Source organism: Telmatherina bonti, assembly GCF_933228915.1.
Source record: "Telmatherina bonti genome assembly, chromosome: 23".
Taxonomy (NCBI): Eukaryota; Metazoa; Chordata; class Actinopteri; order Atheriniformes; family Telmatherinidae; genus Telmatherina; species Telmatherina bonti.
In genome coordinates, this window is record NC_136632.1 from 17,533,745 (window position 1) to 17,599,514 (window position 65,770).

Consider the following 65,770-nt stretch of genomic DNA (forward strand, 5'->3'; position numbering starts at 1 on the left):
CTTGGTGGCCGGTTCTGTCCAAACTGTCACGGCAACTGAAAAGACGCGACCCCCGAAGGCTTTCTCTCACTTTACTCCATCAGATACGCTCACTTCCTCTATTCTATTTAAAATGAGTCACCCATTAACTATGCATTGTTTTCAACAGTGACCCTTTTAACCCATCAGTTGACCTGACAGCCACCAGGTTTAATCTAACAGCTTTGTTTGAGATGCAAATGAGATGAGTTGGGTACACACAGTCCTGTCACTGGAGACGTTTCTTCTTCTGCTCTTATCAACAAATGAACAGTGTCATTATTGTCATCATTTGTTGCCTTTTACTAACAGGTTTTAATGAGTTTTTCGCCCCTGAGGCTGTTACTGACCAAGCTAGAGGAGTTGAGGAGCACCTGTTTTGTTGCCTTTGAGTTAAAAAAAAATATTCTTTTTTTTTTTTTCCTTTCATCTGTCTTTTAGTCAGCATCTTCTCAGCTTAAGAAACACAATCTTGTGACTGACTAAGGGGTCTGTTTAGGATGCAAATCTCTGCTTGCCCAGTGTCATCTGATATGGGATCAAGCTGTGTGAACCTCCACTGGATAAGGCGGGCATAGTGAACAGACGAATGAATGGAAAATAACTTAATAGATCTGCCTGATCCCCAGGTTTGAAATAGTTTTAGGGCTATATGTCAGTATCTAAAAACAGAACTAAAGCATTTGGCTTACTACAGCTTTTTTCATCTTGTTATCTGTTGATTCTTGTAGAGATTCATTAGCACAATCTAAACAAAGTTGATGTAGCCCACTGACCACCCCCACTGCACTCCTTCCAACTGTTTTAACAGCTGGGATCACTGCTCAGTCACTCTGGACCCACCTCGGATTCTTTGGTGGGAGGGGAAGGTGAGTTGGGTATATTTAAATGTGGGGGGTCCTGGGGTATGAGCATTTGGCAGGATGGAGATCTGTGATTACTGCCTTGCACAGCAGAAGGAATCAGGCTGACAGACATGACCAACAATTAAAGTGCCATCTTTGAAATTTAAAAGTGGAAGCAGACAGAGCAAAAACACCTCAGACGAGTAATCACCGACAAATGTGTTTCACCAGGAATCTGAATGAGTTTCTGAGGATACAAAAATCATCACTCAGGGAGAGCACTCTTAACTAACACCAAGTCAATGAACTCAAGTGGGCCGTTTCAGGCTCTGACTTTTTCCAAGTGTCAACAGCTACTTCATTGTGCCAGATTAGCTGCCTCTTTAAAATTTCTTATTTCAGCCATTTTCCATGTCTGTCAAATTCTGTCAGAAAGTAGCTGTATTTGACAAGAAAATAATTTAAAGAATGAAAGAACTCAAACCTTCATCAGAGAGGTTACTTCATTGTATTTTAGATGCACATTAGCAAACTTCACTTTTGATTTATGTTAAGTTGGATAAATGCACCCAAAAGAGCCAAAAAAATACACTGGAAAAATTTGTTTATTTTTGGCAAACTTGTAAAATAGCATAAAAACAGAAAATCTTCACGAAAGATGCACAACAATTTGTTAACAAAGCACACACTATGTAACATCAGATTTTTATCCTGTCTATTTGTTTTGTAGGAGTTCTTTCACTCAAAAGATCAAAGTATTTTCATCTGGTTTCAGTCAGTTTAAGTGAATATGAATGAGTCAGGACACATCAGATATTACAAGCTGCCAGCTGTCTGACAGACAGGTAAAATATATCAATATAATCTCTTGTCTGTAAGCTGATGCAGTCAGTTTGAACGCTCCGTGTGAGACATCACAAAAATAAATTACTTTAAAACCAGGATGTGAGCCCATGTTCAGTGTCAACCAGAAGTGGCTTCAATAAAAATATATAACTTAATACTTTTTTTCTAATTTAAGAACTTAAATGTGTGTTTTTTTCACAGAAACAATCAGCACTGGCTTTAAATCTGTTTTGAAGATTCTTAAACATTTAAAACATTATAATCATTTACTGACACCAGTTTGTACTTTTCACTGCTATTGTACAGTCAGACTTGCAAACACCTTGAGATGCACGATGTTCAAATCTTGTAGTGATGGTTTATGTGCCTGCTCAGTATATTTATTCATTAAAAACACTCTTAAATACTAATTAAATTGAGCAGCAGTGCACAGTGAAGTAAATGTCAGTGAACCAAAGTGCAAAAGGTTGATTTGGTAGTTAAATTGGATATCGAGCTGACTTGACTGCATCTTGGTAAGTGTATAAACATGCAGCCGCATCAACTGAGAAAGCAAGGCAGTCTAATAAGAGCTAAGAATTCAGGACAAATGGGCAGCACATTAGCAACAATTGCAGCTCAGGGTGAAAGATAATTACAATCAATACTGACCTCAAGCTAAAGACCTATGTACTATGTCCTTGAACCTATGATAAATGCTTCTGCAATGTGTTTTTTCATGTTTTAATAACTGGTATTGATGTTGGTAATGATTCCCATGTTAGGAGAGAAATTTCCCTTCACACTGGTGTCAAGAGCGAGATAATAAGGTTTATGATTAGGAACCTACTCAAAAGCGAAGTTGTTGCTTGATACTCAAGTCTTCAGTCTTTCTGATGGGGTGAAAGGACATATGTTGGCAAATCATACCGCCATCAGTCTTGACCACCACACTCCATGCCAAAGTCAGTTGTCCCATTAATTATAAGAGGCAGGCATCATAACTGAGCTGTACACACTGCCTCATTTATTCCCGCTGACCTGTTCACACAGCAGACATTTTGGTTTGAGCTGTAAGACTTGTAATTGGCAGTGGCCACACAACGCAGACCTTTACATGGACCACTTTGGAGGCTCTCAGCCACCCGTCTACATCAACCTCACACAGGCTCTGCCTGGACAACACATGCAGTGTTCTGATGCTTAAACGCTCCTGTGTTGGGAAGAAAGAGCATGAATATGGTTCGGCTTCTGGAATGAGGTTCAGTGCACAACTTTTCAGAGCTCAGTTAAATGACTCATAATTGTAGTGTTAGTCTTCTACAGAGAACTGATTAGGATGTTGTAGTTTTGTTGCTGAAACACCAGACTTGACACACTTTATGTTTTTAGTTTGATATGACCAATATCCATACTTCCTTCTTATTTCAGAAGAAGTCATGCTGATATATACTCTATTCTGCAAGATAACTTTTATAAAAAAAAAAAAAAAAAAAATTTTTTTTAATTAAAAACCATTCAGTGTCACAAAACAGTTGAAAACTTTCATCACCACCTATTCCGCCAATAGAAATATTAACAAAACAAAAACTCACATTTCAATCGACTCTACCTGGTTAAAAATTTTCCTATTTATTCTCCCTCATGTAAGTAGATGGGTATGTCCGTTTCAAACATTTGCATATGTTGCAGTTCTCATAAGGCTCTTTCCCACTGTAGGAACCATTTGAAGTTCCTCTAACCTTTCAGTTCTTTCGCGCATTCGGACGGATCGGAACTGAGGGACCATGACCCCCAGTTCCGATCCCCTCCCTGAGCCATCACCTTATCGTGGTGGAGGGGGTTTGTGCGTCCCGAAGATCCTAGCAGCTATGTTGTCGGGGGCTTTATGCCCCTGGTAGGGTCACCCATGGCAAACAGGTGTCTAGGGGAGAGACCAGACCAAGTACGGCTCATCAACCGCTATGATGACGACAAACCTGGGCATAAATGTTCCCTTCCCGGACGCGGGTTACCGGGACCCCCCTCTGGAGCCAGGCCTGGAGATGGGGTACGAGAGCGAGCGTCTGGTGGCCGGGCCTTCGCCCATGGGGCCTGGTCGGGCTCAGCCCGAAAGGGTTACATGGGCCCCACCTCCCGTGGGCTCACCATCTGCGGGAGGAGCCGTAGAGGTCGGGTGCAATGTGAGCTGGGTGGCAGCAAGAGGCGGGGACCCTGGCGGTCCGATCCCCGGCTGCAGAAGCTGGCTCTAGGGACGTGGAACGTCACCTCTCTGGTGGGGAAGGAGCCTGAGCTTGTGCGCGAGGTTGAGCGGTTCCGGCTAGATATAGTTGGACTCACCTCGACGCATTGCTTCGGCTCTGGAACCAGTACCCTCGAGAGGGGCTGGACTTTCTTCCACTCTGGAGTTGCTCATGGTGAGAGGCGCCGAGCAGGTGTGGGCATTTTCATCGGCCCCCAGCTTGGTGCCTGCACGTTGGGGTTCACCCCAGTGGATGAAAGGGTAGTTTCCCTCCGCCTCCGGGTGGGGAGACAGGTCCTGACTGTTGTCTGTGCTTATGCGCCGAACAGCAGTTCAGAGTACCCACCCTTTTTGGAGTCCTTGGAGGGTGTGCTGGAGGGTGCTCCTTCTGGGGACTCCATTGTTCTGCTGGGGGACTTCAATGCTCACGTGGGCAATGACAGTGAGACCTGGAGGGGAGTGATTGGGAGGCATGGTCCCCCCCCTCTGAACCCAAATGGTGTTTTGTTATTGGACTTCTGTGCTCGTCATGGATTGTCCATAACGAACACCATGTTCCAACATAAGAGTGTCCATATGTACACCTGGCATCAGGATTCCCTGGGACGCAGTTCGATGATCGATTTTGTAGTCGTATCGTCGGACCTGCGGCCACATGCCTTGGACACTCGGGTGAAAAGGGGGGCGGAGCTGTCAACAGATCACCACCTGGTGATGAGTTGGCTCAGATGGTGGGGGAGGAAGCCGGTCAGATCTGGCAGACCCAAACGTGTTGTGAGGGTCTGCTGGGAACGTCTGGCTGAGTCCCCTGTCAGAGCGAGCTTCAACTCCCACCTTCAACAGAGCTTCAACCATGTCCCAAGTGAGGCGGGGGACATTGAGTCCGAATGGGCTGTGTTCCGTGCCTCTATTGCTGAGGCGGCCAGCCAGAGCTGTGGCCATAAGGTCGTTGGTGCCTGTCGTCCGCCGGATAGTCGAATCTCCGATTGAGGAGGAGCAGTGCGGTTTTCGTCCTGGCCGCGGAACAGTGGACCAGCTCTATACCCTCTTTGGGGTCCTGGAGGGGGCATGGGAGTTTGCCCAACCAGTCTACTTGTGCTTTGTGGACCCGGAGAAGGCATTCGACCGTGTCCCCTGGGGGCTCCTGTGGGGGGTACTCCGGGAGTATGGGGTACCGGACCCCCTTGTGCGAGCTGTCCAGTCCCTGTACAACAGGTGTCAGAGCTTGGTCCGCATTGCCGGTAGTAAGTTGGATTCGTTTCCGGTGAGGGTTGGACTCCACCAAGGCTGCCCTTTATCACCGATTCTGTTCATAACTTAAATGGACAGAATTTCTAGGCGCAGCCGAGGTGTTGAGGGGATCCATCTCCGTGGCCTCAGGATTGGGTCCCTGCTTTTTGCAGATGACGTGATCCTGTTGGCTTCATCTGGTCGTGATCTCCAGCTCTCACTTGATTCACTGCCGAGTGTGAAGCGGCCGGGATGGGAATCAGCGCCTCCAAATCTGAGACCATGGTCCTCAGCTGGAATAGGGTGGTTTGCCCTCTCCGGGTCGGGAGTCAGGTCCTGCCTCAAGTGGAGGAGTTTAAATATCTCAGGGTCTTGTTCACGAGTGAGGGAAGGATGGAGCGCGAGATCAACAGATGGATCGGTGTGGCGTCTGCAGTAATGCGGACTCTGCGCCGGTCTATCGTGGTGAAGAAGGAGCTGAGCCAGAAGGCGAAGCTCTCGATTTACCAGTCGATTACGTTCCTACCCTCACCTATGGTCATGAGCTGTGGGTTGTGACCGAAAGAACGAGATCTCGTATACAGGCGGCTGAAATGAGTTTCTTCCGCAGGGTGGCTTGGCTCTCCCTTAGAGATAGGGTGAGGAGCTTGGTCATCCAAGAGGGGCTCAGAGTAGAGCCGCTGCTCCTCCTCATCAAGAGGAACCAGTTGAGGTGGCTCTGCCATCTGGTCAGGATGCCTCCTGGATGCCTCCCTGGTGAGGTGTTCCAGGCACGTCCCTCTGGGAGGAGACCCCGGGGAAGACACAGGACAAGCTGGAGGGATTATATCTCTCGGCTGCCTTGGGAACTCCTCGGGATCCCCCCCCCCCCGCAGAGTTGGCAAATGTGGCTGGGGAGAGGGAAGTCTGGGCTTCCCTGCTTAGGCTGCTGCCCCCGCGACCCGATCCCAGATAAGCGGCACGAAGACGAGACAAGACGAGACCCTCAGTTCCTATAACCATTTCAGCGCCTACTCAACTTCCGGGTCTTTCCTTAGTTCTTTAGGAACACATCTGACGAAGCAGGCTGACGTAGGTGATAGCTACGCCCTCGCGCTGAGCGTCGCTACTTAATTTCCGCATCTTCAGACCCCGCCATTTTTAAAAACCACTGTTTACGGAAGCATGGAGAACGCAGCTGATAAATGGACGGACGACGAAGTCAGAGCTCTGCTGGCCATTTTTTCAGCTGAGGAAATCCAGAGGGGTTTCGAAGGCTCACAAAGAAATATAAACATTTTTGCGAAGATAAGTACCAAACTTCAGAAAGCAGGGATTTTTCACACCGCGAAGCAGTGTGGGGAAAAGATGAAGAAACTAACGCAGGACTATTAAAAAAAAATCAAGGATCACAATAACCAGAGCGGGGCGAACCGTAAAACAAGCAAATGGTTTGACCAATTGGACCTCATCTTCGGCCACCAACCAGCTTATTCCGGTAACGCCAGGACAAAGGACTCTGACGCTAGAATGTTGCAAGCGCTCGGTCGGGAAAACCTGGCGCCTTCAGAAGAGTTGCATGCGTCTTTTGCATTGCTACAGTTGCTAAGTCAGTTCACCCACTAGAGGGCAGTGTTGAGTTCAGAGTTTTCAGAGTGATAAAACAACGTAATCTAGTCATTTACAACTATCCAAAAACAGCAGAAGTAGCAAAACTAAAAAGCTTTTTTTTTTTCCTGTTTTGTTTAGCAGTTTGCAACTTTGGTGTCTGATTTCTGCATTGTCTTTTTCCTGTTCCTTTACTTCTTCCTTGGTTTGTTCCTTAGTTGGTTGCATGCAGGCTGTAAAACTCTACACTGCCCCCACAATTACCAGTGGTATGGCTTAGTTTCCTGCGTTAAGCAATGGATACCTAAACTCCTTGAAAACTAGCCAAATTACACAAGTAACTAATGCAGGAGCTGGACCAAACTGTCCATCCATCTGCACATTCGTCTTCTACGTCAAACATAAATGGGCCTTTATGCTAGTGAACTCTGAATGGCAGATCATACTTGCAACATTCCGCATCTCCGTGCAAATCCAGGCGTGTAACTGCAAACACTTTTATTTTATTTCTACTAATTTAACTCCATGTTTAGAAAGTCTGTGATAAGTAGATGGATCATGAGGTCCAGGTACTTTTGAGCTAATTTGCCATTAAAAACATTAGCACAGACAAAATTGGGAATTCAGAAAAAGTTAAAGAAATTGAAAGAAAGATGGTGAATTATTCAGAGGAAATTAAATTTCTGGAAATGCTTATGGAAAACCTTTTTATTATTTGCATGACTTTTCTTCAGTCTTCTTCCCAAACACACATGCAGAATTAAATCATCTCCCCACCACATAGTGTGGCTATGTTACTGCACGTTTTCACATCTTTGCAAGATTTCAGCTAAACATACATATTCTGGGAAAACAGCATTTTGTTCTGGAAGGAAAAAAAGTTAGTTTTGGCCCAGTTATTTCATACTTCAGGAGAAGCTTTGTCTGTAGCAGGGCTGTGCATGCAGCAGAGTCAGCCACATGTGTTCTGTAGGTTTTCATATTTTCTGTCAAGCTGTTTATTAAAACTATCCATCAAACAATCTTGAATCTTTTGCATCAGCATAAAAGAGGAAATAACATCTCCAGTTTGACAACTGTCACACAATTGTTCTCTGATGCCCCACAAGGCACTGATGTGCCAATAACAAGCCACACGAGCTAACTAACCAGCACCTCGAGAACATGAGCAAAGTTCTTCGTTAACACAGAGGATGTAACAAACTTAATATGTTTTGCACGTCTTTTAAGTCTGGTTTTGTCAGAATGAGATAATAACATATTTTTCTGCATGTAAACTTGCTGTCAGTCTGTCTCCAATCTTTGCTACAGGTCTTAGAAGATTGAGCAAAACAATCTGTCAAATTATTGCTGAAGATAAACAGTAAAGCTTCATTAGAAAAGACAGGGTACTATTCTGTATGTGAAGCAACAAGTCATCACCTACTTCTTGTTTGGATCTTCCGATCCCTCTGCTCATTTATGCACAAATCAATTTGTTAAACAATATCTTTAACTTAACTGTGATTGAAGCTAATAAACAAAGACACAGCCGTCCTGCCCCATTAAAAACTGTCTCATATTTTAAAAGTTTAAAAAAAAAAAAAAAAAAGTCTGGAGCTGCACTAATCCTCAAATAGGTTTGAGCAGAATACCTGGAAAACATGTGGACACAGCCATAATTTTCCTCTGCTTATTTCTGTATGTTGTTCCTGGCAAAGAGAGACACCTGGAGCTAGGCATTTTTCAGCACTGTTACTATTCTGAGTATAATGTCTGGCGGAAAGCCACGCGCAGCATTAGCAGCTCAGCGAGCCCTCTGCCAAGATCTGTGCATGCTTCACACAAGCTCTGAAGAGATTCTGGCACAGTTAATACACTGATTGACGAACATTGCAGGTCCACATACCTCCAAACTGACTGGAGATGGGGTGGGGGTTGCAGGGAAGGGTACAGGAGGTATTTCACAGCCAGAAAAACATCTATCATGCAGGCGCCGCTGTGACCAAACACATCAGCGGTGGCTAGAAAATATGATTTCACCAGGAGAAGAATGTGAGGGCTGAGGCACATTTCAAGGCTGGTGTATACAGTATAGCTGTGCAAGGCATGACAGGATCAGTGCAGATGACTCTAGGGGCCCACAGAGAACTGAAGTCAAGGCCCTTTAAGTGCTCACTGAAACCCTCAGCGATGCACTTTGATTAAATATTCGAAAGTTGTTGAAAACTTTCAAGTTAAAAAGTAATGAACAGAGGAAGAAAGTGAAAATTACAGCCTCACTCCAAAAACGAAGGAATATTATTTTGATTTCTTGGCATGTAGATTAAACGACGTGTCAAGCTTGGGGAGGTTTTGTGGCTGTCTGCTGTTGGTTTCCCTGTGGAGGCCTGAGTAGAAGAGGCCATGAGGAAGCAATCAGTCCATCGATGAGTAGGCCTGTTGGGACGGTCTGATCCATCCCCCAACCCTTCCCACCTCTGCTCTCTAAAGTCTTCCAGGACTCTGCAAAGATTCAATCAATCACCAAAAGCAGGCAGAATACCCCAGACATGCCATTCCTGCCCCACATTCCTGCTCAGTTTGTGTTTGTGTTAGTTTTTCTCCCCACTGAGAAGTCAACAGCTCACATGGAGAAAAAAAAAGAGAAGAAAAACAGCAAATTCCTTGAAGAAAGTAAGTTATTGTCAAGTGAGTTGATCAGCTGAAACTACTGACATATCTGAGTTAATTAGCTGCTTTAAGAGAATTTAGTTTTTTCTTGTTGTTTTTGTTTTTTTTATTAAACAGTTTGTGGTAGATGAGACCATTAAGTCCTTCACCACTGAACAAAAAAACCCTTTTAACACCCCCCTGATGGCTTTTGTCCTCAGTGGGAAGCATTACAATCATTCATCTGGTTACATGACTCAGCTATTTAGGCTTTTTTAGCAGTGATGATGGAAACAGGATGCCAAGCAGATTTGTTGTTGTATACTTATATTGCCATCATTATTATTACATATTCAGAATATATACAGGAATCCAGAGAGTGTGGCAACTAAACTAAAAGTGATGACCAAACAGTTCTCAGTAAGACAGAAACATCATAGATATTTTAGCTTGAAAGCTAGAAAATTTCCACCAGTTTGATAAAAAAATTTTAGGAAGTCTGACGTCAAGAACTTTTGAAGTTTGATGACAAAATAGACTAAAACGAACTGTTCACATGTGTACTGAGCAAATGAGCATGGATATGCAAGTACAATGTCAATGGAACGCACTTGTGTTGTACCGCAGTTTATACTATCAGATATCACGTGGTTACACAGGAAAATATTCATTTTATAGTCACAATCTCATTATAAAATTAAATATTGAAGTGCCTAAAGACTCCCACTCCCAGCCAGTTTGTTGACCCTGTTCCTGTTTGCTCTGCTTGTGTTTGTGGATTCTGTTCTCCCCTCAGTTTGTTTTCTTGTCAAGTATGCTGTTGGAGAAATTTCTCCCCTTTACATAACTGCTTCATGAATCCGTAAGTCCTGCAGTAGGGTGTGCTGTGTGTGATGTGCTTGCATGGGAACACACGGAGGAACTGAACCTTGAATATAAGTTGTGGGACCGTCTTACATGGCGTTGGTGGTTATGAAAATGACTGAAGCAAAACTCGATGAACAAAGAAGAAGCCCGATAAATCTGTTTTGCAAGCATATACAGCAGGTTGCAGTTCATTCCTGCTGCACTGGATCACTGTTATCGTCCTGTTGTTTCATATAAAACTTTCTTTTGTTTTGGGGTGAAGAAAGAACGCTTTGCAACAACAATGGATAAAATGACTTATCTTCATGCTGTAGATGTTTGCAGAGTTGCTGCTGGGAGCAATAACCCTGCAACCATGCTTCCCTTATGAAGCTGTCATATGTCATATGATAAAAATTAATTTTAAAAATGACATTAAAATATTACTACAGATTGCTACTGATCAGCGATACAAATCATATCTTAAACAGAATCATTTGTTTAATGATTAGTTGTGTCCTATATGGTACTTAATCAATTTACATAGTACTTTAAATGAACTGTTTTAAGATTAGGTTTCAGAAAGTAGCTCAGTCTAATTTATTGACACATCATTGCAAACGGCCAACAATAGAAGCAATTGGAGCTTTTATAAAAGGTGTTGTTTTTTTTTTACAACAAATAAAGTATTCTGTGTTCTGTAAAACATTAAAGCATCTGATTCTATTCTGATACTTAATATGAAGACATCTGCAACATTTTAGTGCTTTACAAATAAATGATCCTAACATCTTTAGCATTAAGTGGGGATTTCCTCTTGAGCTATGGCACCATTTCCCCTTTTTTTTTAATTAAATACAAATGGGCTCCTGTCTGATGAAAGGACAAGCCTCACACCTCTGTTACAGAGGCAATAAACCACACACACCTGAAAGAAAACAATTAGGCTGCTTTTAAAGAATCACCTGCACTGTAAAATTACAAAACCAAATCACAGGAGAACCAGGGTAAAGATATCTGTCACTGGGCGATGGTAGCTGATGAGGAGACAAGGACCAAAGTGTGGGACTGCAGGAGGCAGGCAGACACCTCATCTGAAGACACAAGGTACTGCCTTTCAAAAATACACTTCAGGAACAAAAATTGAACAACTTAACCTGATTTATTGAGTCATTATGTAGAGCCTGGGGAAAACTAACAAGGACAGGACTGATGAGGATCTAGTGAGGGGAAGAAAGGGTGGGAGTCAAGGTGTCTGCACAGAGCATCTAAGACAGCTTTTATGTTGTACTATATCCAGTTTTACTGGTTTAGTTTAGCTTTGTATTTGTTGCAGATGGTGCAAAATTATTGAAACTAATTTTTTTGACGGACTTAAAGTGAACAAAATCAAGCTGTATGTTTAACTGGAAACACTGCTAACATTTTCCAGCGTACAGTTGGCTCAAATCGCCTGCAGTGCACCTATTGGTGAGACATAAACATTCCTTACGAGCCAAAATGATCTTTGCAGCAGCAAAGCAACAACTTCTTTGTTCTTTAAAGTCATTTGAAAGCCAGCAAAACAATGTCAAACAACTTTTTTGAATTCGCCAAAAAACCTTTCCGTCAACTCACTGGGATTTGACTTTTTCTCAAAATATATAAGACTCATCCTGAAAAAGTACAATGAATAACTTCTATGGAGAGATTTCAGTCATTGGTCCTGGCCAATCAATGAGCACAGTTTTCTTCTTCCTCCTACTTTTATTGTTGTAAGTCATGACGTTGTCCAAGTACTTTGGTCTGCTAAAGTCCAGTCTGAAAGTACACCAAACCAAAAGACGGAGTGATGTTTCCCAAAGGATGTCTCCCAGACTGCCCTGGACTAAATGTCCCCCAAGTTACACTACAGATCACATGGATAAGCTGTTTTTAATGTCGTAAAAGAGAGCAAAGGGGCTTTAATTTATTAAGGTTTCCATTGAAAAACTGCTAAATCTTCTGTCCATTGTCTGTAATTCCACTTTCTCATAACACCAAACAGATTCACACCCAGTCAGGTAATATAAAGATGTTTATTTGGCATTTCTCTGACTTCTCATATGTACATTTTAAATGGTGGCTTTTATGTGGAAAAACAATAATTATCTATCATTCTTGCTGTCAGACAACCCATATAAAACACATACTGTCACTAAATAAATATCTTATTGTTTTCCGACCAACAACCCTTAACATATCCTCAGTTTAATAACAAACATAATTTGAGGATTTTCTTTTATTTATACCATCTTTTCTGTTTGTTTCTATTGTATGTTTTGAATTTTCAGCTTCCTAATTGTGTAGTCTAATGACATTTATTTTTTCCTCAGAGTCAAGATGAACCTGACTTTTATCCCTGTGTCTACAGATTAATGGGTTTGTGTCCTTTACTGGGAAAAGGAAGTGTCAGCTAACAGTGAGAGTGTAACCTTGGTCAACTGTTGAACACTTTGCCTGAGGGGATCTGACACATCTGCCAGGGCATGAATATCCCATGAAGGGCCTTTTTATGTGGAAATTTAAAAAGAGCACACATTTTTTAACTTGCAAATGAGAAAATATCAGCTAGGTTTCAGGAGTAGAATATCAATTAAATTCTCTGTTTGCCACTTTAACTTTAAGGTGAATGAGGTTGTTTTCTCCTCTACATTTACGTGGGAAATTGGCCTTCAGTCTAATTAACACTATCTATGGAAAATGTGCTCAGTGATTTCTGCTGTGGGGAAAATATCTCATGCAACACCAATTCTGATATGAGATGCGACAAAAAAAGTCAGCCTCAGGCCATGTTAAAATGACAAAATGTCTCAAAATTAGTTTTTAATTTAATGGCCTCTAATTGTCCGAGACACCAATCATTTGTGTGCTTTTCTACAACAAGCCATTGTGGGAATGTCTGGAGTATCTGAAGTGTTGGCGAACACCCATCTTGTCCTTTTTGGTGTGTAAGCGTCTGCACTCCGGATCTCATCAAACTTCTTTCAATCGGCATGTCACTGGCTGATCCGGCTAGCTGACCAGTCTGTTTTATTTCATTACTGTGGTTACTGTGTCTTCATAGACGTTTGTCTGTGTACTTTTATTTTCTTCCAGAACTAACAAGCTAAATATTGACAACTCCAATCCAATTGCAAGTAAGCACTTCTTTGTGTGTGAATTTTATTTACGTCGCTGTCTGGTTTCCTTGCTGAGTCCCTCAAATTACAGTCCCCCTGAGAGTCACATTCTCTACTAAAAGGATGGGCAGCATGTCTTTACTGGCAGTTTGATGTGAACTTTTCTATGAGTTTGAGTGCTATTTGTTTGCCCAGACAATTAGTGTGTGTAGAGACCAAGCTGGGGTACCCCTCATAGCTCCTTGAGTCTTGACATCAGTGTGACATGTCTAGCTAAGCTTTCATTTTAGTTTGTATTATTTGGAAAGTACATTTACAAAACGAGGAGGCTAAGTTGATAAACCACTGATGCGCCTCTGAATCTTACTAGTCAGAAACTTACTGTATGTTGAAAAGTACAATTGCTTGTACAAAGGTGGTGCGATCTATATGGAAGAGATCATACATTATTCTAACCAATGATGCCATTGAGTCTCAGCTGATTCCATCTTTACACCAACTTGCTGTGTACAACAAACACTGCTGCATCGCTAAGCTGCCTTTTTGGTACCAGTATGCAAAGGGACACAGTGTAAAAGATGTGAATTTTGTGTTGATAAGGTGCTTCAGCTGTTATTGAAAAGAGCCAGTGATGAACAAAAACACATTCAGGTCCTGTTTACACAGCATTTCCAAACAGGGTTGCCTACCTACAGACTTTGTCACTTTATTTTCTGTTTTCAGACACCTCTAGCAACTCTTTTTAAAAAAATAAAACTTCTAGGATCAAATCTAGATTCTGTTTCTGGAGTTATTGGAGAATTCTGGAGACTGACAAAAATGCAGGTATCATTTAGTTCTTCTCAGTGAGCAGATGGTGCTACTGCGTGCCCCTACCCCATCCAAAACCACTCAAAAGAGGCTGGGTCCTTGTGCAGCTGCAGTCGCAGCCCCCAGTTGCAGTCAAAGCACAAGTTTATCTCTGCTCCATATACAGATTATAAATTAATCATGCCATGCTGACACTGACAATACCCAACAATGATTGTAAACACGAACACTATCTTGAGTGACATTGCTCAAAAACTTTGGGAACCACTGATCTAGCATTTATAATCTATGCACCTTTTGCTAATTGCATAAATGTTGCACAACAAACAGGTTTTGCTTAAAGAGGTGAAAATGTCTAAAAAGATTCAGTAGCACAAACAGAACACCGACGTCTGCCATTGTTGCTTTATTATGCTTTTTCTGGATGTCAACAGGGCCTGAGTTCACATATGCAAAATGTAACAGATGTCTTTGTTCCCAAAAGATTCCAGTTTGTTTTTACTTGGACAAGATTTGCCTTGAATTATTAAAAAAAAAAAAAAAAAGTACCTCTGAACCTTCTTTATTAAACCTTTGTAGTTTTGTCCAACAAAAACTCTGTTATGGAAAGCCAGAACATCTGCCTTTTACAGTCTCTGTGTTGTTGTTTAAATGAGGCCTTAGAAAATAAGAAAAGGGAGGAAGAAACCTGAGAGATGCACGTGGACCATAAGTCGATCCTTGTACTGTTCACTGAAGCATCATCAGATATTGTCTCCGTTGAAGAGTGACTGACAGGAAGCCATTTTTACCGAAAAACTGAAGTACGCCAAATGACACAAGAATTGCACTGAAAATCAGTGGTGACAGTTTTAATAAAGTAAATCCTTTTGATGCCTCAAAATTTCTCAATCAGTGTGGGAACATTTTGAAAGACAACTGAACAAAAACCTACAACATCCATAAAATAGCTGAAGAACTATTCATGACCTCTTTAAAAAAAATTTAAAGAAAATTTCTTTAAAAGGGTTCAGACTGTGCTGAAGAATTTAAGTTTCATACCACAAATTGATAAAAGAAAAAATCAAAATATTTCAAGCTTGTTATAATTACTTCTATTTCCTTGATAAAGTTTCATGCTACACCTACTGTCTTGCCTTTTTCCTGATAACTAAAGGAATCACGGGTGTCTACAGACTTTCACACCGTATTGTACATACAGTCATTGGCCAGGTCAAAAACCAAAACTGACCAAACTCTTAAACATTGTCTTAAGCCAGTTAGGACTTGAAAATTTGATTTCTTTCAAAATATAACAAAAAAAAAAAAAAAACTTTTTAAACATGTTTATTCAAAAAATATCTTAAATGTGTTGGCTTATTGTATAACAAAACACTAAAAACTGATGAAAAAAACTTTGAGAATATATGCAAAGATAAATCTGGTCAATTCAATTCATTTCAAGCAGGAAATGCATTTTAAGTGTTTTGTTTCTCTGGGCAAATCATTTCATAATCTTAAAATCCTAAATAAGACATTTTTGTTTTTTTTTTTAACTAACAGTTGAAAGAGAAATATTTGTAATTAATAAGTATATTATATATTATCGATTACTTTTATTTGTTTATGACATTCGTTTATTATGTTCAATTGATTGAGTTCAGCCGTACATGCTTGAACTACATTTCCCATACACCCCTGCGGCCCCGCCCCTCGCATACCTCTGCTATGTGCTCACGCTGCTCTGCGGGGATCCTCCACAGCACAAGTTGCCCCAACAGCAGCTGCACGGCCCAAAAGTTTCCATACAGGAATGGGAAAGTTTGAGAGATACGCTTTTCTTTTTAATAACTTATCTACGATCCACAGAGCTATAAAAGACTGGATATAAGGATTTTCCTGCCGGATAAAACTACACTTAGGATATTAACGGGGGGATTCCGCACTGTGTTTGTGGCTGTGCTGCATCTGAAGAAATAACTCTACAGAGGTGTTCCGTGTGTCAGAAACAATGTATTCCTCAACGCAACCTCGCAGTTTTGCAAGGTTTGCCGTGGTTTTTCTGCTATTTTTGAGACTGGAGCGTGGATGTGGGGCCAACACCAGGACGTGCCCCCCTCCCTGTGCGTGTTTCGGGGAGCTTGTGGACTGCGGTCGGTTGAAAAGAGGCCGAATTCCTGAAACGATCCCGGAATGGACAGTTCAGCTGTGAGTCTGTTTTAAGAGTTTTCATGTGTCGCATTGCTGCTGTAATCGCATAGTTTATTTGCTTGTTGATTTTCCGACACTTTTGAGCGCTTCTTCAGAGAGACGTGGTTCGTTTTGAGCTTTTTTCTGCAGCGAGGACGGACTGAGGCGCAAACACGATAGAAATCTGATACTGCCAAAGAAGTCCGACTTTGATTTAATTGGACTAAAATGGGTGTTCATTTTACTATATGCTTACATATGAATAATTTAATTTTCTTTCATGCAAACTAACTGTGTTGCAGTTATTAAATAGCCATTTTCAATGTTTAACTTTGAAAAAATATTTTATCTATGGATTTGTTCTGAAAAACAATATGACTAAGGAAGTGTTACATATTAATTATACATTAATATCCCAATGTCAGAGCCACCAAACAACATATCATGGTTTTTATTTTGTATATTAGTATGTGATTATGAACAAATCCCTCGCAGTACTGACTGTGTTCTGTTATTATTGTGTTTGTAGTATTTAGACTAACAGTAAAATTATTACTCGAATCAGTAGACTAATCTAGTACATAGATTGTGATTTTGTTCTTTAAAAGTGTAATAATATCTATATTTACATTTAATTTTTGCAACAATCATTGTGCTCTAGTGTTTTGTTTCTAAATCGAAGTTTCTGTAGGCCTTCAAAACATGAATCAGATACAGATTGTGTGCCATATTGAATGCTTCTTGAAGCCAGACCTTCATTGCTTCGCTGTTTGTCTGCAGGTTCCAAAAGTAAAAAGAAGTTGAGTTCACTTTGAAAGCTGTTGGACTTGCAACTCCATTTGCAACTTTAATGCCGTGTTTCTTTCTGTTTTCTACTTTGCGGATAATTAATCTCACTGGATTTTTATTGCTCCACATTAAACTGGAGTACTTGATTTTTATTGTCCTGTGTTAGACTCTAGGTCTTGATTCAGTGCCTGGTTGAAGCTCTTGCAGTGCTGCTGAATTCAGTTTTTCTCTTACTAAAATGTGCTGCTCTGGAAAGTTAAAGTTGCCAGAGAAAACAAACCCAGCCTGAGCCTCATAACCAAGGCTTCATCTTCCAGAGAAAATGGGAAAAAAAAAAAAAATGTTTCACATGGGGAAAAAATTCTTTTCACTCTGGCATGTTAATTTACGAGTGGCTCTCCAGCACATCTTAAACCCCTTAAACCGCCCAAACCTTTGTTTTCCAGCACCCCATTATTTCTGCTGAATTAGCAACACCAGAGCCAGCAATGGTACTGATTAAGGAGGAGCGTGTAGGATTAGTTTGGAGAAAACTTGCAGAAAGAAGGGGGGTGGAGAAAGTAGGAAGGAGAGAAAGAGTCGAGTTTGAAGAAGTTGGATTAGGCCATGATTATCTGAACGGTTGTTGATATTGACTTTTTTCAAAGCAGTTCACATAGAGATAAAAATACAAAAATTGAAAAAATACTTTGTATTTTGTAGCTATATATATGTATATATAAAATATTTGTCTTATTTTTTGATGACTAGATACTCCTAGGTTGCTTTTATTAGTCTGAATTGAGGAATTGTAGTGCTCTAAATTAACATATATATAAATTAGAGATAAGGTAAATGATTATAGATTAGATTACGTAAATAAAACCTAATTGACTGAAAAAACTGACCAATTATGGTCATTTTTAGCAATATATAAAATATAACTCATAGCTGTTGACATACATTAACATTACTTATCATGTTATCAACTCATTGAACTGTCTTAAGAATCTGTTTCTGTCCTGGAGACTCTGTCTGATCCACTAGTTCCCAGGTAGATTTCCACAGTTTATAACTAGCTTGAACTGAGGAATTTTAGTGCTCTTACCTGTACCAAATACAGAATAAATACATAATTACAAATTTATTTCATAAAAACAAATACTTTGGCAAAATAAACAGAATGAATTTTTAGTAAATATTTTTAAAAATATAATTTAAAATAATATGATGTAATATATCTTATCTAATATATAAAGCAATAACATCAGTTAGCATTAAGGCTAATGTTAATATTGTATGTTAGCTGATTATGTTTCTCTGTAAGTTTAACAGAAGGTTAGCAGAAGGCTAATAACTAGCCTTTTTTAAATTACAGCAACAATCCCAATTGTTGTCTTTATAAACACAAACAGATATAATTACCACTTATTATGACATAAAATTTGATGTTTGGCTTTCATACATTTGTGTTTAGCTAGCTTGTTTAAAATTTAACACCTTACAACAAGTTAATTTTCAACATGGAAACCAATTGAGAGGCGTATTTTCTTTCAGTCTGAATCATTTATGAAACGGAAATCTGCGGCATTGTTTGAACATCAGTGACAGCTCTTATAGCGTAAAGAGAAGCCCATTCATTCACTTTTCAGTGTGTGATAAGGAAACTGCTTTGCATTTTCACCAGATTCAAGCTGAAGCCTAAACGTGGTGCTACGTGTTATCTTGCTCCACTCAGAGCCCGCTTTGTGAAGGAAATGGAAGTGTAGGGGCTACTCAGAGTTTATCTAGGGAGTACGATAGGACACCTTTCTCATATGGCTCCTAGTGCTGGAGCTACAACAACAACAACACATAGCTGCACGCCTGGGAAGAAAAAAAGAGGAGGAAGGGAGGGGGCGTTAGCCTAAGCGAGGCAAGTAAAACTCAGTTTGAGTGGTTCATGAAACTTTCCACCAAAGAACAAAAACAGGCCCTAGAAAATTCAGCAGGGGTGTTATAGCCGTATGAAAGGCGTCCCTCTCGCTTTTCCCGGCATTGTGAATACATTACCAGTTGTTAGGTTCTCCCCCTCCTCCCAAAACTCCTTGATGGATTCCAGATGAGGAGGAGGAGGGGGGGGGGGGGGGTGTTTAAAAAAAATGTGTCTGGCACCACAGTGTTGCTCCTGCGCAGCAGTGTCAGTAACTCCACCGCTTTATGGCGCATGAGACTCTGCTTGCCAGACTTCTTGAGCTGGTTTTCAGGCTCATTTTTTAAAAACAGGCTGCAGACACAAGAGTCTCACCCCCAGTGAGCCGAAGCCAAAACTGCTCCAGACAAGCCTGAGACCAGGCCCTGCGGAGTTAAAGCCAGGCTCAGATTCAAAGCAGGCTCAGACAAAACCAAAACACAGAGCAGACCCAAATGAGCTAAATTCACATCTGTGAATAAGCAGTGCTCGCTTCCAGAGTACAATAAGCTTTGTACAGAACAAATAAGATGTTTCCAAAAATGTGCAAAATTTCCTAGGAGCTCTGGTTGGTGGAGGTTTTTGAGGTCTTGTACCCTATTAATTATCAATGAAAATACAAGTTTTTCTACAGCTACATTTGGTTTAAAGATTTATAAGTACTGAAGTCATAATACAAATGTGACTGAGTCAAGTCCAGGCACCAGAGAAAGACATCTTGGACTGAGACTCTGCCAGTTAAATTCTGTTGACTCCTTTCATCAGGTTTTGGTCTCCATTTAGTACAAATAAAACCCCCACAAAACTTTCTCCTTAATAACTTTTAAGCTTGTCTGTTTTGGCGCTGCTTCTCTACTGAGGCCTGGATATGAATTGAGCTGTTTTGGCACAGGCCTCCTCTTCTGTGTTACAAAGGAGGGCTGAAGAGACACAACCAGGCCTTTAACTTTTAAGCCTTTTTAGGGGGTGGGGGCTCAAATGAAAGGCAGTTTGTTTGAGAACTTTGTCACTTGCTCTTAGATGTTTGGACACTTGAAGCTCATATCAGTCTGGTACAAGCTTTGATATAGTTCAAAAGGCAACCGGTCTATTTAATTTAGACTGCATTCAGATCAGGATAGTCCGCTGGACTCGGTCCGATTGGAGACTCGGCTCAGTTGTAGGGGGGTTTATCCATGCGGACCAAGATTGTGTTCACACTACACATTGGTCAAATGAGCCAAACCATTAGAATAATATATCCCCATTCTGACCAAAGGTGGTGCTGCATTTGTATCTAGCAAAAGAGAAGACAAGACTCACATGAAGAAGAAAATGTTCCTCCTTGTTTTCTCCACTTGCAAGCTAAATATGGAGACAATTGTGTCACCATAAGCCATGCAGCTTGTCTCTTTTCTTCCAATGTCATTATTGGCATAAGAACACAAACAATTTGGATATCATAATGTTTACTATTAATAGTTTAAATTTTTTTGTTCATGTTAACGTTTTTCTTTCACAGGGACCTGAGCCATAACATGTTGTCAAGGCTTGATGTGACTTTGTTTTCCAGACTGCAAAATCTTACAGAAATGTAAGTATGTTTAATATTCTATATGCATACTCCAGAAAATACAAGTGTTTTTTGTACTTATAGGCCTACGTGTGATTGTTTTATTTTTGATCCATCTGTTTCTCAACAAATTTAGAAAACTAAATCACAACGAATTGGAGGAAATACCAGACCTCGGATTCTGTTCTTCAAACATCACAACATTAATTCTGTAAGTAAAACCTTCATTGTTAAACTTCTCTGGATTCTCACCTCAGCTTGGTGCAAAGGGTAATCCTCTACCAGAACTGTCATTGCTGGTTAAAGTAGTGATAAAGAAAGTGGCTCCTCCTCTTCACTTTCCTCTGGGGGGGGCGACCCATTTGACTGAACCAATTCCCAGACATGGCAGTCAGAGACAGGCCTGGCAGCCCTGGAAGGGTCAAGTGTTGGTAGACAAATGGTCATCAGCAGGGATGGAAATATTTTGCTTGGTGGCTTTCCATGCTGTTTCTGTATTTTTCATCTGGAGGCAGAAGCCCAAAGCTGAAAAGACCGAAAATCTATTCAGTTAAAATGAGCAAAATCCAAATTCTGTTTTATTTCATATCATTTAAATTTCTGATCAAAATATGCATTTTCTTTGGCCTTTTTATTTATAAGACTTGAAAAGGAATGTTGCTCTCCCTAACCTAAATTAATGCCACTTTTTTTTAAAAGTTTGACTTGACATATATTTCATCTTCCTCAGACTTCAACCAAGTGATCCACTGACATATTGTTTTTGTAATGTATACTTTCATTGCAACATCAGACATTAGTGTTTGAAACCTCAACAATTTAATTTCCTCTCTATGGCATGTCTCTATCCATACTGAATTTACTAAGGAAGAATGTGCCCGTCTCACAGCTATATGAGACATATTCCTCATCAAGCCCCAACATGAAAGTTTGCAGCAGCCGCAGGCCACACAGCCCTCAATCAACAATTTGTATGCAGGTTTAGCACAGGAGTCGTACCTCCAGCTACAGATTGTTTCTTGGCAGAGAAACATGAACTGAACTACTTCATTTTATTTCACAGAAACTTTGCATACTGGAAAGGCTGTAATATTCCACACTGTTTGGGATTGGGGGAGTTCTTTGAATTTTTTATACTTTGCTTGGTCATGTTTTAATTATTGAGTTTGGTAAACTAAATGTGTGCCTTGCTCGCTCAACAGACTCCACATATACTGCACTTTTTGCATTGCATTGTTAATAACTTAGAAAGTTTTGTTTCTAAAACAAACTACATTGTGTAGAAGTTATTATAATGAAAAAATAGTTTCTTTACAGCTTCCTTTATTTTCTTTATCATTAAAAACACTGGACCATTCCTCACCAATGAGAAAAGGCAGTTCTAGGTTGTACGGCCAAACCTTTTATGTTTTCTAAGGTACAGTTGATCACTGCCATGCAGTTGTAATTATTGGAATTATTTTATGCATTAAGATTGCATGGTGAGTGTAAGAAGCAATTCTTAATCATACAAATACATAGCATTTGTAGTTTTTTTTCACTTGCATGTTATAGTTCTAAACTACCAGTAGTTACCAAACACGGGTTGCCCCATTCATAAATTGTGTGAGATCACAGAATGCAAAGTCGCTAACAAACTTTTTTTAGTTTAATTTTGGAACTGTTGTAGTTTTACTACTGAAAGTACCATCTGCATTGTAGAAAACATGTGGTCAGATTCACCATATGTGGTGTGTTGTGCCCCCCCCCCCCCCCCCCCCCCCCCCCCCAATAGCCCCCCCACCTTAAAAAGAAAAAATCTAAAGTAGTACTAAAGACAGTATACTGTGTGGTAATGGCAGACAATGTAAAGAGATTACAGATAACAGCATTAACTGGAAATAAAACTGTTTAGACATGCTTAGCTGGAGTTTTAATCAGCTATTTAAACTAACAGCTTTCATTTAGCAAGCTATATTTTAGCATGCTAAATCCAAAAATGGCTAAAAAAAATGTTGTCAGTCATGAGGTTTTCTTTTGTATTTGTTTTTTCTCTCCTTCCTGCCAACAAATTTTTTTCAAACCCCCAAATTATTACAGTAAATAGATAAAAATTGAACATTATATGACAGGTAATAGGTTTAGCTTGTAGGTTACAGTTTATTATGCTAATGGCTAATGTGGCTGAAAATCATGAGTTTTATATTGCCAGTAAAACATTGAAAAACATGTTAAAGTACGTAACCTCGCCGCTGTTTTAAAATACCCTTGTCCTTTTTGTGATAGGTAACTTTTCGTATTGAAAAGTCATATTTTGAATATGAAATGTATTTCCTTAAATCTGCCAAACTTACAGAAACCACACGAAGAATCATTCAAACTATTGATAGCTTGTCAATTCAATGTAAACTTAGTATATAACTAAATATCTGAAAATTTATTAATAGAAAGGCATTTTCAACCAGAAATTAATACTTTCTTGAATCTACTGTCTTTTCTGGCTTCCACCTTCTTTCTTCAGTCTCAGCAGTACATGCAATGTGATTTTTTTTTTTCCCCCTTTCCTTTTTTTCCCACTCCAGTGGAACATTTTTCCAGAATTTCTCTCCCTCCTTCAGTTTCTCCAAGCTGGGAGGGTTGCAAAGAAAAAAAAGACCTCAGGGTATCAAATACCACTTATTCAAACAGCCAGTCAGACATAGCGGCAGCTCTCGCCGACTTCTTTGACCTCGCAGCTCAGAGTAAAAACAAGCGGCAATAACCCTGCAGCTGCTAGTAATTGAGTCGTGATCATCTTAATTAATTGAACAATTTCCTAGGAATTTATGGAGGGAGTGAACCCCACCGCCACTAAATCCCTCTGCCTGTGTTCAAGGAAGGTTCAACAAATGACCAAAGAGATTCCAGGTTTGATTAAGTGCACAAGGAGGTAAACCTCTTGGTATTTTGGTGGAAATAGAAGCCTTGTTGGAGATGACAACTGCAAACTAAAACTGAGACGATTACCATAATCCTCCATGAGATTTTCATAATAAATGTGTGATAAAGACTCCGATAACCCTGTTGCCAAAAAACAATTGTCATTTTCTGTTTGGTTGCTTTATAAGGAATCTTCTTATTCTAAATCCAAAAATGACTTGTTTTTTCCTCTCTGGAATTAAGTCATTAGATTTGTCCTTTGTGTCCTGAGTTAAATGCCAGTTTTCAGTAATGGCTTTTTCTGCACAGTTGTTGCAGCTCAAGATTCAAGTTTGTTAGAGTTACTTTGTGCAGGACCAGCAGCAGTGTTAGGATGATGAGCCCATTGAGTGAATCATGTGAAGAGTTTAATATTGCATCTAAATAGCAAAAGCAGTCCTGGTTTTTATTGCAGGGAGAAAGGGAGTCATCAGGTTGCATCTAAGATCTCTGTTCTTTTTCCAATAGGAAATACCACACAGGCTCAAACACCAAGAGCGACACAGTTTCCATTGGAAGAGACACTTCCATTATATTATTTGCTGCTTATTAGGCCAAACTCTTTACATTTTTATATGATAAAGATGTTACAGTGTTCCAGGGTTGGACGCTGTTTTAACGAAATAGCTTTCATGGCAACTGAAGTAAAAAATCCTGGGTGGTAGCAGGTATGAGCGTTTGTAAAATCTAATCGTGTTTGTGTGTTAAGCCTGAAGGTGGATTTGGTCAAGTAGCATGAATTTGTAAATATTAACACAAAATAACTTAATGCACACGCACACATTGACACATACACTAAATGTACATGCCACATCCATCTGCGCAACAAGGCTGCTGTAGCATCTGGATCCAGATTTTAACAACGCTGAAGATGCCTCAGGCTGTTATTGACACATGGTTGTCCTTCCACTTCCACAAACAGCTGGAAAGCCCTGCAACCACACTCATAATGGGTCCATAATCACATCAAATTGGATGAACAAATTTCAAGTGTGTACAATTAAAGTGTACAATGCTCTCTCTGTTTGTGGAGAGGACCCACTAAGTGGCAGTGCAGATGCGCGTTTCTACAACTGTAGGGCCATGTGGTCACACTGTGTGAAAACTTTACTGTTGGCTCATGAGTTAGGGGGAAGATTTCTTTTGTCAAAGACAGCAATCGGATAGAGTTATGATTCTGAGACATCCCTGATATGATCCAGCAGCTTCATGTGAGGGTCAGTCTTATTGTAAATAGTTCATAGAGCCCCTTTTGCCTCTTTGTGGCTCCACTTTCACCTTGAGAAAAACTGGAAAGACTGGTTCTGTCTCACCAGGCTGCTCTCCTTCTCTCAGCAACCAGTCAGGAGAACATGTAAACTGAGATACAGGTGGTGTGCTACACTTTTGCTTGGGACCTGAGCGGCTGTGGTGCATGGAGAGCCCTCTGCAAATCTCCAAACAAAAAGGCTGCTTGTGCCATTTTTATAGGAGAGATTGAGCTCATGTTTTTTACTGTGGCTCTTCATTCTTAAGTTACTGCACACCAGAATGCTTCTTTTTATGTATCTGAGTATTAGTAATATCACAGAACAAGTGTTTATCGTTGTGTGTGTGGTTATTTTTTCTAATAATGAAAAAAAGTCAAGAACTTGCCACACTTTCCTTCTACACTAATGACATACAGACATCAATTTTTCTCATCCCATAATCATCGTGCTTTGCTTCATACTTTGACCCAAACCTTCCACGTATCATTGCTTTTTGTTGAGCAGTACATCTTCCGTTCAGGTGGAATGCCGGTTCTGTCTTAAAGAACACTTCGTGCACATACGGGTGAATGGAAACAACTTTGTAAATTTGTTCTGATTCAAATAACATGACTCGCCAGCTGTTTCCGGTCAAGGCAGCAAATAAATGGCAATGACTGACTGTTGTTTCCCCACATATAATATTTTTCAGATATTCAAAGATTCAAGTATTTCCTGCAAAATGGCTCTAATGTGTTGTTTTTTTATTTTGTTTTTTGGGTTGTTTTTTTTTTTTTTTTTTTTTGAAGGATACTCACCTCCGCCCCTATTGGTTTTGTTTCCTGTTCGGACAACTACTCCTACTGAATTACCACCACCTGTAATGGAGCCTTTAAGTTACCATCCTCAGCCTAGTTATTATTATTATTTTTAAATTGAACAGTGAGTCTGATTCATTTTTATTTTTACTGCAATCTCTTCAGATTTGTTTCCATATTGAATTGAGTTGATCAATGTTCAGAAAAAGTCTGTAGAAACATGTTAAACATGTTAAACTTGGCTTATAAATCTGTGCAGAAATACTTTTAAATCAGTGGTTCCCATCCTAGTGTTCCTGGACCCCCAAGGGGTCTTCCAAAGAGTACAGCTGAGATGTATTTGTTTCCATTTTTTAATATTAGTCATGTGTTTCACTTACTGTACATGAAACCAGTGTTTTGGGAGCCTGAAAACACTTAACTTTGCAGCATTTCATTAATGAGACATGTCTGAGAAATGCCACAGTTCAGATGATTCATTATTATTTTGACAAGAACGTAAGACTACATGTCTAACTTTTGTTTTTATCAGAGAAAACCAGTCAGCCAGAAAGCATCATTTAAAATTGACAAGCAGCTGGTGAACAGGCGTGGTCTTAACAAGGGGGCGGGCTGGGGTCCACAGCTTTTTGGTAGTTGCGTCAAGGGGGTCTTTGGGGAACACAGATCAGGAACGACTGTTTCAGATTTTGTTTTATTTTTCTCCCTTTTGATAATGTTGAATCGAGTAAGAAAAATTTAACATCGGTCTGCAAGGTGTAGCTGGAGGAGGGACCATAGCTGTGGCAATGAATACTGAAAAACGAGGCCTGTAGTCTGGTGCATCAGGAGGCCCCCCCTCACCCCCCACAACCACTCTCTCTGCAGCCGGAGCTCATACACAAAGAGAGCACTGTACAGGCTCTGTTTATAACTAAGCAGTCCCTGCACTGCAATTTAGGAGGCGTGCAGCTCAGGAAATTGCTGGCCTCTGCCGAGGCATGCTTTCACTGAGGGAATGGTATTCATCAGCCAAGTAATTGGTGGGTTACTTTTTTAAATACCTTGTTGGTAATTACCTTATAAACAAAATAACACATCACTAAACCTGAAGCTTGTTTTGTGTGACAAGCAGTGACATTAATCATATTGAACAATTTATTAGCTTTGATAAAACATGCATCAGGGAAGAAAAAAAAAAAAAACTTGCCAGAGTTTCATGTTGGGTGGTAAGTTTTAGCTTTACAAGTGTGTGAGAGTTTGTCATTTTTTCATACCACAGCCTAATTTAGGGACTTGGCTGTTTGTATATCTGGGAACACGAAACTGTTGTGCGCCACTAGTCAAATACCCAGTATTTTTGTAATTTATTGGAGCAATGGTGTCTGTATTTTCAGAGCAAACAACAAGATCACTGGGATCTCTGAGGAGCAGCTCAGACCCTTCCTCACCCTCGAAACGCTCGACCTAAGCAACAACAACATTGTGGAAATAAGGGCCAACTCCTTCCCCACTCTGCCCCTCAAGAACTTGTGAGTGCTGTGATTTTCTTTTGTGTCTGATGGAAAGTTTTTGAAGGGAAAATTGCACCACACACCTTTTGTAATATTGCTTTATTTGCAATTTCTGCAGAAACACAAGGTTTTTAAACAAACTTTCATGTAAAATCTCCATTCAGGTTCCTGAACAACAATCATATCTCAACGCTGGAGACTGGCTGCTTCACCAACCTGTCCAACACACTGCAGGTTCTCCGGCTCAACCGCAACCGAATCTCCACCATTCCTTCTAAAATCTTCCAGCTGCCCAACCTCCAGCACCTGTAAGCTCTGTTTTTTCTTTTTTTGTACTTCATTCATGAACTGGTGACTTTTTATTTTTTGGAAATTTGAAACCGAACAATAGTTTATTTGTTTGTTTATTTAGATCCTCATTAGCTCCTGACGTAGCACTAGCTATTACAATAGTGAAGTAATGACAATATGGTGAAAATAGTGAATTGTTCAAAGAGGGAGCGGTCACCTTGTTCGCAGAGCACTAATGTCTGTCCATTATTCCTATTTAGGCTCTGATGGTAAGGTTACTGTTTGGTTTTTCAGAGAGTTGAGCAGGAACCGGGTTCGTCGGGTTGAAGGCTTGACGTTCCAAGGTCTGCAGGCTCTTCGCTCCCTGAAGATGCGGAGGAATGGCCTCCGCCGCCTGATGGATGGAGCTTTCTGGGGCCTCAGTAATCTGGAAGTCCTGTAAGTCATTTTTGCAAATTATGTACATAAAGGTTTTTTCCCTCCAAATGTGATAAAACACAGTATAAAGTGTTGCGCTGTTTGTCTTTTCTGCAGGCAGCTGGACTACAACAACCTGACGGAGGTGAGTAAGGTCTGGCTGTACGGCCTGCTGACTCTGCAGCAGCTCCATCTCGGACACAACACCATCATCAGGATCGAGCTTAATGCCTGGGAGTCCTGCCAGAAACTCAGCGAGCTGTGAGTCCACTTTTTCTTTTCTGTTTTCTTCTCTTTTGCTCTCCCTTTGCCGACACCCTCTCTCCTCTGCCCGCTCACCCCGACCATCTCCCTCGCCTCCAGTTATTCCCTCCTCACTTTCCATTCACACTCTGAACTCCAAACACTTCTCTGTGTTGCCCTCTCCTCCTCTTTGGCACTACCGCCTGCCCTTCCTCACACTCCAGTTCCTCCTGTCGCCAATCCCCACCCACCACACACACACACACACACACACACAGCTAGACAAAGCACAGTCTCTTATGCACTGCCATTCAGTGCCAACATTAAAGCACTGCCAAAATATTACACACTTCTTTGCCTCTTTTCTGCTTCAGTGCCACTTGAGCCAAAATATTGGTCCCCAGAAGCCCCCTTTTTTCTTTTCTTTTTTTTTCCAAAAATTGAATATTAAATAGTAAGTTACACTTTCTTTCATTCTAAAAAAGTTGTAAACATCTAAGATTTCTCAACCCATCAACCCACATTCCTGGAAAACAGATTGGATTTCTTTTGATGTGGTTCTTGTTTGTAGCCTTGGCCATCTTTGTGTTTATCATGTTTGTCTGGAGTATTTTTCACAATACTTTTTTTTTGTCTCTCGTCTGCTTCCTCCCACTCTTATCACATGAACCTGAAAGTAAACAAGCTGCCTGTGGGCCATATGTGTGTCCAGCTATCTGATTTGTTCTCATCTGAGTTTACATTAAATGATAGAAACTGTGGGCCATGACTTCATCTTTCACAATGTCTTTTTTTTTTTTTTTAAATCACTTTATTAATTGCCTCCATTAAGGACTTTACGTTTTTGCCCATTCATCTGATTGTTTGTTAGCAGCTTTACACAAAATTACTGGATGATTTTTTTGTGATTATTTTTGGTCAAACTGAGATTCCAATCAATTTTGGGATTGTGGACACAGGAATTTTTAGAGGGATTCTTCACAGTATGGGTGGAAATGAGTTGCTTTGCACAGCTCTGCACTGTCTGAGTGCATTTCTAGTTTATAATCTTCTCAAATGTTAACATATTTTGTGAATGTGGCTATTTATTTGTTGTTTTTGGAAACCAACTTTTGCTTTGTGTGAAATCAAGCATTTGTTGCTGTACATAAAACTGTTTACTTTGTAAGGTAATGTATTAGTGAACAGGCAACTTTGTCACAAGTTACAGAGAACACTAATTAGGGTATGCATCTGCACTGTGTGCACCGTGGACACACATGTAAGTCCACTGAAAAAATCTTAATGTCAGTACTAAGATGTGTTTCAGATGTAGGTATTCATGGTTTTCTACCCATCTGGAGCATTTCTGAACTCCTGCCTCATGTATTTTCAGTGTGCAATGCACCGTTTGCATATCACAGTGAATTTCTTTTTGAATTGGCTGATAGTAAGCAATCTCATTTTTATTGGTTGTTCAGCTCAACAAATGTTCACGAAAAGGAAGGTGCTAGTGATGGCAGAAAGCAAACAGCTAACTGAACATGTCACACACAGTCTTTTCTCATTTATCATCTTCATTTCTCCAGAACAAGAAACACTTTTCACAGCAGCATTGCAATGTAGCATGAAGAAACTGAAGACAAACTGCAAATTATCACTAGAGACTAGCTCATTGTGACATCTCGTAACAAGACACTGTATGATCTTTTGGTATCCTCCTCATTGCCACTGAGAGCTACTTCTTGAAAACAAATTGTGGTTGTGTTTAAAAAAAAAAAAAGTTGTGTAGTAAGTGTATTTACCCACTGCATACAGCAGTCAGAGCACTCTAGAAACTAAAACTATACGTTGCCACTGCCTTCAAAAGAGCAGATTTCTGGCTGTGATGTGTTTGAATAACATCTAACAATTGAACTTTAAAGTAGAAAAAGAAGACTGAACCTTTTGAGATGATTGGAAAAGTCGTCATTGTATATCTTCTAATGCTCCTTCATGTTTTTCTGCATTTTTTTTTCCAGCAATTTGTCTTCCAATCAACTGTCCAGGCTGGAGGAATCCAGCTTTGCTGCACTCAGTCTCCTGGAAGAGCTCAACATTGGAAACAATCATGTGAGCTTTATTGCAGATGGAGCATTTCGTGACCTGTCTAACCTGCAGATGCTGTAAGTTTTTATTGACATTTTACCACAGAATAGGATTATCTTAAACTTCGCATTTTCTTTATGTTGTTACGAACCCAAACACTTGTCTTAAAATGAAGTATGGGCAAAGCCGTTGGTTACCCAGGTCTTAACTAAAGCGTATGCACACTAGTCCTAAGAGCATTTAGTATACCTGTAGCAAACAAAGTTAGACATTCAAAATTTATGAAAAGTTGAACAACCTGCATTATGTGAGTCTCAATGACAGGAATCTTTGTGTTATTAGTTTTTCATTGAAAACAGTAACATTAAGAAGATCTAAAAGGCCTCATGCTCTCTACAAACTCACTCTCCACCAGTCCTCTGCCCGGGTACAAATATGCTGCCTGATTTGTTTTGGGGATATGAAACAGATTACTGTGTTGAGGTGTCTCCGCACACATTGGGGGTAAAAGAAAAAACTCAGCGAGGCATAACCACGACCTCAACAACTCCCCCGCTGTACAAACCCCATTCCCACATCCACCCATCCCCCCCTTTTTCCCACAGAAAGGCTCAGTAACATTTCCCGTGGTTGGGACCTTTTAACTGGAACCAAATGTGAGCTGTGCTGTTGAGGTCATGGTAGGGCAGGTGTGCACCTAGGTGGACATGGATTGCTTGAGGGCTTAAACAGCCCCCCTCACACACACACACACACACACACACACACGCACACACATACAGACACACAACTACACATACTCACACCCTTTCTGAATTTCAATCAGCCATAGCCAAGCATGCTGGGGAGGAAAATAACTGAAAGCATTAGAGCAGCCAAGGGATCAAAGGAGACTATTTCTCTGGGAAATTCTTGGCTTTTAGTGTTGTCGGTGGACTTTTCTTTCTGAGACAGACGTTACTCATGCACGCTCCTCGGAAGAGAATTAAAAATGTCTGCTGTTTCTGGTAGCCTACTCTATTGTCCTCAAAATCAAAAGCACTGCAAAACAAACGTGAGAAGGAGGAGGCGCAGCTGCAGCGTCACTGAAGATGTTTACAAGGCAAATTGTACAATCTGTAAGCAACTTGGGCACGGTGGCAAGAGCGTGATCATTTATTTATATGCTGTATTAGCCAATATAAATAACATATATGGCCATTAAAAACATATTTTTCATGGATGAAAAGTTAATAAATACACAGAAATAAATATATATAGGGCTTTCCCATTAAAATGTTTAGAGCTTTGTGTTTTTATGTAAATTTTTAAGGAATCTGTATGAAGTGATCATTCATTTAAAAATTACCCTATTTTATTAGTGTTGTTAAACTGTTATAATGACATGACTTCCCTTCAAGTCATAAAACAGGCAGCAAACATATACAGTCCAATATGTAAGTATAAATAACAAGGAGCTGTGCATTTCATGCCACGATTCGCACTGTCCCACCATGGTCCCACACGGTTAACATTTTATCACAAATGTTTATTTCTGTTTTTACAAAACTCCCTAAAGTGGGCCGATAGGAACTATTTTATGTTGACCTCAATGCCATTTTTATGCTAAATAACCGTTGTCAAGTCAGCTGAATCAGCTGAATAATGCGTTGTTATGGTGACGCCCATAGCAAAACCATAAGACAGTAATTTAACTACGTTATAAATTATGTGAATTTGTCATCCCACTCCTCCCATCTTACAGCATGCAGGTGAAGAGACACAGGTGTTATTTTTTGTAAAGTTAAATGTTGCACACTCTAGACAGAAATCTTATTTAGGTTAATTATTTACACAATAGCTAAGTTTTGTGCATATGGCACTTTATTATATAAAGTAGCCTATTTTCCTCATGTTCGTAGAGATCCATCTAATTACAGCTTCATGTTGCCAAATCTTTATGTCCAACAAAGAATGTATTAATTTCTAATAAAGCATTTCAATCTTTAAGTTTGATTAATTGATTACTTAATCACTCCTTTAAGACACTAGCACAAAACATACCACTGATGTGGGCACCCCACCCGCCTGGATCGGGCCTTTCATAGGCCTCCCTTATTTTAATTTCTGAAAGGTGGCAACCCTAGGCCAATATAGAACACAATGCATTGTGGACAGGAGCTCAAAGTGGTTCAAGTGACATGAATGTCCAAACAGGTTAAGAAGAAACTGTAGATCATTCATTTTATGTCCTTATTTGTTGAATACATATGTAGCATAGAAAGGATACTATACAAGATAGAAAAATAAAATTTTTCACAAAAGTTTGGATTGGATTTGGGATGACGCGTAGTGGTTGCTGTTGTGACAGTAGGTTGTCACGTGATCTACGACAAGGATAGCTAGCTACATGTTCGAATCACCAACAAAATGAGGGGTTAGGGAATGGTCTGGACATTTGCTGTTGGCAAATTAGCATTAACTTTATTTGCTAGTTAGCTGCCAGTTAGCATAGCTAATGGCTGTGCTAACTGACTGCTAGCTAGCACAGCCAGTGGAAATAACTGTGGCATAAAGGCCAGTTTTCAGTGACTGTTAGCTCTTTTCTATGTGAATAATTCCAGTTTTTATGAATGTTCTTCATAAATGCTTTCGCTAAATGGATTAGTTTATGTGTGCAGTGACTTTGTCTTGTCAGCTCCAGAATTTAATCATAGACATCCACTGAAAGGCATCCACAGAAATGTTGTGGGTGGGGCATTGTGGTGGGAGATCACCAAAAGTCTGGACTTTGCTGAAATATTTAAAATGTTCTTGACAGATTAAACCAATTGTTTCTGTTTAATGTTAAAGATTCAAGCAATAAAACCCTTCATGTATTTAAAGGTGGAGCTCTTTGATGGCTGTCACACACATAATTGCAATGTATCTAAGTATATTTGTACCCTCAAACTAGGTTTGAAATGTATTGTACACAAGTTGTATTACAGCGCTTCCTTGTTAAAAAAAACAACTTTTTTCCTTCTCAATCACAAACTTTTAGAACAGCCACAAAGATTAGCAAGTTACTTCCTGTTAAGGCACAGAGCTGCCTGGAATTTCATTTTAATGTTTCAGGCATCCCCCCTCCACATGAAATGCAAAGCCGCATAAAGTTTTATAAGCATCGCAAGCTTAGTTGTGTTCTGGGTGTGGATTTTTTACAACGTGGTCTGTCTTTGTTTCTTTTAAAAGGGATCTCCAGAATAATGAAATCTCCTGGACCATTGAAGACATGAATGGGCCTTTCTCTGATTTGAAAAAGCTAAAAAAACTGTGAGTTTGTGAGAAGTTTGCTTAAATGTGTCACCTTAGGAAAAGCAAGCCAAACAGCGTTTGTGATTTGGGGTTTTTTTTTCTCCCAGATTTTTGCAGGGAAACCGGATCCGGTCTGTGACTATGAAGTCATTCTCAGGTCTGGACGCGCTGCAGCACCTGTGAGTTGACCTCAAGTTTCACTGATTGTTTCCAAAAGTCCAGGCTGTAAACTAAGCAGTCTGAATGGCAGTAAGACATAGAGAGTGTTTGTTAGGGCCCTACACCCAAATGGTCCTCTTCCATTTCTCTCCTTTGATGTGAAGTCAAGAGAAAACGCTGCCATTAGTATCTTTACTTGTGTGCCAAACTATATCGATCAGCAACTCGAGTGGAGACGACTGTGTGTGTAAATGTGTGGCATGATTGTGCAACAGCTGCATTTGATTCTAATTAGAGTTTTTTCCCAGCCGTTGCCGGAGCTCAAAGCCGCCCAGAGCTGGGCCTCTTTTGATTAACACAGCAAACTGCTGCCCAGAGTTTTATTGTTCTGGGGCCCAGACCGTTTTTTCTTCTTGCCTTGTGATTGAAGTCACTGAAAGCGTTACTTCACATAGCTGATATTCACAGACAGTGGAGAAAAAATTGAAAAACGAATCTCTAAGGATCTGATCATTCCTCATGTCTCTTGTCTGTCTCTCCACAGAGATTTGAGCAATAACGCCATCACATCTATCCAAGAAAGCGCCTTCTCAGAGATGACGAACCTACAGGAGCTGTAAGTGTGGTCATGTTTAAGTGCAGCTTTTGTGTTATTGTAGGACAGAACACCAGGTGAAAGTCATTATGTTGTACACGGAAAGGCAGCACCACACCGAGCTTATTTCAGGGTTAATAAAAGCTAACAGTTTCAGTCTTTCCTCATTGTGGAATAGTTACCTAAAACCATTTTACTCCATCTTCAATAATGACATTTTGCTCTGTTTAAACCTCTAAACTTCGAATGTCTTCCCCCTCCTGCAGGCATCTGAACACCTCCAGCCTCCTGTGTGACTGCCAGCTAAATTGGCTTCCCATCTGGGTGGTGCAACAAACCTTCCTGTACTGCGTCAATGCCAGCTGTGCCCACCCGGAGATGCTGAAGGGCAGGAGTGTGTTCGCTGTCAGCTCAGAGGAGTTTGTGTGTGGTGAGTGATGCATTCACTTGGCCTAAAACCTTAACACACATGTGCCTTAACGTCTCAGAAACAGACATTTACACAGGGGAGGTTTTCCATTTACAAACTGACCCAGATTGTTAAGTATTTTCCTCTGACTGCTGGACAAGCTTCTGAGTTTCATGACGGAACTTGATGGAAATGTAACAAAATCATGAAGTTTTTCCCTCTTAGAGTTTGATCTGCACCAAATATGGGAGATTTACAGTCACTCTGACATTTCTTTTAGACTAATTCTTTTTGTTGTTCCCCCCAGATGACATCCTAAAGCCTCAGATCACTGTGCAGCCGGAGACCCAGTCAGCCCTCATTGGCTCCAACGTGACATTTGTGTGCTCTGCTGCAAGCTCCAGCGACTCGCCCATGACTCTCGCCTGGAAGAAGGATAATGAGGTTCTGAACGATGCAGAAATCCATAACCAGGCCCACCTACAGGTGCAAGAAGGTGCGGGAGGTGAGACAGAAGTGACAGAGTACACAACTACGTTGCGGCTGCTTAACGTGGAGTTCTCCAGCGAGGGGAAGTATCAATGCGTCATCTCCAACCGCTTTGGCTCATCCTATTCCACCAAGGCCAGGCTCACTGTCAACAGTAAGTTTGTAATGGGAGGAGCCATTTCCACATGTCTCACAAGCTGCTTTCCAAAATCTTAAACACTGCAATTTTAACATCTTTTGTCATATTGCTAGTGCTCCCCTCCTTCACCAAGATGCCAATGGACCTGAGTATCCGCACCGGAGCTATGGCTAGGCTGGAATGTGCTGCTGTCGGTCATCCTTCCCCTCAGATTGCATGGCAAAAAGATGGAGGCACCGACTTTCCTGCCGCCCGTGAACGTCGCATGCACGTCATGCCTGAGGATGACGTCTTCTTCATCGTAGCTGTTAAGACGGAGGACATTGGCATTTATAGCTGCACAGCCCAGAATACAGCTGGAGCAATCTCTGCGAATGCTACACTCACCGTTCTTGGTAAGAAACTACGGCACACACTACTTTCGCTACACACTACGTTCTCTACTGATTAATCACTTGGACTTTGTCAGGTTGTTGTCATTTCAACCCGCTTCCTTTTGTATTTTTCTAACAGAAACACCTTCCTTCTTGCGTCCCCTCATCGATCGCACTGTGGCCAAGGGTGAGACTGCAGTCCTCCAGTGCATTGCTGGTGGCAGCCCTCCTCCGAGACTGAACTGGACCAAAGACGAAGGCCCATTGGTGGTAACTGAGCGTCACTTCTTCGCAGCTGCAAACCAACTCCTGATTATTGTTGATGCCACAGAGGCAGATGCAGGAAAGTACACTTGTGAGATGTCCAATGCGCTGGGCACGGAGAGGGGCAACATTCAGCTGGCAGTCATTTCAAATACCAACTGCGACTCCGTAGTCCAGGGGGGGGTGGGGATTGGCATGGTGAGTGGATCCGGATCGGACGGTGACAAATGGACCACAGTTGGCATTGTCATCATAGCAGTGGTTTGCTGTGTGGTTGGTACTTCCCTCGTCTGGGTGGTCATCATCTATCACACCCGTCGACGGAACGAGGACTGCAGTGTCACCAACACAGGTTAGCTTAACTGATACTCTTTCCTTTGCTTTGCTGATCATCAGGATGCTTACTTTGATCTTTTAACTGTTAAAAAGGAAGTTTTATACGAGTCATTGTGTTCCAGATGAGACCAACCTGCCTGCAGACATCCCCAGCTACCTGTCCTCCCAGGGCACACTGGCTGACCGACAGGATGGTTACATCCCATCGGAGAGTGGCAGTAGCCATCAGTACATGACTTCGTCCATTAGTGGCTTTTATCTGCAACCTAAAGACATGAATGGTAAGAACCTGGCCTTTCTTCTTTCTGTTCAAAGAGGAATCTGCACTTTGTCTTTATCTGTTCTATGTGTCTTTCTGATAGGTCTTTGTCAGCTGGATACAGGAAGCGAAGCAGACATGGAAGCAGCCATTGATCCATTGCTCTTCCACTATCAAGGTCCAATAGGCTCATTGCTTCGCCATGAAAATATATACTCCAACGACCCAACAGAGGTCTTCACGGGTCTGTAAAACTATCTTCCTTGATTGAGGGAAAAAAAATACTGAGGCTCCTAATAATAACCCCAGACTTTGTCACATTTTAATGTTCAGGTTGTTCCATCGACCAAAGACCAATTTGCATCGACTCCTACAGTGGCAACCTAACCAACTCCAAAAGGGGCGACTGCTTGCTGTCAGAGCATTTTGACCTCTGTCCTTCCACTGCCCTGATGCAGCTTCCAAATGCCAGTTTGCATTGTGACCCTTCCCACCTGCAGAACGACTGCCAACTTTCCACAGAGGATGTAGATGTGGTCGAGTATGGGAGACCCCATGAGTGCATCTCCCCTTGCAACACCTTCATGGGTATGTCTTTAGTTACGTAACCCAACTTGAACATTAGTGCCGATACTCTCCTCTTACTTCTTTTCTTGTTTCTTTCTCAGGAACATTTGGAAAAGCTCCATGGAGGCCTCAGCGGGATCTTTATCCAGTATTCAGTCCACCATCAGTGATGTACAATGAAATAACACTGCATGAGAATCCTTATGTGGCTCCAGACACTGATTCAGACACTGAGGACAATGGCATCAAGAAGAATTTCTTTTCAGAGCAGAGCAACAGTGTCTGTGAACAGCCGTTTGACAGCTGTAGGACGGATCCCATCTCACAGCACAGAGTGAACACTTAGCTAAGTGACTGAGCTCCTGTCTGGTTTCATATTTAATGAAAACAAAGACCAAAACAAAAAAACAACAGAAAAAAAGAATGTTTCTACCTCACTGAATGGACACTTTTTGCAATAAAGGACTTCTGTAATGTGCAACAAGTGAATGTAAAAGAAAATTTATTGTTCCTGCAGAAACGAAGAGGGGCATAATAGTTGCATTTGCTGGTAGTCAGTTAAAGAATACATCTATGAAATCTTTTTGTACGTAAAGATTATTGTATTTTGTAAATTGTATATAAAGAGATTCCATTATTTTTGCTTACATTTTGTGTATGTTCATTTTGCTGGCCTGTCTATTCATTTATTGGAGCTTTGAATGATGCAATGTTTTGCACATATGTAAACAATAAAAAGAAAAAAGAAAACACCTGAACGTGTGCTGTAAATTCACTTAGATGTTAGTATTCAAATCTTGGCTTCACCAAGCAGGAGTTGTGTTACAGCTTAAGGAGATATGTTACATGTGTCAAGGGTTTAAACACTGGTCCTGCAGTGCAGAACCACAGACCTCCAAGGAAGGCACAGGTCTGTCATCAGTCAGGCCCCCCACGGAGAAATAGAGGATGTCTAACTGTTCAGTATCACAAGTCTGGGTCTTATAAGGACACAATAAAAACTCTATTTGTAGATGAGGTGGAATGCTTTGGACCAGTCAGCATTCTAGGCCGTAGGCTACAGGCATGTTTTTAGTGCGACAATAGCCAACAACAGCAGCACCCAAAGTGCAAAGACCACACGAGTCCTGTAGTAATGTCAGTTATACATATGGAGTAGTAATTAGATGAAGCAGCTGGATTCTGGATTTGTAAGAGAAAACATCTTTCTAGGTTCTATCAATGTGTGGCTGAACCTGAAAGGTTTAGCAGCTCTTGTGCATTGACAGTTTGTGTTTCTGCTTGGTTTATCTAGAGTACTTATAATCCACAAGGTGTTGGATCCAGAGGAGGTTAAGGAAGTAGAAGAAATTGTTTCATCCATTCATTTTTTTACACTTGTGTAAGGATTGGTTGCTAAGCAACAGGTCAAGGATGGAAACAACCACATCCCCCTCTCTAACAACATTCTCCCAACTGCTCAAGAGGCACCCAAAGGCACCTCCCAGTCAGAAGAGATATTCACCTTTCAAAAGCCAGTTTGTGGTGCTGAGAATCAGCACATACAGGCCCTCCCAAAGCCTCACTCCGCATTAACTTTGAATTGCATCTTCTGATATGGTGTTTCTGTGAAGGTAGGATCCTGTGGCTTCTTTATATGCAGCCTGAGCTCCAGGACTCAAAGCTCAGGTGCTCAACAGTGAGCTCTTCCCAGATGATGCCCCATTTTCTCTTTTCCAGTCGACGTGACACTGGCATCACTCCATCGAAGACTCTGAATCACTAGCCTGACATCTCTAATGAGACCAACCTGCCATTGGACGCCCTACAAGGGGCTGTTGCCCCAGACAACACAGTTCTCAAGGATCATAGGGAATTTCAAACCCATCCACCCCATTAAGTTGAAGATTTTATAAAGAGATAGTTGCATTAAGATATTTAAGACATCACAGTTACATTGCAGAACCTTTGGATTTATTTTCCAGCTAAACTAGATGTAGAGTAATTTATTTAGTCTTTAAAGAATGGATAAGACAAAACCACTCATATTTAATGCAGTAATTAGATGTTATCTGTCTTCCTAAATATTCCCGTTTTTACAAGCATCATTCATCTGCAACTCATTAATGGAAACAGCCCATGCAGACCAAAAAGTATTTGAATACTAACTTTGGAAGATTTCCACTGTCAATAGTATTTCTATTGATAATGGTTCCTGTAATTAAATAACTTAAAATGATTATGTGTAATTTGTGCTAAACCCAGAAGCTGCTGTTGGAAGAGTATGGCACAATATGTCTTAACCTAAACTCGGCTCTCTGTTTGCTGGATGACTCATGCCCCTCCCCGCTCCCCAAAGCCCTCCTCGCAGGCGGTTTGTTGTTTCAGGCCTCTCCCCCTCAACATGAGGGAAAAAGGTGTGCTTGTGCAGCGGGCTAGCTGTTGGAACTTGCACTTGGATTTTGTCTTGTGGCTCCATGGCTGCCTCTATGGAGCTGTGTTTATGAAATGCCAGATTGACTATGGTGGTGCCAGTTTAAAGGGGATTTAATCAGATCCTCGGAGTTGTTTTAGTGTGCACCTAAGAGAAAAGCAGTTGCATGGATTTCCTCGTAACCACCATGAGAATTCGTCTGCACTGTGTATATGGAAATACTGATGATCATTTTCCTCTAACATGATCTGTTGTATATCCTTCTGGATGACTAATGTTTAACTACACCTGGATGTTGGCTACATACTTTGTATGCCTTTACCCCAGTTTTTAAAATGAAAGAGGGGGGTTTCTTGCAAGTCTTGCCAGTTCTCCAACAAGGTTGCGATTAAGACAAGATGGTGGAGCCACACACATTCAAACACCTGGGAAGCAGCTGCTGTGCTGCCTCAGCTGAGGCAACGTTCAAGGCCATTTTTATTTCATTACTTCATGTCATTTCAGAAAGTAGATCTTAAAAACCTCCAACAATGCCACAATGGGGTTTATGAGTGATAAATGATAAACTCGAAGGTTTCAGATTACGCTTCTTGTTGAGTGTATTGTGGTGATTTTCACCGAAGTGACAGACTGTATTGTTTAGAAATCAATTTTCATACCTTCATGTGAAGTGAGTTGTGTATGAGGAACCGGTGATGTATGTAAGATGTGCATAAACAGATGTCAGACCAGAAGAAAGAGAGCTTAAGTTTGAGGTGGATGTGGTTGGAGTACCACTACAACAAAATACATTTGATCATGCACCGTTTTTTCTTCCAGATAACTGACTAAACATTGAGGACATGGCGTTATGTTAAAACAATGCAAGGAACTGCTTAAATGGAGATGTACTTTCTGGGTCGAGTACTAACAAGACACAAAATAAGATCAAACAAGTCTTGTTGGAGTGAGAGATACATGTGTGAAAAGGCTGAAGATGTCATGTTTTTGCCACCCTGATCTCCTGGCGCTCATCATTGGTAACTCGATCCACCTGCTGGCTTCCTAATTGCCTCTGCTACCTCATTCAGTTCACCTGGTTTCTTTTTCTCTCACTGCCTACTTAAGCTCCCTCCAATCCCTCCTTTTCTGCCAGATAATAATCAGACCTATGTCTAGTTTTGTTCCAGTGTTCTATGGATTGTTCCTCAGTTGCCGACCCGCTGCTTCATGCCCCTGGATTACCCTCCTTGCCTTGCCCTCGACGGACACTGCTACCTTTCGGATCTTCTGGTTACCGACCCTGCCTGTCTTTGGCTCTCTGAGCCTTGTCTTTGCCTGGATGAGTATTTTGCCATCCTGTTTACCTCCCAGCTGTTGCCTGGTTTCTTCTGCAGACCACTCCCCTGGACTGATCTTCTGTTCATACTCCTTCACCAATAAACTGGTCATTTGTCCCGAACTCCCTGTGTGTGGCTGAATTACGGATCCTCAGGGTAACTCATTACAGAAGAGATTCTTACACAATGTATAATTCCTTTGAGTTTTCTAGGTGAAGATCTGTGAAACCCAACGACTTTCAAGGGCAGTAGCTGTTGATGCAAAGAATCCAAAAGAAAAACAAGATCTCAAATACAGTATGAGCAAAGAGGTGACTCTGAGAAAAGTACAAAAAGGAAAGAAAAAAGGAGCCCATACAGGGATGGGTGGTTAAATGAGTGGATAGAGCTGACAGAGACGACAGGTAATGACCAAAAACAGAAGAGAAAAATCAAAGACAATACCAAGAAACTGCAGAGAGCAAACAAGAATAAGACTCCACAAAATTAAATGAATAATTTATTTTAAAGCAGATATGCTGAACAAAGGGAAAAAGAAAAGAGATTGAATTGAAGCATCAAACACAGAAAACAAAAGACGGCAGACCAGAGTCCTTGAGTTTTAATAAAACCCAGGCACTATGGCAGCACACTGATCAGACATAAGCTGGCAGGTGTTGGCCACCAGTGAATTTATTTCTAATATTATTCAACAAGCTGAAAGTATCTACATAAAATCCAATCTACTTTTCTGCCTAAATCTAACCAGAGGTTGTAATCCCTAAACCTAACAAACAGCTGATGAAAAAACAAGAGAAATAGAGAAACAAGGGAATAAAATATTAGCTATCTTAATTGATGTAGAATTTGAGTGTCATGTTAGAGGGGTCCTATGACAGACCCAACATACTGCAATGATTCCAGTGTTTACTGTTAGCGTATTAAAGTTACCACAACTGGTGTATTAGGAATCAATTCCAAACATGATCTTAGAAGCTGGATGACTGTCAGCCCACCTGGACTTAGTTGACTCATGAAGTCGTGTCCAAGACCACTCCTCAAGTGTAGTCAAAAAACACTGTTGTATTTTTCTTCCCTGACCTGATGGCACTCATCAGTGGAATCAGTCCATATGGGGCTTCCTAATTGCCTCTGCCATGTTCCCTGTACTCATCAGTCTCATTCAGTCCACCTGGTCTTTTGTGCATTTTGTCACGGCTCACAGCCTACTGAAGCACTCTCCAGTCCCTTCCTCTATTCTAGATTATCAGCAGATCACTGTCTACTTGTTGCTCAGCAGTCAATAGATTGTCTCAAGTTGCCGACACACTTTTTCACATCCCTGGATTATCCTCCTTGCTCTGTCCATGATGGACTACTCCAGTCTCTCAGATTTTCTGGACACAGACCCTTGCCTTGTTTTTGGACCCCTGAGCCTCGCCGACCATCCTGGCTAAGTACCTCATCTGCTATATCATAATCTTGACCTCTCGCCTCCCTCCTGACGCTGTCTCTGGAACCAGGACTGTCAGCTGCTCAGTCCCCAGGATTGATCCTCTCTCCCTTAGCATCACCTCTAATTCTTCATCTTTAAATTCAACTGGTTTTTATGCACAACTCCTTTGTGTGTGGCTGAATTTCTGGGTCCTCACAGTTTATCCATGACAAATTAGTCCGTGTTGCCAGACCTACTGATGCTACTTAATCCAGTACCAGTTAAATACCACACATTCAACACAACCATTACTTGATCGCAATGATTGACAACACAAAGGACAAGTGTTTTTAGTGGATTTCATTCTTAATAACTTGACATATTTTAGTTACTGTTAGTTACTTTAGTTACATCTTCCAGAAATTGTCAGAGTAAGAGAAGTTAGTTTATTTAGACTCCAGGGCTACAAAAATAACATTTAAAAAGGCCGACACTAAAGAAAATCTGAAGCTGATAATCACAATTCCATGACAAAATTACAAGTTTTAGTTGAATAGTTCACACTGAAGTATGTTGCAGGAAGGGGGATAAGGGGGTGGCCTTGCTCAGCTGTAAGACAAAGTTTAACCGTTTTGTCTGATCCAGTGGATTCAAACCCTCTTATCAATGTGTCTTGGCCTTCTGAAAGGTGGGGATTAAGCTAAACTATGCATGCTACAATCAAACGTGTGGATGTAATTCCCCCCACAGTGGTTTTACTTCTTTAGGAAAGTCTTTAAACTGGCTGTAGCTAAAATACTATTTGTGGCCTAACAAGGAACAGTGGCAAAAGAAAGTTTCCACTTCCAAAAAGTGTTCTGGATCCAACAGTCTGTGCTCGGCGACAACATTTGCATTTCAGGCCTGGGGGTGGGAGGGGTGGGGGAGCAGGGGCCAGATTGCAGAATAACTTCCCCTCTTTGAATTTGTGTCCAGAGAAATGAGACAGGAAGTTGATAATTCCTGCAGACCACCAATGACTGAGAGCGGAGTAATAGTCTTCTAACCCTGGTCTCAGATCTGAGTCTGAACTCTATTTTCTGACCCTTCTGTGTTCCAATGAGAAGTCAGACACTGATCCAGGGTCAGCTCCTCAGGCCTTCTCTGCTCTTTACCCCAGCGTCTGAGTCGAGTGAACTTCGCATGCCACAATCTTATCTCGTTTCCAGACACTCTGAATGTTGGAGCTAATTTGCTTTTATTGTTGCCAGATGTGGTGACATGAAGAAAGATGTTTATTATATTAAACAGCTACAGGCGGCTCACAGATTTTATTTCTCCGTTGTTAACCTTTGGACATCTGGTGGATTGGTAAGACTTTTTAGGACTTGAACAGAAAATTTAGAAATGAGCTGACTTTTTTTTTTTTTTTTTTTTTTTTTAATGTAATGAAATATCTCAATCTTGGTCTCATCCAATCTACACCACAGACTGTATGAGACCAAGACTGAGGGAAGTAGACTCAATGATCTCACTTCTACGATGCTGACAGATAGCTCAAACAATATTTCTCTTGTGTTGCCTTCACGAATGATTTTCACCTTTGCTGGATGTATGTTATGGGTTATTGTTTTAGTCTACAGAATTTCTGGATCGTTGACAAACACTTTTCTGGCTATATCAGATCACAGATACTGCATCACTTGTCACCAAGGCTTTCTGAAGTGATATTCAGTCTGGTAACACTGAGCAGGAGAAATCCCACGGTCATATAATACGTTCACATGCATTGCCATCAGTGTGAATCCCAGCATGGACTCCATAAAACCCCATCACACCATCACTTTTCAATTTCCAATCCAGCCACGGCTCTTTGTATGATTAAAAGCATACACAAGAGCTTTGCATCTTGCAGATGTTACCATAAATCACCAATTGGCCCTGCCTCTGCAACTGGCTGCCTGACAAATGTTCCACAATAACTGCAGCCCCCACCCCACCCTTCCAGTAAAAGAAGAGAAAAAAGAAAAGGGGTGGAAAAAGAAAGAGAAAGGGAGGGGGGAAAAACAAGCCTGGAATTTCAACCCCGGCTGCTTGTAACTCTTTTAGAACTATTGTAAAATCTCAGCCATGTCAGCACAGGTGGAAACCTGAGGGGTCATAAAACCAGAAAGAAAAGAATCCCGCCCACTCCAGGCTTTCTCCTTCCCCACAATGTCTTGAACTCCCTGCTGTCCAGACCAGCCCTCCACTGTGACTAATTCCACACAAATCTAAAGAGCTAAATCAGTCAGTCTGCCTGTGTGTCTGTGGACGGCAGTAACCGACACCCCCAAGCCTGTAAAAAACGTAACCATAATGGCTGAGCTGGAGACTGAGCTGTGAATCACACAGTTTCTGCTGCACTGGGGAGAGATGGCATCTGTATGCAGCTTTCACTTCTCCAGCTTTCACCCAGACACTTTAAAATGTTTCACTTTGATTTGGACAGGAATCATGAACAAGTGAAATGGCTCTGCTGAAGACAAATATTTCTGAGACTAAACTCAAAGGGTCTTTGAAATTAAATCCAGGAGACAATGAACTGCAGTCAGTTCTAAAGTCTTTTTGATCAGATGATACCAAAAGGAGAGAAGTCTGTCAGTCTGTTACTGCATTGGTTTGGTCCAGAACGAGATGCTATTCAATCAATTACAGATATACTAGATACCTAAAGAACCAATCCTGATTATTTTACGGATCTTTTTAAACTGTTTTCCAACCCTGCCTGCAGATTTGTGGCATCAAATGAAATGCCTTATCAGTTTAAGTGATGTGAGCTGGATTCCAGGTTATATTCATTTCTGTGGACAAATATAAACTCTAGAATGGGACAGCAGAATTGCATGCCGTTCCATGTAGCGTGCATTAATTAAGGAACACACAAACTTGTCCGTTGTTCCTAAAGCCCACACTTTTATAGTTCCTGTTTCACCTTCAGTCCCATCCAGCTGATGCTGTAAAAGCTCTCTGCTACACAAAGGCATGTTATTTTATTGGTGTAATTCTGAGGAAGGAAACAGAGGAACAAATCATACATTTATGTAAGTAGACATCATAACTACATCTTTTCTTTTATACACTGATCTACACAACAGTGCAAATGTGATAGGAATATTTGAGCAAAAAGTTTGTGTATTTTATGATTTCAAACAGTGAACGATGTGCTTATATACCTGGAGAAACTTGTTCCCGGTTGACTGCAAAGACTAACATTCCCCATAAAACCAAAAGATTTTCGACTTTGATTTGTTTAAAATAAAATGTTATTTATTGGACTATGAAGCAGTGAATACATTGAGTACTCTAGGAAATTATTGTTAAATAGACCCCTAACAAATTTGCAAAGCATGAGCTAGTCTGAAACTGCTTCTTTGGCATTTGTCAGCATGTTAAAGGTGCCTGAAGTCCACAAACTAAAACCTTTGTGCTTTATCAAAAGTGATAGCCCCAATAGATGTATAATTATTATAAATAAGTAACACAAACTGTTTAAGTAGAGAATTTTTTTTTTTTTAAACTTTTATCTGAAGGGTTTTTGACCAGCAGTTGCAAATAAAGTCTTGCATTAATCACATGCATCCACATTCACAGACTATTTCGGAGGCTTGGAGCGATGGTCGTTCTTAACCGTTGCTATTAAGCATCTGAGTCTCAACCCATGAAGACATAATGATAACATGCACTATTTGCTGTCTTTTGTCAATTTGGGAAAAAAAAAACTCACATTAGACATTTAATAATGTTACTCACTTGTTTCCAGACTGTAGGAAGATGCTTTGACACAGTAAACTAGCCAGATAGCAGACATGTTTGCCACAGATCTGGGCTTTTTTTTGGCATTTATGCCTCAGTTATGGCATAAATGTGTTGTGTGTGTGTGTGTGTGTGTGGGGGGGGGTCAGAAGTGGGCTGGATGTTTGTCGCCAACCTGGCTTGGATTATGGCAACTCTCCTTTGTGCCATATGTGGTCCAGATATTAGTTGTTTGCCTGGATGTGGATTACAGCAAGTACTTTGTGGGCCAGCAATGGACCCGATACAGTTAGCTTACATGGACAGAGATTATTGCAATTTCCTTTGGGGCTACGTCTGGTGGTCATGAATTTTGGCAGCCACACACATTTAGGAGCAAAAAGCATGCCTCGATTTTTTTTTTTTTTTACTAATTTGCAGATTTTATGCATCATTTGTGAGCTTAATATTGAACTTAACAGGGAAGATAAGCTAAATTGTTCTTAACTTTAGCTCTAAACCTTGACATCCCCATTTTGTTTTGTGGTCTTCTAACTTTTGACCGAAAGTATTTCTGGCTCCAAAAGACTTCAAGGCTAAACTTCTATTATTTACACTCTTGTAAGATAAAATGCGTGAAGCGTGCTGGCTTCATGCCTCATATCTGATTGATACATTCATCGTTTCTATACATTATGCTGAAGCTACAATCTGAATACTCAAACATGAGACGTATCAAGTTTTGTAACCTTTCAAACACGTATCCATCTTTTCTGAAAATGAATTTTGTTTAAACCTCAGTCAATGCTCATATTGCAACATTTATCTCTTTCTTGCCATTTGAGTATGAATTTTGGAGATGGGGTGGGAGTGAGGTATGAGAGCTCACAGTGATGACAGCAGAGATTTATAAGTGAGACACTGACAACAAACTGCTGGAGGCTAAGCTGTTTCCCTGCACCTGGGATGAAGTCCTTCTTTTTCCACAGAAATTTTAAAACATACTTATCTTATTATCAGGAATCCATATTTGAACATTTTCCACATACCAAATTGACAGACTGTAATACATTTCCAAATCCGCTATTAAAATGACTGTTAAAGCCAAGATGGAGATTTAAAGTGAAGGAGTCTACCAAGAAAAGGGTGCTTTACAGAACAAACATTAGAACAACATTTGTTGGTTACTCTACAATAGAGATAAATATATAATAACAATCAGACTGCCAATAAGAAACTCTCTGTTGTCTTTTTTTTATTGAGCCAAATGAATTAAAAAATGACAAAGGGTGACTTTTTGAGTTGTAGTTGAGACACTAGTTGGTTTCTCCCCATTCTGTCAAAACTGCAAGAGGCGCTTTGCTTTTCTTCACTCTATACAAAGATAGGTGCAACACGGTGGCTTTTTTGCTCACAGACTGCAATTACCTTTTCAATTTTTTTGTGAGCTTGTTTCATCCCCTTAACAGAGTGTATGGAAGCAGATCAAAGCAGATGAGAATGAAGCTGAATTATGAGTCTGCAGGTACATATTGAACTGGAGACCGCAACAGTTTTGTCAACTGCAAGAAGAACTGGAGGGTAAAAATGAACAAGAAACAAATTTCACATCTATTTATTCTTTCACGCAGTGTTATGTTGCAACACGTCTAAATCTGTGCTGGGGCTCAACTTGAAATCTTGCTTAATCTTCACATGTGGGATCTTGCTCCATCTGTACTCATTGCTGTTCAGTCACTGATGAAATGAGGTCCTCACATCATATCTTCAGCCACTTGGGAAACATTTTGAACGTGATCTCTTCAGGATGAATAATCTTTAACATTTACATTAACAGGTGACATCATTGTGATGTCATCAGATGTATCCTGATAGCTATTTTCAAAAGTGGCTCAGTGGTGACAATTACAAAATACCATCCAAAACTTCAAATCCAAAGTTAAAATAAGATGGTTGATGGTTAAGACACCAAGAGTGTGTCTTCATTTCAGAAACATTTCCACAGACTTTAACACGAACAGCTAGCTGAGGCTGGATTTAAAAGATTGCACAAAACTTTATTTATCCCTGTGAGCGCACTATGATGCAAATAATAATAAATTGAGAAATGGGGGGGAAACTTGTGAAGCTAATGTGCTTGAGCTTGCAAAGACATGAAATAGGACCAGAGAAATGGATCTTGGCCTTCAGTTTATTCATCTCCCATCCACTAAAGCATCATCAGAAATATCTCCATGGAAGGATGGATGTCAAGAAGTCATTCTTAAAGGGACAGCGTGTAACTAATTTGGCTTTTTATTCGTAAAAGTCAAGTATAACTTTAGTACACATTTTGCCTAAATCAGATCAAAATCACAACCAAATGAAAGTATATTTCTCTCTCAAAATTAGATATTTATAAATGCATAGACAACAGAAAGCTGCCATGATGCATTTCTATCTTTGAATAGTGAAGCCAAAAGGGATAAACTGGTGAGCCCAATGTAAAGGCCACAGTGGATTATTCACCTTTACCGTCTTCCACTGAAATGAAGTATCATCTATACTCTTTGCCCTGTCAGAAGGAGAAGAAAATAGCCAGGAAAAGAAACAGAAATGGAAATAATAAAGGAAAACAAGAGTCTAGATCAGTGTAGAGTTTACCAAATGGAACCAATTCGTGAGGGAGAGAGATTTTAAAAGAATTTTTTCTTCATGTTTCACCTGTACTTCAGTTGATTTGTCAAAGGGGTGAGGGTTAATGTCTTGCCTAAAGTCGATTTCACATGATGACATTAGCTGTTAGCAGAAGCTTGGTACTACATACATGGAGGGCATGCTTCTAACATGTTGGCATCAATAATGAAACAGAATTATGTATCATTCTGTAACTCATCACCTGAAACTTGAATTTGTGCAAGATGTTGATGCTTTCACATATGTGACTCCTGTTGGCATCTGCAGAGGTAACAGTTTGCTTAAGTAGTGAAGCGCTAGAGAGCAGTACTTGGTTGTTTGCATTCAAAATCAATTGGAACGAGTGTGAGTAAGACCCTTAGAGCCTGATCTCAACATTATTGAAGCAGTATCATTATTATTATTATTATTATTATTATTTACCAATTGTTCAACTTTCGAAAAACCAGTGTAAAAACTGTTTAAAGTCATCAAAGCACTTCAGTCACCATTCGTCAACTAACCTTTGACTCCTTGAAGCGTCAACACTTCAGACACTTGTTGGTCACGCATACTGGCACTGTGTGCTTCATCTTCATCTGACCTCACAGCTACCAGTACATACAAAGTTGCTTTTTGATTCATTGGTAAAGAATAAACACTTGCTTTTAAAGCCACCTTTTTTTTATTATCTTAGATCTAAATACATTTTGGCTCATTTGTGAGGATTGAAAGATTTTTGGACGTCATCCCTGTCACCAAACGAGCAGTTTTCAAACAGCGCGAATGATGTAGTCCTGGGAAATAATGGGAAAATCCTCACGCTGACAACGAGCAAACAAACACTAAAGGGTTTTAATTTCAGGCCAAGCCTGCTGTCGACAGCTCAAACAAATGAAAGCAAAAGAAGAAATGAGGATGGGGGTGGGTGGGAACCAGAGAAGAGAAGGACGCAACACGACACAGTGCTAATCAAGTCCCTTTCTTTTAAGAAAGAAGAAATATCTCCTCCTTTTGATGATGCTGAGAGCTATTTGTAGAGAGCTAATCTGATCGTGGGGTGTGATTGTTTTCATGAGCTAACCTTCTTAGTATTTACTGAGACCTGGAGTCGCCAAATGGTGTTTGTGAAACCTGCTGCGCCACATTGAGTCTCACTAAGGGGAGTAAAAAGCTCAAAAGAAAAGTTTTATCTTCTTACATCTCAGATGGATTTTCAATAGTGTCTTTGGAAAGAGATGTTTTGACTGCTAGAGTTTATACGTTAGCTGGAATCTCGCTGCAATTAACTGATACTTTGGTTATGTGTGCCAGTCATTAATGAGTACAATATGGCCAGTCTCTCCACATGCAATAGCTGAATCATGGCTTTAATGCTTATGGATCCAAATTCAGAGGTTTGAAAACGCCAACAAAACAGCAACAGATGTCAGAATGATTATGTGAATAAAGAAAATCACTTTGCTTGTTTAGAGGCACCAAGAAGGATAAGTTTGTATGGATGAGTTTTGAAAGAAAAAAGAAAAAGATTTCTACAGGCTTCTGCATTTCAGGTGCGGTGTCTAATGATACAAACAGGCAATATCATCACACCCAGTGACCCCATGTGCATGTTCTGGCAAGCACTGTTGTGCAAACAGCTCTGCTTTTTAGAGCAAGTGAGCTGTCGAATATTTATTGTTTGGTTTAGGATTCTGTAAGAAAATGTGACATCAGTCATAGGAACAATTCAGCAATGAGACTGGGGGGAGGGAAAGGGAGGGGGATTTCCCACTTTCTGTGAGCTTCTATTCAGACAATTTTGTTTGAGTGGAAGCACACAAATCTGTCTGGGTATGCAACTGAGAAGGCAAATACAGCTAATTCATCTTTGGCTCATTTTATTTCCAGTTTGAAGCAGCAGCTTTAAGCTTATGGACAATACTTTTGCTCCATTTGCTCTAATGGTGACCTACTAGTACATGTCAAAATGGACTTGTAGGACAGTATCAAAAACGTCTGATTGCTAATTATTGTGTTGGTGCTGTTGTTGGTAAAAGCACAGAGTCAAAGTAAACAAAGTCTGTGATAGAGATTTTAAAAGCAACCAGATTTTTACCAGTGCATAGCATAATCCCGGAAAACTTTGTGTTAGTTTTTAAAGAATGGAACACTTGCATTTAAAAAATCACCTAAACAGAGATGTGCGGGTACTGGGGTTACTGTTTAGGGTTCAAATGTAAATGGCTCACTTTGCAGGGAATTTTGCTATAATATTTAGAATAAAACTCATTATTGTAGAACAGTTTAACAAACCACATGTCAGGCTAGTTTTATAGCATCTTCTGTTATAGTGTAAGTACATGTAGATGTGTTTGTCCTGCTGGCACAGATACCTGAGCAATACATCTAAAAAAAAAAACATGCACTGCGGCTTTCATTATGAAGGTCTGGATGAGGTCAAAATAAAGCAAAAAATATATATATTTGTAGACACTTATTACAACCAAAAAAATCCACTGTTGTTCTTGCCACTGCATTTTAACTGGCAAAATTTATGACCAGGACCTGTACAAGTCTTCAGGCTTTGCTTTGTAAATTTTCCCACATAGGATTGAGGTGCATAAATATCAAGAAACCTGATGTCTGGCCAGATGTATATTTATACAGTCCACTGATTCTTCAGTATCTCCATAAAGACCATCAACCTTTACGTAAAGACTTTATCGCAACCATGTTAAATGTTTCTACACATGGCAATATGTTTAGAAAAAACAGAAATATAGCTGCATTCTTAAAACTCTAGTAACACTTTACCAGTAATAGAAAATTAATTAATTAAATGCAGCAATGTTCCCAACAGAGAATATCTGTTTTGAGACTTTCACAAGCTTTATATATTTATATATTTTTGTAATTTTTATCCTTTTCTACTGCCTTCAATAACTCCAATAAAAAAGAGGATTTTGCAAAGAAAAATTATTCTAGGTATACCTAACGTGTCTTTAAACAGTTATACAAAGTTCACCATCTATTCTAGCTTACAGCTCACAACTACTTAAGTCATGAAAATTACACACACATATATAATATACATACACAAAACTGAAATACAAAAATTTTAAAGCAACATATGACATTGAAATCATGAAGTTAGTTATACTCAGACACTCAATCTGATGAATTTTGAGATTCATTATTCAAGTTTAAGTTTTCTTGAATAAAACCAGTTTAGGTCACAGTGCAAAACAATAGCGATGAGAACATGGCTGTTATTTATTGGCTCATATATCAGTCAAACTGTACACAAAATTGTTGAGAAATACAAAAAATAATCCCTCGCAGGCTTAAGATGTCATGTGCTTGTGAGCCCACCCAGAAGAGTGACTGCAGCCATTTGTTTTTTTTTTCTTTTCATAAGCTATTTTATCATTCGCTCTGTTGTGCTGAAAAAGTAAACAGACCCTCCCACACTGACTTAGCAAACTCCAGATGGAAAACTGAGCCATCTTTCCCAAAGCGTGGGGATGGGCATCTCTGTTGCCTTTTCATAACAAAGATTCTTAAATGTTTTCCAGACTGAATGGCAGCAGTCGCTGTGCGGCGACTGTCAGCGTCTTGGATGATGTCTTGGCAGCGTAAGCTTGGTTGTTGGAGTATGAATAAGATTTCTACAAATTTTAGCTTTTCTGTCAGACGGGTGCTTGAGCAGACCTTCTGCTCAGTTGTTCAGAGTTCTAGTTTATGATGAGGACAAAGGACATGCACATGCTCTCTCTTGCTGAAAACAGAAGAATGCTTTGGGTCCGGTACTTCTTTTAAAAGGAAACTAATTACCAAAGTTACTTAAATGTGAAGATATTACACAAATGAACAAAGCCTGGCAACCTACATTTCAGCTGAACAGATGTGAGAATGACAGAATACGACAAGAATGAATAAAAACACACATCGAAGTAACGCTGCTGAGGCGTATCGTATCATTTGTGTCAAGTGCTGCCAGAAGCTCTATCAGGAGGTGTTGTGATGCAGCGCAAATCATGACACAAACACCTCATGGACAAGTTTAAATCCACCTGCAACACCATAAAATTAGCAAGTAGACAATCTTGTTTACTAGAATGAGCACCATAGACAATCATGTTTGCTCGTTTTTACAGTTGCACAAACACAATAATTACCAGTGAACACAGTCTTAGAAAGACAACTAGTTTACCTAGAGTGGTAACAGAAAATTAAACATTTTTAACATTAGGCCAAGATCATACTTAATTATTATTTGGGTGCATTGTGAGATAATAATGGTATCTGTTAGCAAGATACAAAATGTCACTAACCGGTAGAGGCATTGTCGGGACCAGTTTGACTAGATGTTAGGTCAGAGTTAGCAGCAGTAAAATTAATGTTTCAAAAGCTTATTGGCCAGGTCTGAAATTACCCACATACATAAGATGTGTCATTCATGCTGCACAGTGACAAATAAGCTTGTCACAATAGCTTGCAAGACATAGGGGCCTGACTTATGTGTTTTTATGCCATGATCTCAAAATTAGCCAAATGCTAACCTCCTTTAATGTCACGGTATTTATTGTTTGGTTTACACCCTATATTCAACAACGCTATCAGTCTGAATTCTCTGGTGGAAATCCTTAGAGAACAAGCAACTATGTGAACAATTTTACTGACAATAGAAGCAGTTGCCTATGGCAACAAGATGTTAGCTAGCAAGCATATGTTTGGCTTTAGTCGCTAGCTATACGCTAAGTTAAAGGAAAACCAGGTCACTCTACTATGTAAAATCATGGGTTGTTCAGACTTTCAGCTGCAATAACCTGGTTTTTAATTTCTACAAGATATTATGTTGATACTTTTTAAAGAACCGTCTAGAAGTTGTACTTTAAGCTTCATGGCTTATTGCATCATATTCCTTTACAGGTTTATTGTGTCTCTACTGGGTATTGCCTCTCATTTATGGTACTATAAAATAGCAGCAACACATTAATAAAAAGTGTCATCCTAATTACTCATTGATTGCAGATTATTATATTTAGCTTACATCAAAAAACAAAAACAGACTTTAAAGTAGCTCAAGAAAGGAAATAATTGGAGCTTAGATAAGGAGAAAGATTGAAAGTTAAAGATTAGGTGGGAAACGGACACAGAGACACAAAAAGAGGAGGAGAATAAGGCCCCGCAGAGGCTAACATCTATCCTGGCCTGAATTACTATCATTATTGTAATGAGTCTGTAATGTTTTCTTTCCTGGACCAGTAATTGTTACCAAGCCTGCTGTTCAGACACACAGGTGGACAAATTGCTATGGAGCATTACTTTCCATAATACTGAGGGGAACTTAATTATTTCCACGACCCAGGCTTCAAACAGAACTTTTCCTTTGCTAAATCAACCCAGTAACATTTGTTGCCTAGTTACAACCCACATGTGAGCAAAATAAATCAAATCAATTTTGTTAATGAGATATGTAGCTCAGCTTTTTGACACCTTATTTTGCTGTTTGTCTAACAGGATTGTTATAGTCTCAAGACAAATAAGTTTCTGTTTCCTCTCTTTTTATAGTCTATATTTCTGAAATTATATGTTTTTTATGAATGAGTGAAATTCATGAAAAAGTGATGTACACATATGCATTTACTCCATTTGCCTGAACACCATCAACAAGTTCTGTAGCTACCAGTTACCCTCAGAAGTCCCATAATTGGTTTAGTAAGGTCCACCTGTATGTCACATGATCTCATTATACACTCAACTGTTCTGAAAATCTCTGGTCTGCAGAACCACCAAACAAGTGCCGCCGAGACCAAAAGAGCTGTTCAAGCCCATCAAGGACAATGTCATAGAGAAGCGCAAATCAGGCTTGGGTTATGAAACTGCCTGAAACCTTGACAGTCCGACAGAACTCCATTAAATTCACCATCTCAAGATGGAGAGAATATAGCCCCATCCTACCCAAGAGATGGCTTTTAATCTAAACTCACAAACCAGGCAAGGACAGCATTAATCAGTGAGGTAACAAACAAATGAAAAAGGTAAGATGCCGTACATTTCCACAACAGACTGCTGTATCAATCTATAGGACCAATATAAGCTGCTCTACAGCAGAAGTGCCCAAATCTAGTTTGAGATCTACTATCCTGCAACATTTTAGATGCATCCTTTCTCCAACACACCTGAATCAAATGTCTGAATTCCCTCTTCTACATGTCATTCAGCTCTGTAGAGGCCTGGTAGCAAGCCATTTGTTTGATGCAGGTGTGTTTTAGAAGGGATGCATCTAAAATTTGCAGGATTGTAGAGCTTGAGGACCAAATTTGGACAACCTTGTTCTACAGAGTTGGAATTTATCAGAATCAGCTTTATTTGTCATTGAGTCAGTGTTCCGGCACAACAAAATTATTCCAGTATGACCCGTCCAAGAATAGACAAACAACATATATGTGACATATACAGGATCAGGCACACTGAGGAAGCAGCCATGAAACCGGCACACCTTTTTATGAAGAATGTGAAAAAGAATAAATAAGAGAGAATGGGTGAGTGTTAAAAAAAAGAGGTATCTCAACACTTTTCCTAGTAGTGTCCTGAAAAGAGATGATGATCAAAGAAAAAAATGAAAGAACATTAAGGCAAAAGGAACTGATCAGATTAAATAAAAATGGAAACTTTTTTTGTCCACCACGGAAAACACAATATGTTGGAACTCACCCAACATTTCTCACTATACCCAAGATCTCGATTGTCACAGTGATACATGATGTGGGAATACTTTTCACTGGTATAGACTGAGAAACTTCTCAAAACTCATTTGGATGAAAATTCTGGAGGAAAATCTTTTTCAGTCTATTTGAAGTGGGAATGGATGCTCACTTTCAAGTAGAATGATTCTTAAGCATACTGCTTAAAACAATACTTCAAATAGTTCAGTTAGCTGAATGAAAGTCCATACCTTAATTAAAGGTATGGATATTATTAAAAATGTGTAAAAAGGACTTAAATATTGCTGTACAAACAAAATTGGTCTAACTGGAAGGAAGTGGAGCAGATTGGCCCAAAGTCATTATGGCTAAATGCAGATTCATACCCTAGACTAACTAATTTGTTGTATCTTTAAGATTGTTGGCATGTTGTGTTAATCAAATCATTATATCCCCTCTCTCCGCTTTCAACACTTGCTAGAAATGTGCTGGATCTGCATGTACTGACCCTTTTAAACTTCCATGGTCCATATAACCCACATGAACCTCCACCCACCACCACCTGCAGCAAACTGTCCATGACTCTTAAAATCAGCCAGATGTTGCTTCAAGACAACTTCAGGATTCCTTAACGGTGTCTTAAACAGCTGATGCATGCTGTTTTGAAGTAAACATTTGGATTTATCATAGATAAGAAACATAACTGTATGTGTTTACTTAATCTGTGAACCAATTATATCCCACAAAACTAATCTAATTGGTGAAATCAATTTTCACAACATGCTTTTTTTCTTTAGTAAGTTCCACTCCACCCCCTCCATAGGGAACATGTCTGGACTTGTTTCTCTTAGTAGTTTGGAGCATTGGAGAAAACAATGATGGCTGAACCTGAGCAAAATTCGAAAGAAATAATAAATTGTCACACCTTCTGTCATTATTTGCATTGCATTCTGGTATGTTTTCTGGTGCAATAATCTTCAAAACATGGATTTTTTTTTTGTGTGTGTGTGTGTGTGTGTGTGTGTGTGTGTGTGTGTGTGTGTGTGTGTGTGTGTGTGTGTGTGTGTGTGTGTGTGTGAGGGGGGGTCAGAATTGTAAAAATGGTGTCTTAAATGTTTAAAAATAAAAGATACCGGTAACCTAATTACTAACCAGATACAATCAAATAACTAAAGGATGTTTCCGTTGCATTCATCAATTATATTTATGCTTTGGAGCAGTGAGGTTGGTTAATATTTTGAAAGGTATCATCTACTTTATATACTGTATATATATTTAGAACTGAAGAGGTTTGCTGCAAGCAGAAATGGTACCAAGCCTGTTGTTGCTTTACTGGTAATAATATAACCTCCCTCCTTTTAATAACATGAATTACAAATGATATAATGAATTGGCTATTGATTAAATAAACTCACATTTCCATCAATTTTCACAAATGTCACTTATTTAACTGGTCAGTATTGTTTATTATTAAAAACATGTTGGCAAGAACAGATAAGAGACTGTTTTGGTGACAGAGAAACTCATTTAAGCTTCCAAATTGTGAGTGATTGTAAATATAATAAAGGCTTTGGATGACTGTAAATATGACAAGGTGTCAATGAACTATAATGTGAATGCATGTTATTTCTCAGCAAGTGCATGCATCTCATGATGCAACAGTATAAGAGTATGGTCTTATTCAGATGTCAGAATCATGCTTTGCTATAGAAACATTGCTATCATTCTACCTTTTATCATTGTTATTAGAAATACAAATCTAAGTCTAGTTACAGCAAATTTCAGTGTTTCAGTAGAAGCAATAAAATGACTATTGAGTGAAAAACAAGTGACAGCAGCTCTACATACAGTGAACACACAAGGCCATGTGCTGCACTCCATTTTCAGATATTAGTGTTACACAAGCTTCTCTGTTTCCTTTCAGATGCAACTTTTTGTCCCAGATGGTCTTTCACTGAGTTCTTTAAAGTCCTCCCAGGCCAACGTACTTCAAAAGGCGAATTCCACATCTTTTGAAAGTGTTGTAATAGGCAGCATGACTGCAACACATGTGACAAACACTGCATCAGTCATTCAGTAACACCTGATTTTAATCACTTCATCCTGGTTGCCGCGATCACTTTGACACCCACAACTTGCCAATCACTAAATGCATTAAAGAACTAAAGCAGGATATAAGAAACTATTTTTTTCAGCAGAACAATGCCAGCCGCCACTTTTTTATAAAAATGAACAGTATGACATTAGGATGTTATTTGCGTTCACTTCTGTGCAAATTTGAAAATAATGCGCCAATCACATCCAAAAGGCCTGTTTATTTATCTCCATTATCCATAAATAAAAACCAAAATGTCATTTTTTCTGTCCCTCAAAGAGAAAAAACTTTAGAGTGGATATTATGCACTTATGACATGACTTTTAACCGCAGGTTGTATTGAAACTGAGGTTCCCAGTGTTTGTTCAAATTCCTAGGAAAAAGCAATTGTTTTGTATGCTAGTCCTTCTTTCAAAAGTGTGTGAAGTATCAATAACTAAGTAACATCTGCAAGGTTTTATTCATACACAGGCTTTGATGGTGCTGTGTTCTTCTTTTTCCACTAGCTATGGATGCAGAATTTGCTCCCACAGCGTCACATTCATAAGTAGAAGTACTCTGCAGTGCCAGTGCTTGGCCACATGGGGGCAGTCCAAGTAGGTCTTTACCATAGGTCTCTACACAGATACAACTGGCAATGGGATGAGCTAATCAGTGAGGTTTAGTCTAAATAAAACAAAATTTGGTAGTGTGAACTAACTTAGTGACTGAATTTAATCTAAACTTTGATCGTGCCCTAAAAAACATGTGAACCAATATTTTCTTAAAGGTCGCGGTCAGGTTCACTTCGAAACTTCTTGCTTGGTTCAATTTAACTTATGAAACAAGACATCCAAACTTACATTGCTTAATTTTCAAACTTATTGCATTATCTAGCAAGAAATGAGTTGCTTGTTACAGCTGCTGGATCCATTTCCTTAAGTAAATGATTACTTGACTTATTACAAAATAAAAGACATCAGATAAGCTGTCCAACCTTCTTTTACTTGGTACTGTCTGATGGCAAATTAAAAACTGGCTAAACAATTATGCTCTAGTCTTCACCAGAAAACTCGCGTACAGTTGTGAACACACCCTCTATTTTCACTTAGTAAGTGTCATTCCATTATTTTCAGCCCTTTCTTCTTGGAGTTAGGTCTCTGTTGATTCCTACCTTATGTTTCTGGCTCTTCTTCTGCTTAGTTGCACTCTCACCCAGTGGTTGGTGGGACAGTAAAATTAACTTCACACAATGGATATTAATTATGTATAAAATAAGTTTGAACCAAAATAACAATGTCAAAGTGCTTTGAACTTTCATTCTTTACTTCAGCCAGACATCAGTTTATAAAATCTTCTGATTGTGGATGAGCCTGAAAATATTCCATATTTCTCACTCGATTTATAGCTTTAACAAACATTTAAATTTATTGTCCTCAATTTCAGGTCTTCTTTTAATTTCATTAAATATTTTCCTATTTAAAGTAAAACTTTAATGATGAAGCAGGGTACTCCAACCATTCAAAGGGTGTCTACCCCAAGAGGTGACTGGGAAAATATTGGAAAGTTACATGTCTCCAAACCTCTGGAGCTACAAAGGGCCCAGGTTGGCTACATCTATCCATCAATTATTCAGCAACCCATTCGAATGCAAGTCGTGAAACCAAAACCAATTTGAGACTACTTAAAACCCAACATACCCTTTGTTGAAAAAGAAATCTTCAGGAAAGCTGCTATTAATTTTCCTGGAACTGAAAGACTACTGGGTTGCATTTCTTGCTTTCCTTTTTCCAAAACAAACCTAAAATGTGGAAAATGTCAAAACAAAGCTATAGCACATTTTTAAAAGACCAAATGGAAAAGCCTCTGCTGTCACTTCATCACAGTCACAGTATGGGTGTTTAAACTTTTATCACACTTGACTGGAGCTTTTCTAGGTATTCACATTAAACTGATAGACTTTTTTTTTTTTTTTTTTTTTTTGCAGGGAATCATTCATACAATGCAATTATTTAGCTACTGGCTTATTGTCTTTGGCCCTCGCCCCCCCCACGATCAGTCAGTGAGCCGCCCCACGCTGGATGGGAGAGACATGTTTCTGGTCTGTGACTCATGCGGCATGTTGAACCATGTGAAACCGCAGCTTTGTGCCCTTGTGTTAGTCTGCCAGAAGGCCTACAGCACTGTCGGAGCGTGCCTTGCAAGACGTTTCCATGCTCTCTCTCTCAGCGAACAAGCTTGCAAACAGCTGCATTTTTCATTAGAAGTGGTTTGGGAGAATTTTTTTTTCTTTCCACTTCGTCTTTCTGGAGGGGGTGGGGGGTTACAGAATGACAGGATCTCTGGAATGGGAGGTGTCAGAGCTGCAGATTAAAGTAAGATGTGCCCCACACTCAATGGCACAGTCAATGCACATGTTTATTAAGCTCTTAAATTGTGCAGATATGCTGCTCAGGGAGACTACTTGAAGGTTATAGTGGGCAAAACCAATCAGGGAGCTTACTTAACTGATGAACCATGAGATGAGTCAACTAAACTCACATTAACAGAATGACTTTATACTAAGAAACACTGTGTCTTGCTCTGGCTTCAGGTTTAGTCTTGTTTGATGTTTGTTACCTTTGTAAAGGAATTTAAAAAGAAAGCAAATCATTCAGTGGCTTTGAGCATCAATCAGGGAACTGATCAACCTCACCTCTCCTCTGTTTGCTGAAAACATGCAGAAAAATGCAGATGCAGGACTGTGAGTATTACATTGTGTAACTGATGTCAGTCTTTAAGGTTAAGTCTTGGGTTAATAAAGATTAAGGACATTGCAGGTGAGGAGAGTGTGTGAAACGGGAAGCAGCATCATAGTGACCCCATGTGGATCCGTGTGGTACTTGACGATTTACAGAAAGGAAATGGATTTTTTCGATTTTATGCAAATCTGAATGTTTTCAAAAAAAAAAAAAAAAAAAAAAATTCATTCACAATCAAAGCTGGATTAATTTTGATGATAATTAAATGGATCCATTACAGCATTGCTGTCACTGCTGGAGCAGTGGAAGTTTATAGGACATGCTTATGATTGGGGTGTCTCAAGGGAAATTATATCATCCATTCTTCTCGTCAGTTATATTGGACCTGCCCTTGAGCAAGGCTCTTTTAATCAGCGCCTGTATTAAACTGCAAGGTATACCAGGGGCAGACATCAGGTGTGTGTGTTTAATTGCGGGGGGCATTGACCCATTTCCTCACTTTAGTTATGTAGCGCCTGGTGCGAATGACCTCAAACATTTCAGTATGACTAAATCTTTGTCATATTTAAAAAAAAAAAAAAAAAAAAAAAAAAAATAGGACTGTGGACGAGGCCTTAGATATGCAGCAATCAAGCTAAATCTTACATTAATCCTTAGTTGGGCTACTTTTTTGTGCTGTAGTCCAACAGAAGTCATGCTCTAACACTGGAAAACCTCAGCAGATTAGAAATATTTGCATGTTTTCAGCTAAAAACCAATTCAATTTGATTATCCTCGTTGTTTTAAGTCAGCAGAGTTTACTAATCATTGTATTTCTCTTGCATCAGCGAGTTAGATAAGACAAGAGTTTTCAGGTCATATTCTCTCTTTAATTACCTGTTGGCTGAGGGAGGGATAAGGAGCCAAGCCAGCTGCTGGTCAGTAACACCAAGCATGGTTTAAAAACCAGAAGATGAGTTGATGCTGCCTCATGCAGAGGTGACTAATGTCATCTGTGTTATGTGTTGTAAAGATACAGGGATTACAAATCCTGTGGTAAGTTACAGTGAAGATTAAAAGGAATATAAAAAGAGCAGATACTTGGAATCCAAATAGTTTCTGAAATTAGTAAGCTAAAATCTTTACATTTCCCAATTAAACATGTGTTTATAAGTCATGTGACCTGCATACAGTCTTGTAAGTGGGCAATCTGAACCTGAAAGAAGTGAAAATGCACTAACCTAAATCCCCACAGATTGTGACCAAAAACGTAGTTGTAGTCAACTTTTCATATCCATGCTGTTGCTGAACACTTTAGCAGTTCGCCAGACCCTTGACCTTTCAGATGCACCGCTATAGGCCTGTCTTTTCATTACCCCAATCTGCTGTCCCAGTTCCTATCTATCCTGTCAGAGACAAGCAAATGTCAGGAAAAAAGGAATTAATCCTTCCCTCACACAGGTTCTCATTGAAGACACGGTAATCCCTCTAGTCGTGGATGTTCAGGTTCAGCTGCTCTGCCTGCTGCCAGGGCTCAACCACACAACTGTGACAAAGCCTCCAGATTGGAGGACAGTTATCTGGACTTGCAACGCAGGAGATGAGAGGTCAAACTAAATTGGCTCACCGGGGAGCGGAGTCCACCCTTCAGGCTACCTCCTACTCCTCCCTTCAATGAATTGGAGCTCCCACCGGCCCCCTGCTTAGCTCAGAGAAGGCCGGCCATGTTTTACAAATGGGACGAGGAGGAGAATGAGGTGATCCTCTAATGTCCTTGGAGTTTCGCATGACAGAGTATTCAAAGGCAACAGAGCTTTAAGTTTGAGCAGTTCAAACAAGTTGGCAGGGCTTGCACAGAGTCCGCGGACCTCTCAGATGTCAGCTTTTTTATTTGTCCCTTTTATATTAGTTAATGTTTACTTATTTTAACAGCAGACTTCATAATTTCACCTCCAAACATTATTTATTATCTAGTCCAGGTTTTAATTGCGGTTTGTAGCATCTTCTACGATATACAGCCTTATGAAATGTACACTTACCAATGCAAAGTGTGTTTCCCCCTTATCACCTTTACTCCTGCATTTCTTTTTTTTTTTTTTTATTATAGAACACATTTTCATTTGTCCTCCCCTTTGTTTGGCTCAATTCTACCTTTTTCAATCCTTGTTTCTTTTTCAGTTTTGTCCTCACAAGCACAACATGCTGCACAGGATTTCAGTTCAGTTTGCACACTTTGTCGAAATTACTTTTAAACATTGCATGACTCTTGTCAAGGTTAGCAGAGATGGCTGATAGGTTTTATTAATGAGCCCGTGGCTTTAGGGAGATTTAATAAAAAGAAAAAGCAGCCCTGGGACATTGTCCATCGGTTGTTATGTTAATCATTTAGGCCTAATTAATATCATGCATACGATTAGCAAAATGAAGATTCAAATGCCACCACGTGTTAATTACCGATGTAGAAGTCATCTAGTCTACGTTTCCACCATGAATGTTAACAGTCTGCCAGTGCTAATTTACCTGAACCCTTATCATCTGTACAAGCAAACGAGTAAATGACATCTTGTTTAAGTCTCAGGGTCATTTGGAGAGAAATCTGCATATTAAGTCGTGTGGAGCTTTGTAGTGTAATCTAATGGCATCGTTTTTTAACTATATTGTTATTATAGCCTAAATATTTCATTGTGTTTTGAGGGTGACTCTTTAGTTAAGTCTGTGCTTAACTCAGGATGTTTTGTGGTATCAAGATGATCTACGGTGCAACCCTGTGTGTGTTTTAGGGGGATTTCCTGATATAAGCTCCAGTCCTTTCATTTCTAATAAACCTCATTCAATGTGCCACAAATCCCTTGACTTATTGCAACTATTGAGACAACGTGGGAATAGGAAACAGGAATTTAACAAACTTATAATTTTTTTTCCTTATCTGTTTGACTTCAAATAGGTGGAGAGCATGAAAGCCATTTATGACAAGACTGCAAAAAACAAGCAAGTGAAAAAATCTTTACGTTTTCTAAAAAGCTATTTGGATGACATCAAGAAGTGGCATTTTAAGTTTTTGGTTGTGTTTTGTTTCAAGTTGTTTTTTGGCTCACAACTGTGACAAAAAACTGTGTTTTGTTTTGCAATCCTGCTGAAGCAGGATTGCAAAACCTTCTCTGCATGCATTTCTGAAAACCTGGGTGGTTGTGTTTGTCATACATGTCTAGAACATGCAATACTGAGCCCATCAATTTCTGATGGAAAACACCTACAACATACAAAGTTATGTTAAAAAAAAAAAAATTTATATTAGGTTTTGAGTTAAACAGTATAGATCAAATTAGATGAAATTATAGCAATTTGAAGCTGATCTTTGCCAACATTCAGTGGCTCCTTAATTAATCTTTAACTTGCACACATAATTAATTGATTTACATGCTCAAACCCCCCCCCCCAACAGCAGTTTCAAGCAGGGCTTTCCTGCTGGGAAAGTTAATTGTCAAGTTGGAGGATTCACCTCCAGAGAATTTGTGCTGTGAACTAATGATTTAAACTTTTTCTTTCTCCCTCGATATTGCCAGCCTAATTCAAATACCATGATAAACTGTCTTCATTAAGTATAAACAGATGCTATTAGTAAGCGGTGGCAGTCAGCACCTATGGTCACCAGTGGATTTGAAAGGTTAAGTCGATGAAGATGTTGCTGCTTGAATTTTGCAAATGAAAATTGAAGTTTAAGCTTCAACTTAAACTACTTTCATTGTCTTTAGAAATGTTACTGCTGCTAGCAAAACTAAATATAATGCAAACAGCAGCTCATTTATCAGTAGAATTTGACGTTTGACTTCTAAAACCTCCAAAACTCACAACATATATATAAAAAAAATTTATTTGCTGTGAACAAAAACAAATATATTTTCTTTACCTTTTTTTTATATCTGTACAAAACCATAAAATGTACAAATACACAAAGGTTTTAGTACACATTTAAAAAAAAAGAGGAATAAGTTTTTAGAAGTAGTTTTTTTAGAAGTAGTTGCCCATTAACATCTGTAATTCTGTATAGTCACTTTTTTTTTTTTTATCTGTTCCAGTTACTTTTCTAGTCTTTTGAGATGTGTTGCTACCATCATAATTCAAAATGTGCCAATGTTTTCCACGAAACTGTAAAAATTTTGTTTCAACATCTGATAAGTTGTCTATATTGTATTTGAAAGAAACTTAAGAAATATTAGCTAATCATTTAATTCTCTTATCATTTCACACAGCATCCCAACTTTTTGGCATCATGTTTGTCCAAAGAAATCAGTAATCACAAAACTTTATTTCATTCTTATAAAGCAGTTTTTATAAAGTTGAATTGTTTAAGGTATATAGTTTATATAGTTAGATCTAAACTGACTGGCTGATGCTAAACTAAGTTAGCTAGCACTACCTTCCCAGCCACATTATAAAAAGGAATATAACCTTATTTTCTAAAGTGGCATACTTGCAATAATTATTGCAATAGTATATTAGTAACAATACTGTAGTATTGTTGTTAGGATGATATTTTACAGAAAATAATCCACAAATATTGATGTACCCACGGGTGAATGCAAGCATGCTAATTCCAATTGTTGCTTCTGTTACAAAGCTAAATATAGTGTATATACCACAGCCATCACTGTTACCCTTTTCTTTATCTTTATATATATATATATATATATATATATATATATATATATATATATATATATATATATATATATATATATATATATATCAGATTTAATCTAATAAAGCAGGGTTCATGGTGGTAGGCATGTCAAGGGTTTGAGGGCTAAAGGGGATGAAGCATCTACCCTTTCTGCTCCTTGACCCCACAGTGATGCACGCAGCAACATGAGTACATAGAACGCAAAGGAAATTTTTTTAAACTGCAGTCAAACATCACTTTCTCCTCACAGATATAAAAAATGAAGAACTTTGAGAGAAATGTTCATGATGACGACATCTCTTTTTAGTAATTTACTCCAGTTAGTTTTCATTTTCTACATCAGTCATATCTAATATTCAAATTTTTTTCTGAACAAATAAACATGCAGATTAATTTGAAGTGTTGTTAGAGGGAACATATTTGAGCTTTTAAAAAAAAATGTACGGTGTTAATATCCAAAGTAATTAGTTGGTTTGGGAAAAAGTAACAAGCATTTTGTTTTTTAATATTGGTTTACCTATTTTGTGTTAAGTGCAAAGATGTTTCCCAAAGAGATGTGGATTCAGTAACAAAACAGCTGCATTAGGCAGGTAAGAGGTTTGATAAGTACCGGCAACACACAAAAACAAGAGGATGAATCCTAACGAAGCCTGGTCAGCCATATACGCAGTTAGCAGTATTGCATGTTGCCATAGGGACATGTAACGCCAAGGTCATATCTCTTTCCTGTCCTTATTTATGTCTTTATACTTATGTTAGAATTTGCTGCTGTGTTCTGGATTGGCCAGAACCATCTCCACCTCTGCAGTCTCCACTGTGATTAGATGATCGCAAACCAAACTATCTAGGGTGCTCCATTAGTTGGCTTTATTAAAGAACACTAAAAACAGTTAAATATCAGCCTCCTGTGTAGATTTTTAATGCAGTTTTTTTTTTTCTTTCGCTCCACATTTTTCTTTCTTCCTCTTCAGTTTGCATCTGGTTTGTAAATCTGATAACAGGATGTTGTGTTACATAGATTATTGCAACTTTAACAGCTCTCATTACAAGATTCCTGTCTGGAGTCTTTAAAA

At 39.7% G+C, this 65,770-nt stretch overlaps 1 protein-coding gene across 1 annotated transcript; it reads left to right on the top strand.

Annotated features, from left to right (window-relative positions):
• The first annotated feature begins 16,023 nt into the window (after positions 1 to 16,023).
• lrig3 (leucine-rich repeats and immunoglobulin-like domains 3) lies at positions 16,024 to 37,666 on the top strand. The gene is made up of 19 exons (XM_079263007.1): positions 16,024 to 16,361; positions 20,564 to 20,635; positions 20,751 to 20,825; positions 26,975 to 27,109; positions 27,256 to 27,399; positions 27,677 to 27,820; positions 27,917 to 28,060; positions 30,043 to 30,186; positions 33,323 to 33,403; positions 33,493 to 33,564; positions 34,089 to 34,160; positions 34,406 to 34,569; positions 34,856 to 35,191; positions 35,290 to 35,571; positions 35,690 to 36,166; positions 36,273 to 36,431; positions 36,513 to 36,653; positions 36,743 to 36,997; positions 37,078 to 37,666. Exons 1-19 carry the CDS (start codon positions 16,165 to 16,167, stop codon positions 37,320 to 37,322), a joined length of 3,339 nt encoding a protein of 1,112 aa, XP_079119133.1. The 5' UTR covers positions 16,024 to 16,164; the 3' UTR covers positions 37,323 to 37,666.
• Positions 37,667 to 65,770: the final 28,104 nt, after the last annotated feature.

Bases quoted from the DNA above. Each gene is read 5' to 3' on its own strand.
- lrig3 (XM_079263007.1), top strand. From the start codon at position 16,165: ATGTATTCCTCAACGCAACCTCGCAGTTTTGCAAGGTTTGCCGTGGTT. The intron at 36,432-36,512 runs GTAAGAACCTGG...TCTTTCTGATAG, and splicing joins GCAACCTAAAGACATGAATG to GTCTTTGTCAGCTGGATACA. The intron at 36,998-37,077 runs GTATGTCTTTAG...TTTCTTTCTCAG, and splicing joins CCCTTGCAACACCTTCATGG to GAACATTTGGAAAAGCTCCA.